Source organism: Phyllostomus discolor, chromosome 3, assembly GCF_004126475.2.
Source record: "Phyllostomus discolor isolate MPI-MPIP mPhyDis1 chromosome 3, mPhyDis1.pri.v3, whole genome shotgun sequence".
NCBI classification, from domain to species: Eukaryota; Metazoa; Chordata; class Mammalia; order Chiroptera; family Phyllostomidae; genus Phyllostomus; species Phyllostomus discolor.
In genome coordinates this window covers 169,899,111-169,971,199 of record NC_040905.2, presented here as the reverse complement: position 1 = coordinate 169,971,199, position 72,089 = coordinate 169,899,111, and the positions used below count along the sequence as shown (strand labels likewise).

The following is a 72,089-nucleotide window of genomic DNA, read 5'->3' as shown; positions in this document are numbered from 1 at the left end:
CAGGTCTTGTACTCACCGCTCTGGACTGCTTTTTTTTTTAATCATCTTGAGCCCCTGCTTTCCTCTCACGTTTTAAAAAGGTGATTGTTAAATTGTACTGACATTTTTCAGTCTGCTGCACCAAAAAGATTTTTCTGAATATCAAATCAGCTATCTTGACCCTGTTTTTTATTAAACGCATTTCAGTCAGTCTTTTGCCCACATCCCTACACCAAAACTGATATTAAAAGATAATTTCAGAAAAAAAGTAAAATCATGACTCTCACACAGATATGAAAATGAACACGTGTTAAAGAACTTATTTTATTCATATAATATGAGATGTTAAAAAACAAAATTCAGCCAAGTAAGTTTGATCTAATTTACGTTATTAAGCTATTCATGAACCAGGCAGCATCCACTCCAGTCACTCAAAGGGTACTCTGAGGGGTGGTCCAAAATGGGAGGTGTTTATAAGAAGGATGGGACAAGAGAAAAGATTATTTTTAGACCAGGTCATCTTTTGGGGGAAGCGGAATGGCCAGGGTTTTGATCAGGCAGATTGCCTTTTTTACGATGGAGAGGAGGGGGAGGAGGAAGAGAAGGAAGAAGAAGTCCCATAGGGACAGATCACCTTGCTGGTGATTGACAAGAAAATACCAGACTGGTGATTACAATTGTGTTTTTAGGAAAGGTAGAAAGAGCAATTAGATCAGGTATTAAATCTAGGTTCGGTAACATGGCATTAGTGCACATTTCTATGTTGTAAAGGAAGGTCAAAGTCGAGGATCCTAATATCCCAATTTTGTAACCAAATATATGGAACTTTCTTCAGTCTGGTCTCTGACACTGCTCAACTGATTGGACCATTTTGTAGTTTAAACTCTGATTCTGTCTACCTGAAGAACTGCATTCTTTGCATTGTCCACTTCACTACGAAACTTGTTTTGCTAGTTTATTTTGCAAATTCCAAGGGAAACTGAGGTGTTGGCCCCTACCTTGTGACCTCCGTGGTCTCTGCTTACCATGTCTTATGACTCTAATGGATGTTGGCCATATCTGGGGACTCTACCTGCTGACTCTGAGTCAGCCAAAACTGCCCATTGTTCTTATCATGCAACCTCACTTCCTGACCACTGAGTCAGCAGACCCCTGAAAATCCAGTCACCCCCACCAATCAGAAAATGAATGATGGAAGTTTCTAGTCTTGTTTTCCTAGCAACCCATCCCCTTGAGCAGCAACTCCACCTTGGAACTCTTGTGTTTAAACCCTTGCCTTATTCTTCCCACCCTAGAGTGTGTCTTCTGTTCATGCTAAAGGCTTCATTATCTGATTTGCAAATCATATTAGAATAAAGCTCTAAACCTCAGAAGAGTTCTGTAGAACTTTTGTTTACAAAATGAATTGCAAATGGAGACAACACTGTGGTTTTTCCCATTACCAATTAAGTGACTACCAAACTGGACAGAAAATGTCAATTAAGTACTTCTAGACAAATCAGAATTGACCTATCAGATACCTACATTTACAAAGAGTTAAAAGATAGAACTAGACTAAAATCTGATAACCCAGAAGGTTAGAAAATGCAGGATTCTATGGAAACTTATTTTTTCTATACTAATCTTTTCAAGGTTATTAATGACCTTTACACTGAACAATGTAATATGATTTCTTAGTAATCATCTTACTACAACTATTCAAAGCTTTTGACATACTAATGACTCACAGCTTTTAGAAGAAAATTTTCTTTGCTGTCTTCTTTGCTGGTTTCTCTTCATTATTTTCATATACTCTTCTCCATACTCATTGCCTAGGTGATTTCATTTAGTTCAAAGGGTTTAAATACCAAATATCTACTTAAATTCCTAATATTATATCTTCATGTAACTGGAAAATTGTAATTGTAGGGAATCATAACCCATCCCACCATTCTTTTGACCTTGTTTCTGTAAGTGCGGACTCTGACAAATATGTAGATTGTACATGAACAGTGTGTTTGTATAAGAATCCTAGGAAGTAACTTTGAAAAGTACAGACTCCAACCCTCAGGCATCCCTGCTGCAGGAGATTTGCTGACCTTTAATTGTGGAGCCAGGATGACATGAAGCCGATGACTAAACAGGATGACATTCACAGGACAATCACCTGCCTTATCAGAATGGACTGTGCTGGTCTGCAAGTAGAGAACTTTGCAACTCCTTCTTTGATCTTTGTTCTGTTCCCCTCTCCTTTCTTATCACAATCTCTGCCTCCAATGAGATGTGGAGAAGGGCTTTGAGACGTGAGTCCCCCATCTTCCCAGGAGACGGGCTTTGGGACATGAGTTTCCCATCTTCCAAGTGGCAGGCACATGAAAATAAACCACGTTCCTTCATATCAGCAGCTGCCCCTTGAGTACTGGCTTTTGCAGCGGCAGGTAGCTGGACCTGCTTTTGGTTATGTTTGGTTCTAACTTCTCCTTGGCACTACTGACATACATTTTTCAAATTCACATCTGCTGTCAATTTGCCATCTTAACATTGTTTTATCCCAAACTGAACTTTGATTTCTTTGAATCTATCCCTTTTTACACACACACACACTATCTTCATGCAGTTATATTCACACAAGCAAAGAACAGTGATTTTCAACTTTTTTCATCTCATGGCACACATAATTACTAAAATTCTGTGACTCACCAAAAATATGTTATATTTTTTGCCAATATGACAAAAATAGGTATAATTTTGATTCATTCACAGCAGATGACTATTGTTGTGTTGGCTGTTGTTGTTTTTTCACTTGACAATGTAAGGGAAAAGAGGTCAGTGCCCCTGACTAAAGAGTCAGGTGTTGCATGTTCTAAAATTGTTTTGTAGCACAGTGGTTGAAAATCACACAGTGATTTTCCCAAATATCTTCCACGTGTCCCTCAGGCCATTCTTTCAGCTTCTACACCCTGGTTCATGATGATGCAAACTGACCTGTAGGAATAAATCAAGGTTCTCCCTTGGCCTTTGTCTCACAGCTGGTTCCAGTTAATGGGGATTCTTTGCTGAACATTGGAGGGAGTGAGGAGAGTGAGGTCAAGGTATTGATCCCCTTGTCTATGTTCCTATGGGGTCGATTCGAGCTAGTTACTCTCTTTAAGGCTGCTCTGAAGGTTTTAATTTTTGTATACTAAACTTTCAACTTCCAAGTTTGCAGATCTACATTATCTCTTCGTCTTTAGGGCATTGTATTATTCCTTGGGCTTCCTTATACCCTGCTCACATCTTTCTAAATAGTTCTCTTATTAAACACACTTCTAATTATCTTTGTTTTATCCTTACCCTAAGACATGTTTATTGATTTTAGAGAGAGGGGAAGGAGGGAGGGAGAGAGAAAGAGAAACATCTATATGAGAGAGAAACACTGATCAGTTGCCTTTGGCATGTGCCTCGACTGCAGACCAAACCCACATCTTAGGCATGTTCTCTGACTGGAATTGAACCAGCAATCTTTCGGTTTTATGGGACGATACTCCAACCAACAGAGCCACCCTGGTCAGGGCTAATTACCTTAAGTTAATGTGCCATACGATTTCTGTTGGAACACTGATAGACACAAGCGCTCGGTTTCACATCCAACAAATTCTCATCTATTTTCAAAATATATCCAGAGTTCAACCACTTCTCACTTAGAGTTCCCTGGTTCACCACCATTGTCTCTCGTCTGTTTTCCAATAACCATTTCACTGGTTTTTCAATAACCGTTTCACTGGTTTTGCCCTAGAATTCAAAAACACCAGAAAAGTGTGCTACAGAAAAAGAGAGAAAATGAATAATTTTTTTATTATTCATTTAAAAAAACAAAAAGAACATGAATAATTTTCTCTTTAAACATAAAATTTATTTTTTCTAATCTGATTTTGTCAAGAACATTAACGACCTCTGCACTGAAAAACTCCATGTTATTTCTCAAGGATCACTGTGCAAATGTGTAATAGCCCTTTGTGCTTGCCCTTCTATGTACAGTCTATTCTCATACACAGAGTGTTTTTTAAAACAAATGTCATATCCCTCATGATCAAGCCCTCACTACCTGTCTTCTTTCTTTCCAGGATCTTCATTCTACTCCAGTCCTCCTGACCTCCTTGCTCCTCCTTTACTATATTTAGCACATTCTTGTCTTAGGGTCTTTTTACTTGTCTGGAATCTGCTTTCCTTAGATTCCCATTTAGTTCCTACTTCACTACAACTCTCTGCATAAAAGTCACCTTTTCAAAGGGGACTTTCCTCAGTATTACACTTGGCCCTCTCCACTGTTACTCACTACCCTCCTTACTCCACTTCTCTTTGCTTCATACTGCTTACCATTACTTGACATACATCTAAGTTCCATGAGAGCAAGATTTTGGCTATTTTTTTCTGATGATGTTTCTGCTGTGTCTATAAAGGTGCCTGGACTGTAGTCACACCCAATTAAACATGCGTAGAGTGAAATGAAAGAACAAATAAGTGATTATTGAATGGAACAGAAATTATCTTTTGAAACCCTGAGTGATAAATGGTCAGTCTTATCCTACTGGTGTCTCAACCATTTTTCAACAGAAAGCAAAGGCATCTCTTAAATATTATCCCAACTATAATCAAGCATTTGAAAGCTGTTGATTGGTCTCAAAGTCACTCTAAAGCTGAACACAGACAAAATCTGAGTTGTGCCATGATTTGTCAGGAAGCCAGTAATGAGGAAATAAGTCAGCTGGACAAACAAGATGGATACAGAAGACATCTCAGAGCACCATAGCAGGTTCAAGCAATAGTTACTTTAAATAAAAGGGCATAGTTATGACATTAATGTTATAACTAATGTTGATTTTTCAATTAATAAAATTGTGGTTGTCAAGTAGAAGGAAATATTAATATATCAACTTTATACTGTACAGACAATGAAAGTGTGCTTCATCATACTTTCACAAAACTGAATTATTTTATATTTACAGTCTTGCATTGAGGCCCCCTATTTTGCCTTATATTAGTATCTCTTTTTTGTTGATTGATTGTAGAGAGAGAAAGAGAAAAGGAGAGAAAAAGAAAAAAACTGACTTGCTGTTCTACTTATTTGTGCATTCATTGGTTGTTTCTCGTATGTGCCCTGACTGGGAATCAAACCCACAACCCTGGAGTATCCGATGATGCTGTAACCAACTGAGCCAACTGGCCATGGCTATGTTAGTATCTCTTAAAACTCAACTCTTTAGTGAAGCAATCTCAGTTTCATCTTATACATCTTTGATAACATTTCAACATTCTTTTATGTTCAGTTCTACATTAAATTATTCTCCCCATGATAGCAGAGTGTCACCTGGCATTTTTCTGAAGATTCCCAGCATCAGCATCAGCTGAGATAGTCAAATTCAAATTTCCATGCCTGCTTTATTTGATAAGAAAAGAAAAATAAGATTGACTTAAACCCACTTAAATCAAATAGAAATAGGGGGAATAGTATCTCTTCCCAGTAGTTCTTGAAAAATCCTAAAATTAATTGTGACTAGACATCTTCTGAAAATCAATAGCTTTTTCTCTACCCTAATAATAACAAATTTGAAACTAAAGTGGAAAGAACATATCCATTTATAGTAGAGACAAAACAATAAAATTCTGAGAGCTAAATATAGCAAGAGTAATATAAGACATAAAAGTTAAATTATGAAATCCAAATGAAGTGCAGATATAAAATGATTCTGGAATTTATATGTATCTATAAAAATAGAGATTCAAAAATTTATGAATATTGAAGGAACAATTAAGAAGACTAAGTAGAAGACTTCTGAATAGTAAGGTAACAATAAAGTAAAAAACGTATGAAATTGGCACAAAACTATGTAAATATATTAAAATACCATAAACAAAATAAAGTTACAACTTTAAATATGTCTGTAAATTAAGTGTGGAAAAAGTTTTATTTTTCTTAGAGACTAGTTATTGAAGGATAATTGCATATAGAATTCACTTTCAGAATTCATAGGATCCCCTAACAACTGAAAGAGTAATTTCAAACTTTCTCAGTGAAATGTTGGAAGAATGTCACTGTTAAACCTTAAGCTTTTATTACCAAAAATACCTTTATAATAAAATGATGCCTTCTATAAAATTAAGAATTATTGCTATAATTATTTATTTTAAAGTAAGTAAAAATGAATAGGATTGTATTAGTTGAAAAATACAGAGAGAGTGAAATAGAGCAAATGAAATACAAAAGCAATGGAAAATAATAAATGATTTCAAAATTTTCTCCCTAGGCTTTTCTTTTCTTCTCAGGTTTGGAAGGGTCAAGGGACTTACACTGTTGACCAAGAAGGAATTCTAGTAATGTGACAATAGAGAAAACATTCTGGTTTTTTTTTTTTTTCAGTTTTCAACTATTGCTATGAAAAGTAGAATTCTGAAAAATAAAATAAAAGACATACACCACAAGATAAACAGATATAAACAACCACTTTTAGACCACCTCCAAAATTATGAACAAACCATAGACATTATAATAACTGAGAGATTTTTGAAGGCAAAAACTGTTTGGATTGATAAGGAAAATCTTGTAGCATCTCTTCCCAAGGAAATAAGAGAAAGATAGCCTTGGCAAAACCTGCTTTATTAGAGGCCATGGGAACTGTGAGCTCAGATCCTTTGTAGCATTTGGTGGGAGGTGGCTGAGGGTTGGGAGGCTATTCACTTCTGAAGGAGTTCAGTGGATGAATACACTCAGTCTGCCGTAGATTCATTTCATTAAGGGAGAATGGGCTAAGCAACATTCCCCAAACCAAGTTCACTTAAGGTAATAAAGCCAGGGATGTATCTGACCACCTGTCTCTTGCCATCACAGCAGCTAAAACACAAAAGCAGAAATAACAACTTTTAAAAAGGGTGTGAGAAAAACAAAAGAACTCTTTTACTTTATTGGTGAAACTATAAATTGGTACAACCATGCTGAAAACTAACTGAAAGTTCTAAAGTTAAACATATGAATGTTTTAGGACTCAGCAATTCCAAGCTGACATTCATATGGCTAATAGAAATATGTACACACATTCATCAAAAAATGTGCACTGGAATGATCACAGAAGCACTATTTATAACAGACCCATCTAAGAACTATATAAATGGTTTCTATCATCACAATAAACTAATAAATTGTGATATATTCCCCTCCTGGAACACTATAGCAATAAGAATGAATGAAATAAATACACACAACATGGTCGGTCTTGCAAATAGAATGTGGATAAATCTTACAAGCACAATGTGTTACAAAAGAAGTCAACCACAAAAGAGTACGTGCTGTTTCATTCCTTTATTTATTTATTTTTTCATTTTGGTTATTTTTTGTTTGTTTATTTCATAAATTACTTTATTGTTGTTCAATTACACTTGTCTGCATTTTCTCCCCACCACTCCACTCTAACCCAGCCAAACCCACCTACCTCCCTTGCTTCCACCCTTCCCCTTGGTTTTGCCCATGTGTCCTTTATAGTTGTTCCTGAAAACCCTTCTCCCCACAGCCCCCTCCCCTGGCTATTAGTAGATTGTTCTTAATTTCAATGTCTCTGGTTATATTTTGTTTGCTTTTTTCTTTTGTTGATTATGTTCCCATTAAAGGTGAGATCCTATGGTATTTGTCCCTCACCGCCTGGCTTATTTCACTTAGCATAATGCTTTCCAGTTCCATCCAGCTGTCACAAAGGGTATAAGCTCTCTCCTTCTCTCTGCTGCATAGAATTCCATTGTGTAAATGGACCATAGTTTTTATTTTTTGATCCACTCATTTGCTGATGGGCACTTAGGTTGCTCCAGCACTTGGCTATTTGTAAATTGTGCTGCTATGGACACTGGGGTGCATAGGTTCTTTTGAATTGGTGTTTCAGGGCTCCTGTACTCTAAGAGCCCTCATCCCCTTATTTAAAATTTAAAACAAACCAAATTATGGCATTGGAGGTCAGGATGATGGTTATCCTTCAGGCAAAGACACTGGAGACTGGAAGGGGGATGAATGATGGGGGGGCATGGAATGCTGCTGATGTTCAGCTTGTAAAACTTCATGAAGCTTTAAACTTCTATTTGGTGTACTTTTCTGTATGTATACTTTAATAAAAAGTTCCCTGACAAATTCTTGTTTGTAGTATAAGATGGAAAGCAGTGTGAAGGAAAAGTGAACAAGTTAACTTTCTTTAAATGGAAGGAATAGTTTATAAAATTTTGTAAAGAAAACAGCAGTTTTCCATATAGACAGTAACTGGGTTCATGTCTATCATGCTCAGTAGTCTGGGAAAAACACCACCTTTGATTTTTATTTCAAAATCAAAGACCACTATTGCTCCTGTTCCAAAGAACAGTTTTCGTATACTTGGTCCCTTTCCCCAATTTTCTGAAATATGTAGAGTGAGAATACTTTTAACTAAAAAGATATCATCTTGTAAAATCATTTCACCACTTATGGCAATTTAAACTTTGGAAAACCTTTTCACACATTGCCCATAGAAGTCCAGTGAAGGGGACTGCCAGTAAGGACTTTGAATGGGAATGAGTCACCTGAGTACACTCCAGACACTAAATCAGCAAAGCAAGCACTACTAAGACAGTAGAAGTTGTGCCCTCCAAAGGTGTTAAACTCTCTTCCCAAGATACTGAATTTATAAACTGCTCTATTCTCACTTACTCTGAGATGACAAAATCCCTAGGCAATTCTAAACACAGATGGAAATCAAAATGTCAGGCAGAAGAGTAAGAGGCACAGTGAAACCTAGTGAAGACCACTGAGTATAGGAAATAGTACAAAATAGACCAAGATGGCTTCAAAGAATCAAATAATGAAAATTCCTTAGAAGAGTAGCCAGCTGTGCAAAGAGGTTCATTAGCAGAACTATCCAAATACATATTTGATCTGAAAAAAAAAAAACCACATTCACCCTGTTAAAGACTTTACAAAAAGAGAGAATTGCATATTGTGTATATACACAATTATCATTATTTGCCTCATTTAAGGAGCATCTGAAGTTAGGGATCATATTTTAGTCATTTTTTTTATGTCTGGCATCTAAAGTGCCTGGCTTAGAATAGGCACCTGAACACATTTGCTAAAAATTAAATAAAGTGTTACATAAGTGTGTAGAGCTTCTTAATTAGTGACTAATCCCAGGATTTTAACATTTTATATAAACGGTTTCTTCTCTTTCCATGTTCCCAATTGTCAGCTTTTGTTTTACTTTAAACAACGCAGAACTTCTGTAACCCCATGTTTTAACCCCTGGTTTGTCTAGTTGAAGAGTTTGAAGATTCATCCTCTTTCTAGACCAAAACCATGAATTTTATGATAAATATTTGCCATCCTTAAGCATTTCTTCATCCTTTCACAGAAAGATGAGTTCACAGAAATGGAGGAAATTTATAAGCTCAAATGAATGAAATACCATATTTAGAGCATAAACCTAAGCTGAAATATTTTTAAAAATCATGTTTTCATCAGCATTCTATTTACATGTTACATCTTACACTTCCCATGTAAGCATTTATATATTTTTAACAAAATCAATAAAAGCATGCACACATGATCCACAGAATACTAAATTTTGTGTTTGTTATTTCCATGTATGTGTTATACTGTTACTATAAATGCATGCATCCTCAGTATACAGCAGTTCTTTTCATTTATTAAAAATACTTATATAAATAATGTGTTGTACCCTGTGCACTCATACAATGCTCTTCTGTTTCACTGAACATGATTTGGAGTTTTAGCCATGTTGATCCATGTAAAGCTAGTATACTCGTTTGCACCACTGTATTCTATTATATGATTACAACATAACTACATTAATCTAGTATTTTGTTTATGAGCATTCAGTTTTCTCCAGTTTCTCAGTATTAAAAGAAAAGAAAAACTGTAGTGGACAATACATGCCTTCTCATGAGTGTGTGACTTTCTTTAATGGAATTGCTGAATACCAAGTAAGTACATCTTCAAGTTTAATACAAATCTCTAAATGGTTTATTAAACATTCCAAATTTGTATTGGTGGTACCATTTACACTGCAAACAAGAGTGAATGCATATTCTCATTTCTCCAAATACTCACCAGTATTACTATTGTCAGACAGTTCAAATGTTGCCAGTTTCCTGTGTGTGAAATGGTATTTTAGTTTAATACTTACTTCACTGATTATTACTAAGGTAAGCAACTTTTCATGTTTATTGGCCCTTTATGTTTTTGCCTATTCATAAACTTGGCCTATTTTGAAGAGACGGGAGGCCAATTGTATTTTTCGTATTTATTTGAATAATTTTTTTTGATTCTGGATACTACTTCACTTCTGTGACAAGTGTTGCCAATATTCTTCCCCACTCCATGGCTTGTTTTTACTTTTTGTTTATTGAGCCTTTCGTTGAGTAGAAATTTTAAATTTCCATGTAGTAAATGAATTAAGATTTTTTTATGGATTGTATTTTCTGTATTTTATTTAAAAATCTTTTCTTACTCTTCTAAACATTTTAATATTTGGCTTTAATTATCTAGGTCTTTAATCTATCTGAGATAATTTTCTGAGTGATGTAACTTTGGAACACATTTCAATTATTTCTTAAGTAAGTAGCTGATTTTCCTACATCCATCCTGCTTATATATATTGCTTCTAGATTTCTGGTGCTGAGGGTGGAGGCATGGGGGACAAAGAAGCAAAGTTCCAAGCTCTAGTCAAAGTAGAATAATCTTGCACATTCAGGTGACATCAGACTTTTCTTCAAATTAAAGGACATACTCTGAAGCCACTGCCATGGATGGCAAAGGTCAGCCCTAGGGTAGAAAGTGACAATTCAGGAGTTATGCCTGGGGCAAGAGTCAGATAAACCACATCAGTCTAGGACTGAGAGGTTAGTTTGTTTGTTTGACCAGCCTCAGTGTGCAAATGCTGGTGTGAAGAGTGCTCGTGGGGACCGGAACAGTGGGGTGGGTGCAGAGGGGAGGAATCGCCCCTGTCCGTCCGCAGGGAGCACGTGAGGTCCTGGAGGAGTCTGCACTAGTCATGCCTAGTCAGTGACAGGACATGATTTTAGGGGGCAGTGTAGTCCCTTCCAATGTTCCCCAAACCTTCAAGTCAGCTTTCTTTAGAATTACCCTTCTCAGTTATGCCACTGAAAAAATAGGTAAATCCTCCAAACCCATCCTTGGGTGTAAACATTACAGGGTGAAAGCAGAGATACCGTCTTTCCACCAGAGTGGGCAGAAATGACAGATGCCGTCAGACAACCAATGTTCCTGGTGAAGTCAATGACAAGGTCAGCTGCTGATATGCATGTATGTTGGCAAGATGGAGAGGTCAAAGTGGGAGAAACACAATGCCTTTTCTGGAACACATTTGAGATGTCGCCTTTGGAGATGCCCAGGACACACTTTGACAGTGGTCCTGGGGAGAGTTAGTGGTTAATTTTCAGTTGGAATCTGGTGCTATAAATGTGTCAGTTAAAAAAATGAATTAAGGTCTTACTTGATGGGGCCTGGATCTTAGAGATTAAAGTGCGAGAAGACTGAACAGATTTTCAGTCTGAGATGTACACAGCAAGATAAAAATAAAAATATAAGCAGAGATGCCAGAGATACTACCCATACTAGGAAATCTCAGACACTTCTTTTTGCTAAAGCTTTCCCTGCCCTCTCACCAGATCCATTCATTTAATCATTAATTAACTTCCACAATGACTGAACAACCATTTATTGATTTTCTGCTGTGTTCCTAAAACAGTGCTGGACAGACTGGGTCCAGAATTTGTGGAGCTTGGAGGGAATAGAGAAGTTCTCATTAAAATAATGAATGAAACCAGGCACTGGGGCAGGAATGGAGGATGTGATCAAGAGTCCATTAAATGAGAACCACCCCATGCAGTAAATTTAGAAATGTGTCAGTACAAAGCCTGAGAAAGATAAAATTATGTTTTGTAGAGGCATTTTAAAACATCAGCAACTCAGAAATACTTTTATTAAGCTCCACTAATATGAGCATTTTGGAATTCAATCATCTTACTTTTCTGGAAAATCCATTCATACAACATGCTTCTGTCCACAGGGGTAGCAGATAAAGGCAATGGTGTTGTGTGTCTGTGGGCAGTTTACTGTTGGTGGAGCCTGATCATCATATTGAATTCAGGTAAACTATTCTCTGTAAACAATGTGATGAAGGAGGGAAGGAGACCTATATGCGCTTATGGTTTTTTATTTATTTAGGTTTTCTCCGTGTCAGAAATGTGTGTCACAGGGAGTCAGTTGTCAGCATCCTACATTTTATTGTTTTCCAAAGAGAAAACCAGTGGTGTGTTCCACACAATTTGTTTTTATAGCCTGTTAAGCCATTAAACAACTGCTTTGCAGCTATTTCTGATTCAAAGTATACACAGCACAATATTTTTTGTTTGTTTAAAGTACGAATCTGAGAGTTTGTGGAGAAGTGCTGTGTGACTCTGAAAAATCATACTGTGTACCCACCCCTCTGGAGGCCTGGGATCTCTGTAGATTTTATAGCCTAATTAATAATTCTGCAGACAGTAAAACCCCTAAAGACCTCTTTTGCTTCTCTAAAATGGTTCTGATTTCTTATTCTGTCATGTGGATTGATGTTGCATCTGAATTACAGGCTTACCTGGGAAGAAGGTAGAGAATGGCAATGTGGGAATATGTAAATGTCTTTACAAATTTTGGTGCAAGTTTTCTTCTTTGAAGAGCACTTGGGACCAGACACATTGTATTCTAGTTGCATCATTCAGTGGATCACGTTCCTAGGTCTTCATGATGTTACCAAGAACCCCAAGGGAGGATGTGGAATTCTAAGTAGCCGTATGTACTTGTGTGTAGCAAGATATCTAATTTGTGTAACCCTGGGTTTATTTTTTTACTTTGTATACAATGACTTTAAGGATTTAATTCATCTTGGTTATCACTGATGCATATATCTATATATTACCAACTGCTCTATAGTCATAATGAGTTTTGTGTGTTGTTTCCAGCTAATAATTTAAGGCATTTGTTAATATAAGTTATTTTGATGTAATATTTTATACAGTGTTGCTTCTGATTACACTTCATAAAATAAATTACTAAGGTTAAGCAAATACATACAATTAAGAATAATTTATCTTTACACATTAAATGACAAAGAAAATTATTCCTATTTTGCCTTTATACTTTTCTTGTTTTATTCTTACCCATGTTTCTAAAAATACATAAAAGGCAAACATGAACTGTACAACAAGCCCAGTGGTTCACCAGTTCTCATGCCTCAGAGCACAGTAACAGTGAAGAGTAGCATTTTACAATATGGTGTGTTAAAATAAAAGTACCAAATCACATGTGCTTACTGTTAAAAAAGAAAAGGCTAGAAAAGCACAATTCTTTAAAGAAAATATCAGATGATCAGAAATCAAGATTCTTGCAGTGTTCTAGTCATTCCCATTATTGTTGAGTATGCAGAAGATTTGGCAGTTTCTTATAGAAAAAAAGGTAAACATAGTTTCTACTTAACATATTGTCAGGGACATAATATTATTTATTTCAAAAGCTTACACACACACACACACACACACACACACACACACACACAAAGTCAAGCAATCCCATTTGCTTATTCTCAAGGATAATGCTGAATTTATATTTGAAAGGAAAGACTAAGTCCCAACTTTAATCCTCAGTGTGTCTGAACTGTTTAACTTCTCTGCTTCCATTGCCGCAACCTGGTCAGCATGGTCATTATGTAGAGCCACCCCTCCCTAACTGCTCTCCCATTTAAATTGGACCCCAGGTATGCTTTTATGCACCAGCTTGATTTCCAAGTCTTTTTAATGCAAGTCCTCTTAAAGCCTCAATCTGAAATACGTGGTTTTTCACAGTCTATTTTATGTTCCTTGTATGACTTAGCTCATTTACAAATTCAAGTAAGGAAGCACACTCATAATGCTGGGTACCACACTGGAAAATATTTTTAAATAATTGATAACTTTTTTTTTCATGTCATCCTGGGCTATATTGTGCCCCTCTCCCATGCCCAAAATTCATGTGGAAGTACTAACCCGCAGTACCTCAGAGTGAAATCGTATTTCATTGAAGGTTAGGTCTTTAAAGAGTTAACTTACAATGAGGCCAGTAGGATGAGGTTCAATATAATATGACTGGTGTCCTTATGAGATAAAGGAGAGACACAAGGGGTGTGTGCACACAAAGAAAAGACCATGTTGGGACCTGATGAGAAGACGACAATCTTACAAAGGAGGAGAGGCCTTTGGAGAAACCAGCCCTGCGGACACCCTGATCTCGGGAAAATAAATTTCTGTTATTCAAGCCACCCGGACTGTGGTATTTTGTTATGGCAGCCCTGGCAGGCTAATACACATGTACACATTTAATAGGTATCAAAAGCAATTGGTAGCATTGTGAAAACACCACCTTGCCCTGACGTTAAATTCTTAATACAGAAAATGTAAGAGCCAATATAAGAATGGATTTTGAAGACATTCCCCCTCATGTCTTTTTCTCTGCTTCTCTAAAACCAGCTCAGCTAATCAATTACCACTGAAATGTTCTCTGCTCTTCTAGGCCACTCTTGCTCCCTTCTCTGGAAATCTTGAGCACCAATTTCCCAGACTACTGGAAAAAATATATATTTAACATCAGAACCTTGTTCTCATTCTGAACTCTATCTTTAAAACCAATGTTAGTATACCTGTCCATTTGAAATTGGCGTAAAGGAAGGTAGACAGAACCTCCTTACCTATTTGTTCAATCCACCACATATCTTTCTGTTCCTTTCACATTCACTGTGACACCTGGGACCCCACCACATGAGACATAGGGTCACAATCCCTGAATTACATCACACTTTATTATTATCTTAAAATATCCTTATGAGACGATCTCTCATATTAGAACTGAGGCTATACCACATACTTTAAAAAGACACTTCCTATATTAGGATGATAGACAAAGAATTGAACTAATAGCATGGCTTTGGGTACAATCTTTAAGTTGTTTATTAAATGAATTTGAATCACACAATTTTTCTGACTTAAACCAGAAACCCGCCTCCAGCTGAGAACCTAAGACGTGCCAGCCTCGGAGCGGGGCTCTGCTCGGAGCTGGTAGGGCGTGGGCTTCATGGCCAAGCCATATGTGGGCTTCAGGTCCATCTTGGCACCAGGGCATTTTTCCAGCTTGAGCTGTTGCAGAACTGTGACGATGAAAATGAATACCTCATTTCTTGCAATATCTTCTCCAAGACATTTCCGGATTCCCATTCCAAATATCAGGACCTTGTCAACAAGACTTTTATTCAGTTCCTTGTTTTCATTTAGGAATCTCTCAGGACTAAATAAACTAGGATTATCCCAGATAGTTCTGTGTAAAATAGACAAAAGTTACATTTTGAAAAGAAATCATTTGATCATTTTGTCATTCTTGCCCACTTCTGCACAATAATTTTGTTTTTCATGAAATGTTTTGTTCAAGTTTGGAATATACTTTAGAAATTTTATATAATATGAATGTGTAAATACTCATACATATATACATATATGTATATATGAAATTATGTAGATATATCATCATTATGAGTGTATGTATATAAAATTCTTTAATTTATTGGCATTTTTAGAAGCCATAAAGATTTAGTACAATTATTTTTAGTTTTTACTAAAATGACTTCTGATTCATTAAATAGTGAATAAAATACTTGAAATTGATCTCAATTTTTTATTATGTTAAATGAAGAGTTCTACAAAATCCTCCTAGGGATATTCTAAACTTTTGGTATAAATAAAAGGAATAAATATTCAATCTCCTTTGCTTTCCACAAAATAAGCATACTTCTCACTCTGGTATAATTATATTAAGCAGAAAGTCTTCATACATCATCACAGACAGCAGCCAGGTGACCAGAAAGCAGCTCTGGCTAAGGGGTTGTCCACAGTTCCAAACCTGTCCTGCATCTGGTTCTCTCTTCTGCTCCCACCTTTTGTTTCAGGCACCGAATCTGGCTTTTCCCTGACAACTCATGCTAGCATGCTTCCAATACACCCTGAGGTGTATACTGGAGACCCACTTAACTTTACCAGGAACTGGGCTTCTTTGTGTATCAATGTTGCTCTCTTTCTAGGAGAATATTTGTTTTCTTTCTTCACCAAAGTCACAGGTTTGAAGATCTACAAATTGTACTCAGTCTTTCAATAAATTTTGTTTTGCTCTCACAACATTTTAGAAGTAATTCATTCTCTCTAACACTTAAACATCAGAAGAGCCCATATAAAAATTTCCATTTCCAAGTTCTGTCTTACAACTGAAAGAGCTGACAACGTTGGAACAATGTCCTGCTTGCCTCCCGTTTCCTGCACTGAATTACACACAACAGATGACCCCTCCACACTGCTTCAACAAGGGCAATTCTCTTGTTTTTTATATTTCCCACTGCTCAGGAGGTGCTTAAGTTAGTGACCTCTGTTTTACTAAATAGGAATAATTTCCCCATTATATCAGGTCTTGAATCACATACTCATTTACCTTAAATAAGTGCCTCTATACAAGCAGTATTTCTTTATAAGCACCTGTGTAAACAGGTGCTTATTTAGCATTACTCAATATTCATTTGAGTAATATTTGAGTAATACTCAATGTTTACTTGAGCATTACTCAATATTCAATATAATCATACATTCTTAGGATACTAGAACACTTAAGACACTTGAGGCAGTGCTGAGAACAAATGCCATTAAGTTTACACTGACTATATTTTTCTTATAGTGAGTTTTTAAATGCTTAGTTTTATTCAGCATAATTGCAGATTGTGAAGAATGGAAGTAACCTGGTTGGTGTGGCTCAGTGGATGGAGTGCCAGCCTGGGAAGCAAAGGTCACTGGTTTGATTCCCAGTCAGGGCACATGCCTGGGTTGCGGGCCCCTGTAGGGCACACAAAAGAGGCAACCACACATTGATGTTTCCCTCTCTTTCTCCTTCTCTTCTCCTATGTTTAAAAATAAATAAATAAAATATTTAAAAAAAGAATGGAGGTATCAATCTTTCCAACAATAAATCTTGTGATGGGTCAGACTGTGCAGTGCATTCCACCATTTTGCTGGTTGTGAAGGTGCTGTTAGGTACACAGGACAATTACCTCTCTTCCAAACAGCCTGGAGCATGACACATTGGTCAGAGGAACAGCCCACTAAGTGCACAAGAATGCAATTTCTACCAGTTTCTTGGACACATTAAGCTCTGGCAAGACCACATAGAGATTCAGTTTCTGTCAAACAGGATATACACGCTGAATGTGAGTCCTGCTTTTGCTACTGACTGAACATGTGACCTTAGGTGATTTGTTTCACCTGGCTGAAAATTTCTTCAGTTGTAAAATTGGTATCATGGTAGCACAGCTGCAGAGGATTATTGTTGAGGCTCAGAGGAGACACTTCAAGATTTTGTACCCAACAAAGTAGGGTCTATAAATATTAGCTGACATCATCATTATTCCTACCACCACTATCACCACTGCCATCATCCTCATGTTTACTGTGTGAGGTATTTTCATTCAGTCCTTCCCTTTATAGCCGATATGGATGAGACTCTAGTTATATTTTATTTGCAAATATTTGAGTGGCTACTATGTACCAGGCACTGCCCTAGGTGCTGAGATAGAGGAAAACCAAACAAAAAGAAAGAAATATACTCGGCTTGGTCTTTCATATTCTTTGGGGGGATTTCATGCTGCATTTCAAACATCAGCAGCCCTAACCCATGCAGAGGGTGAGCCCCAAATGTCTTCGGTCCATATCTCCCCCAGTAAGCCCACTTTTGAAATTGGATTTGCCTCGAATGAATCTCTATTAAGATATTATACTTTCCATTGTCAGTGAGGAGAGAAACCTGAATTTTCTTCCAATTTCTTTTAAGAGAAATAAAAGGAATGATGTTTAGTTAAGAGGGTGTATCTTCCCCTATTTTATAAGTAACAAACAACCAAAGAAACTTAACCCCAAGAAATGATTTTGGTGACTTACTCATCATGATTTACTTGATACATGTTAATAAAGGTGCATGTTTTCCTGGGAATAAAATAACCATTCAGGGTAGTGTCTGCTGTGGTGCTGGGAAAGCAAAGTACATCATTATCATTTCAGTACATTCTGTGAATTTGAATAACCCATCTCTATTAACGTCTTTTAGAAACTATAGTGATATGAAATCTTTGTAAATCTTCATTGTTTCATTAACTAATACATCTTCCACCTATTGCCAAATTAGGAATTTATTCCTTTTCTTGCATTTGTAAAACATATGGAGCACTTAACATATTTAAGACATTGCTATGAGTGAAAATCTCAATGGAAAATTATCTCAATATTTCAATGACAAACTTGCCCATAAGTAGACACATCAAATTATAACAGGAAACTCTAATGAAATTATTACTTTCTGTGTGCCTTGTGTGTTTTGGCTTTTATCAATAGGTTAAGAAAACAAAACATGACATCTTTTAGTACCTTGTAGAAGGAACAATGGAACTGGAAATAGAAAATCTGAACTCCAGACACTGTTCACAATGAACTATTGGGAAAATCTCATATCTGCTCTATAATTTCATTTTCTAGCTATGAAATAGTATTGTTTGTGTTGGATGATCTCTAAGTTGTATTTAGAACAAATAATCTATTTTTCTAATCCCATACTCAAACTTCTTTATGCAAACTGTATACCTTTGTTTTTTATACCTCTTTAATTATGCATGGATTAGATTAAATCATGTTATATTCCCATGTGGCACTCCCTAACTTCCTAGCTGACCCCCCACACTCACTTCTGCCCCAAAGGAGCAGCAGGGACATTTCAATTTGATGAGTTTGAGAGAAGAATCTGAAAATACTTGGCTTAGACATTTCTGCATTCTCTCATCTGATAAGCCAACCTGTAGAGAAGGTACATCTCATCTACCATCATTAATCAGATGAGCTTGGAGAAGCAGATTTCATACTTCCATAGGAGACTACTATTGTTTCAACTTGCTAGAGACTGAGTGGCAAAGTGTGTCTAATTAAGGTGAGAAGTATAAGGAAGCCTACTTGACCCATCTCTAAGCCAAATTGTATGAACTGCCTCTGATCATTAGGAAAGCTCATGTTTGAATTTCTGTCTGATCTATGCTCATCTTGTAGCTAGTATTGAACTTTAGAAAATTATATGGACATTAGTCATTGGGTACCCTGAAAATCCAGTGAAGGTGATGCCAGGAAAGGAATGTATCAATTTTGGAGGAAAGATTACCTCCTCCTAAGCATGGTCACTTGCTTGTTTCAATATATCCTTGTCCACATGCTCTCTGTGTGTTCAGCTGCTCCAATTCTATTGTATGTCAAAAACTTCATGCTCCTATTTTATAGAAACTTAGCATATAAAACTTGATTTCATTTATTAAATATGAGTATTTTAAAGGAGAATTCAATATATACACACATTAATTGTAGGATTTTTCTCTCTCTTCATATATATTCCTGTAACTTTTGTATGAAAGTGCATTTCCACATAGCTATTAGGAAACATACATGTAATAAATATTTATTATGGTACTATTTGGTCTTATGTAGTGTATGTTCATGTGTGGGTTGCAGGTAATAGCAAAATTTTTGTTCCTTTTATCAATGATTATTCCTTTTAGCTTCTTTTAATTCATTTTAACATATTTTCTCCTTTTTGATCCCACATCTTTTTTAATAGAATACAGTAAAATTCCAGGTATAGGAAGATAATTTAGTCCCAAAGAACATGTATGTCTTTTATGTGAGTGCAAAAATTCTTGTTTCAATATAACACTACTCTCATTGGTCAATGAATTGTTCTTTTATATACTATTTCTTCATTTTGAGTAATATAATGAACAGCTATGTTTTAAGATGAATTTTCCTCTCAGATATGTCCTCAGGTGTGTTTTCCCGGCTCCAAAGTAAATGCTCAGTCATTTAATTCAAATGGTGCCTGTCAATTTTGCAGAGCCTCTCTGTTCCTGATTATTTAGTAAAGCTTATAGGTCATACTCTTTTATAACTAACCCATGTCACCTTAGGAAATCATTGGGACAGAGAATGGCTTCTTTAAAAATATGACCTGTTTTTAAAACCTAACCTGAAGGTGAAATTTACTTCAAATAGAAAGTGGGTCTGCAGGACAGGGATCACTGTGAGTTAACAGCATTGCATATGAATATGGAAAACAAAATAAGGAGACACAATGCAGGGAAATGTGTCACTCAGTGTCTGACCTTGACTCTGCTCAGCCTTTGGTCTGGCTTTTTTAGGACACCTCAGCTGAAGGCACCACCTCCTACTGCACCAATAACCACGATTACCTCAGCTTCCTGGAGTGAGAGACATTCCCACTCCCTCTCTGTTGAAAGGCTGGAAGCAAAAAAAGCACTGAGATTTTTATTTTTTATTTTAATTGTATGGAATGGAAATAGCTCAAAGTAACAGAACTTTGATTGCTCACATTTATATTTAATAAAGATTAATCTATACTGACATGCATTTGTGAGCTGGAGAGTCTGTAAGGTTCAGTAAACTTTCAAATATTTATAAATAGCAACTCTGTTTAATCTATTTGTGGTAACACTGGCCTCCTTAGTCGATTGACCAGCAGAATTCTAAGCTACTGAAAAGGATGCCTCATCAGCAGGCAGCTAAGACTCTTCATAGGAGGAAGTTAAGTGAGTTTGTAAGACATTTCATAGCCAAAAATATATTATGGTTGTATTATCTATTCCCTGGAACTTCCGTATCCTTTTCTCCCTTAATTAGTATATGTAAGATAAAAATTAATGGTATCAAAATTTAGTTATGAAAACAGTCACAAAATATGCTGTTGTGCTCTGTAAAAATTTCACTAAACAATTTCAAAATAAAATAAAATAAGATATAAAATAATGAAATAACACTAACATAACATATATTTTAAAAGATCTAAAGTATTCAAATGCCTTAGACTCCTCATTCCCCTCCACCCACCATTGACTGCTTTTCAAAAGAGAATCACAAGCTTACCAATGTGGAATAGTAAAAGGGATAAAGGAGGCATGTCTGAATATTTCATTTATGAAAGCTTCTGTGTAGGGCAAAACTTTCCTGTCTTCAAATCTGGGTGATTTAAGCCCAATGTTTCCATCTGAAAGAAAATGTTTTTTATTTAATAAGAAAAAATGACAATTATAAGGATTACATTTTTCATCTGAAAGCACGTTACCAATTTCTTCTTGAATTCTGGTTTGAATTTCTGGATAGAATACCAAATAAAGAAAACTCCAATACAAACAAGTTGATACAGTTTCAAAACCTGAAAAAAAAATGAGACAAAATATCATGGAGAAAATCATTAGCAAAACTGGTATTCTCATTTACTTCATATTCCAATACTATGAATCCTGGAAAAAAATCTAAATATAACTAATAATTAGTAAACTCACAGTAAAGTAATTACTATGTATTAAAGTTTGCTTCAGAATATAGGCTTAACTACTCACCCATTAGCATAGTCACTATCAATAGGACAGAAATCAGTAAGTGTTGGTGAAGATGTACAAAACTGGAATCTTTATGCATTGCTAGTTGATAGTTAAACTGGTGTATTCACTATAGGAAACAGTATGAAAGTTTCTCAAAAAAATTAATGGGAATTATCATATAATCCAGAAACCTCACTTGTGTGTATAGCAGATCCAAAATAATTGAAAACTGGGTCTCAAAGAGATATTTACACACCCAAGTATGTTGCAGCAATATTCATAATAGCTAAGAGGTGAAAACAACCCCCGTGTCCATTGATGGATGCATGGATAAACAAAACATGGTATATACATGCAATAGAGTATTATGCAGTCTTAAAAAAGGAGATCCTGTCACTTGCTACAACATGTCTGAACTAAAGACGTTATGTTAAATGAAACAAGTCAGTCACAAAAAGAAAAATACTATATGATTTCACTCATATGAGGTATCTAAAGCAGTCAAATAATAGAAACAGAAATTTAAAAAATAGTTGCTAGGGCTAGGGGAAAGAGACGAGATAATTGGTGTTTAACGGACATAGAGTTCAGTTTTGCAAGATGAAAAAAGACTAGAGACTTCGGGTAAAGATGGAGGTGTAGGTAAGCACTCTTTTCCTCCTTGCACAACTACAGAAAAATTACAACTAAACCTTAAAACAACACCCAGAACCATCAGAAAATCAACCTGTGTGGAAATCCAACAACCAAGGATTTAAAGAAGCTACATTCATCCAGATGTGTAGGAGGTATGGAGACATGATGTGGCCTGGAGAGGCAGCAGAACAGGCAGTCCCAGAGTCACATATGGTGGATAAAATCAGGAGGGATACATTGGGAGTGAGGGATCCCAGCCCTAGGCAGGACCACATAGCCTAGGTTTCCAGAGCCAGGAAGATGAATCCCCATAACTTCTGGCTATAAAAACCAGTGGAGGTGGGGGCAGTGAAAGAAACTGCCAGATTTTCAGGAGACTCCATTTAAAGGGCCCTCATGGACTTATAAACTACATGAAACCACCCCCTCTGGGATTCAGCACCAGGGAAACAGCTGGAAGGGCACCAGTCACAAATGGGCAGTAAGTGAAGTCATTAGAAACAGAGTAAGTTCCAATCAAACCTCCAAAAGCCAGGCAGCAGTACTGTCCCCTCTTTAAGCTCTCCACCCACACAGAGCTACAAAGCAGTGAAGTAGGATACCAGATCCTGGAAATTACCTAAGGCTTCACCCCACACAATTTACAGGTGCCTTTTCTACAGTAGGCCACATTACAACAGGGAGTCACAGTAGCTCTACCTGATACACAGGAACAAACACAGAGACACTGCCAAACTGAGGAGACAAAGAAATATGCCCCAAATAAAAGAAAAGAACAAAACACCAGAAAAAGAACTAAATGAAATGGAGATAACCAACCTATCAGTTACAGAGTTCAAAATACTGGTTATCAGGATGCTCAAAGAACTCACTGAGTATGGAAACAGCATAAAAAACACCCAGGAAGAAAACACCCAGGAAGTAACACCCAGGTTACATTAAGTGAAATAAAGAAAAATCTATGGGGAACCAACAGTGGAGTGGATGAAGCCAAAATTCAAATCAATGATTTTGTACATAAGAAAGAAATAAGCATTCAACCAGAACAACAAGAAGAAAAATATTTTTTTTTAAAATGAGGCCCCTGGGACATCTCCAAATGTACCAACATCCGAATCATAGGGGTGCCAGAAGGAGAAGGGGAAGAAATTAAAACCTTATTTGAAAAAATAATGAAAGAAAACTTTCCTAAATTGGTGAGGGAAATAGACATACAAGTCCAGGAAGCACAGAGAGTCCCAATCAAGTTGGACCCAAAGATGACCACACCAATACACATCATAATTAAAATGTCAAAGGTTAAAGATAAACAAAGAATCTTAAAAGCAGCAAGAGAAAAGCAGAGAGTTACCTACAAAGGAGTTTCCATAAGAATTCCAGCTGATTTCTCAAAAGAAGCTTTGCAGGCTAGAACGGACTGGCAAGAAGTATTCAAAGTGATGAAAAGCAAGGACCTACAACCTAGATTATTATAACCAGCAAAGCTATCATTTAGAATGAAGGGACAGATAAAGTGCCTCTCAGACAAGGTAAACCTAAAGGAGTTCATCATCACCAAGCCCATTATTACATGAAATGTTAAAGGGGCTTATTTTAAAAAAAGAGGAAGGTCAAAACTATGAACATTAAAATGGCAACAAATTCACAATTATCAAAAACTGAATTTAAAAGACAAGCTATGCAAACAACCAGAATAGGAACAGAATCATAGATATGGAGATCATTTGGAGGGTTATTAGCTGGGAGGGGGAAGGGGAAGAAGAGGGGAAATGGTGCAGGGATTAAATAGCATAAATGCAGCCCTGGCTGGCGTAGCTCAGTGGATTGAGCATGGGCTGCGAACCAAAGTGTCACAGGTTCAATTCCCAGTCAGGGTACATGCCTGCATTGCAGGCCCATGACCCCCAGTAACCACACATTGATGTTTCTCTCTCTCTCTCTCTCTCTCTCTCTCTCTCTCTCTCTCTCTCTCCCTCTCCCTTCCTTCTCTAAAAATAAATAAATAAAATCTTAAAAAAAGGCATAATCGTTAGGCACAAAATAGACTGGGGGACGTTAAGAATAGTATAGGAAATGGAGAAGCCATAGAACTTAAAAGCATGACCTATGGACATTAACTAAGGGAGGGATTGCTAGAAAGGATGCTGGAACTGGTGGAGGGGGAAAAGGGAGAAAAATTGGGACAACTGTAATAGCATAATCAACAAAATATATTTTTAAAAAAGAAAAAGAAAACAGAATAGAGATCTGTTACACAGCAATGTGAATATACATAGTATCACTAAACTGTATACTTAAAAATGTCTAAGGTAGTAAATTTAATGTTTATGAGTTTAAAACCACAATAAAATAAATTAAAATTAAAATATATAGTTATTATTTATGACAAGTGAAAACAATGGAAATATTTCATTATATATCATGTTAATAATTGCTATGATATATGTAGTAATAATAATGATAATTTATAAGTGACCATTGATTACTCTGTTCCATGCTATATATCTATAGATCTATATAAGGTGTATATAATTATGCTTATTTTACTGAAGATAAAAATGTGCTTTAAAGACATTATGTGCCTTGTTGAAGGTGACTCAGAGAAGAGGCAGAGTCAGCACTTAAACTTGGACTTATCAGGATCAAAAAGCCCTATGTTTGAATTAGCATAGCACATAATAGAGGACTGAGTACATTCAATTTTTTAATACTAATTTTTAGTGTACCTGTTGTTATAGTTTAAAATTCATCCTTTGAACAGGGTATAATCACTTTTCAGATTACTTATACATTGACTAAATCCTTTTCATTATTGAAAACAAAAGCAAGAAAAAAGTCATTTTTTTTTCTCAAGAGCAATTTTAACACTACGTTAAAAAAAGATCACTTCTCAAAAACTTAACACTCAAAAATGCCACATTAAAAAGACTTTCTAGACTGTTTCAATTATGAATTCACCTCTATGATAATCAAATGCCAAAATTAATTATGGTATTTGTGTTTTCTACAAAATAAAATCTAGTAGCAAAATTAGTGTTTACATCAACATATCTTTTTTCATTTTTTAATTTTCTCTTACATTTTTTATTGTTATTATATTACAGTTGTTCCAATTTTTACCCCTGTGCCCTCCTCTGCCCAGCATATCTTTTCCCCAGGTTTCTATGGTGATGATAACAATAATGACAGCAAACTTTAATCACTTAATTACATTGTTATTGAGATGGGGCTATAATTACTCACACTTTAAAGATGAGAAACTTGCAGCAAAGATATGGTTAAATATTTCACCAGGGCCACAAAGAGATAAAGCTAATGCTCAAAATCAAGCTTCTGTGCTCTGAAGCATTGAGACTTAAACCATTTGTTTCTTCTCTAAACAACTTGTAACACAATATGAACAAGAAATACACCCAGATATAGCTGCAGGGCAGAGGAAACTCCATTCCAAGTTTCTCTTCTCAAGACCTGGTTTTCAGATCTCACCAAAAAACTACTCGACCTAATAAGTGGATTTGGCAAAGCAGTGGGATATGAAGTCAATATTCGGATATCAAAGGCATTTTCATACACCAACAATGAAATATCAGAAACAGAAGTCAGGGAAAAATTCCATTTGATATAGCAACAAGAAAAATAAAGTACCTAGGAATAAAATTAACCAAAGAGGTAAAAGATTTGTACTCAGAAAACTCCACAACACTGAAGAAAGAAATTAAGGAAGACATAAATAAATGGAAGCATATACCATGTTCATGGATTGGAAGAATTAACATCATCAAAATGTCCATACCACACAAAGCAATTTATAGATTCAAGGCAATCCCTATTAAAATACCAGTGACATATTTCACAGATATAGAACAAACATTTCAAAAATTTATATGGAACCATAAACAACCCTGAGTTGCAATGGCAATTTTGAGAAAGAAGAACAAAGTAGGAGGGATCACCATACCTGACATCAAACTATACTACAAGGCCACTGTAACCAAAACAGTCTGGTACTGGCATAAGAACAGACACATAGATCAATGAGACAGAATAGAGAGCCCAGAAATAAACCCATGTTTCTACTGTCAATTAATATTCAACAAAGGAGGAAGCAAAAAATAGAGTAAAAATAGCCTCCTCAACAAATGGTGTTGGGAGAGCTTGACAGCTACATGCAATAAAATGATATCTAACCACCAATTTATACCATGCACAAAAATAACTCAAGATAGATAAAAGACTTAAATATAAGTCACAACACTATAAAAGTCCTAGAGGAGAACATAGACAGGAAAATCTCACATATTCCACAGAGCAATATTTTCACTAATATGTCCCCTAGAGCAAGGGACATAAAGAAAAGAGTAAACAAATGGGACTTCATCAAAATAAAAAGCTTCTGCATGGCTAAATAAAACATCTGCAATATGAATAGGGAACCAACTGAATGGGAAAATACATTTTCAAATGATACCTTGGACAAGGGTTTGATCTCCTAAATATATCAAGAACTCACATGACTCTACTCAAGGAAGACAAACAATCTGATTAAAAAATAGGCAAAGGACCTGAGCAGACACGTCTCCAAGGAGGACATACAGAGGGCCCAGAGACATATGAAAAGATACTCAGCAGCACTAGCCATCAGAGAGATGCAAATTAAAACCACCATGAGATACCACTTCATACCGGTCCAGTGGTCATCATACACAAATCAACAAATAAGTGCTAGAGAGGTTGTGGAGCAAAGGGAACCCTATTATATTGTTGGTGGGAATGCAGATTGGTGCAGCCACTGTGAAAAACAGTATGGAATTTCCTCAAAAACCTGAAAATGGAACTGCCTTTTGGCCCAGCCATTCCACAGCTGGGAAGGATCTTGACAGTCTTATGTATATCTGAAATACATTACCTCAACAAATCAAAATGAAAATAAAGCCCACTTGATGTGTTAATCACACCCACACATGCCCAGTCTTTAGTATTCATGGAGTGCAGATTTTAAAAAATGATCCTCACAAAATGTAACAATAGCATTTAGCTTCAGATAGTTGTCAGAAGAAATGGTATGTACAGAGTGATCACATCTGCATGATAAATAATGAGTGCATCCATCAAATTTAAATGGTCACAATAATATACATATATATGTAGGCAGTGGGGGGAAGCAGTGGAATTCACATAGGAAAAATAATACAAATCAAAACAAACGCCTCTTGATTGTGAAAAAATTCAGGAACACAGATGCATAAATCCTAGAAAAAAATGAATCAATTTGCCTATAAATATAGTATAAAGAAAAAAGGAAAAAATGAGTTTGAAGAATACTCCCCCTAAAATAAAACTGTGAAAACACCTTTAGTATTTTGATGTTTCCCTCCACCTTTCTCTCCATCCCTTCCTCTCTCACTAAAAATAAATAAAATCTTTAAAAAAAGATCATGATAATATAAAAATAAATGGTAATACCTGACAATATAAAGCCTGCTTTACAAAAATACCTAAAACAAAAAAAAACCCCTTTTAAACAGATAAAGAATAAATGTCAACAGGTTGAGAGTGGGATGCAGGGATGCAGAGTAATAAACAAACAAATGAGGACAGGCATTTCATGAACAATGATGTTAATGCAGATGGAGACCATGATTAACTCAATTCTCTACTCCTGAGATGAAAATAAAGTTTTCTGAATGACATGGGAAGAAGGCAGATTGTTAAATTGTTAAATCAGAGTGAGATAACTACACAAAATGGCTGAGATCATAAAAGTGAAATACTCTAAACTGTAAACTGTAGAACATAAAAATAGCAATTAATCCTTATTTCCCTTACATTTCGACAAATACTTTCACATACCAGCTCCGAAGACGTCATTCACAGTGCTTATGATTTCATCATCATTTAAAGTGGCCGTTTTGGTAGTGGCATATTTGTTGTGGCATGTACTAATCAGAGCATCAGTAATGTCTCGCATATGGTCCTGAGGAGACAAATCTGAGTATGATTACTGATCCCTATTTACATTTTATGTCATATGTGAATCTCATGTACCATGTCATATAAAATGAACTCAATTTGCCCAGGAATGTGAAGACTATAGTAGATCATTTTAAAACTTACAGCCAATTTTGCTTGTCAAATTTTATGCTCAATGTTAAAAGAATGTAGAATAGAAAACCAAGAGAGCAAACTCAATTTTCTTTCTAAAGTTTCTTTCAATCAATAAGAAAGTTCCTATGGCTGGAAGCATAGTTGAAAAAAATGAGAGATTAGCTTACCATGTAGACATTGCTGGGTAATGAACATAAGCAGAGGTTTCCAAAGCCATTGTAAGAATTTTACTGTAATCAGCATGCAGAAAGAGATGAGGATGAAGTAGGTTAGGGAGTAGGAAGAAAAAAATAGGACTTTATGAATTCTTTTACTTATTGTATTTGTTCTAACATTCCTGAATAGTACCTTGAAACAGATTATTGTCTCTTCTTTTTCATCAGAAGGGACTTAACTCCTTACAGCTCTTCATTTGCTCAGTTATCCATCTTTTCTTTTTTATTTTTTCACGATGTTATGATCCCAGCAAACTGGCCTTCAATAGCTACTATTCTTTATAGTACATACATATTTCAAGCGAGAAATTTACTCTTCTGTGGACCATAAAAAACGGACCAAAAACATCACAGTGGACTCACAGAAAAGTCTATTTTTGTCACCTGAAGTAACTTCTCAAAGTTTACTTCTATATAGTAAAGGGACTCAAGTAGAAAAAAAAGGGTAAATTGGAAGCACCCTATACAATATTTTTTTTGTAATTATTCAAAACACTTTCTGAAAAAAATGCTGACACTTTTAAAACCTCATAGTCTCAGATGTGAAATGGAAGAGAAAAAGTCAGTGGCCGATTTTTTCAAAGAGCTTACCTACATGGTAATTATTCAGCAGCCAACTGCAGATTCACAATTCAAATATGTACTTTAGCACACACCAGAGAAATTTCTGAGGTTCCAAAGAATTCAGAACTCTTCTTAGAGTCCCTATATTAGAACTAAGTAATACTGCCCTATAAGCTCACTGACTGAAACTCACATTTCCTAATAGTTTGTGTCAGAGTCATTATGGCAAAATTATAGTGAAAAGAACCAAGGACTAATATATACAACTTCCTGGGCACTCAACACATCTCATCATTACCTTTTGCTTCTTACCAAATCCCTTGCCCTGGTATGAATTTAAATCCTACCTTATCATATGTAGTAAGATGATCTTGTACATGTCGTGCCACAAACTGATTGAAGGCCCGATAAAACTCTCGAGGAGCATTTATAATCTTCAGTGGAAGGCAGCGAAAACATGGTATGAAGTCGGCAGGATTAGCTGCACTTGAGGCCTTGAGTAAGTCGTCATTAGTTTTAACTATCCTAAGAAACTCCTTGTCGCCATGGTCATATCTCTTGCCAAAGCAAAGGGCACAGACAATGTTGGCTACTGCACACGTGATGGCATTTCTGGGATCAAAGCTGCCATTCTTAGAAGTCAGCTCTGCAAAGACTTTAACCAGCTCAGCAGCTTCCTCGGTGACATGTTCCTCAAGTAAGCAAGAGCAGGTGGAGGATTTTGCTTCTGCTTTAGAGAAAGTTCGTAAAGCATTAGAGGCGATTTTCTTATGAAGCTTCCAACTCTCACCATAATTGACAGAAAATGAAAGACTCTTTCCTTCTGCCAGGAAAGAAAATGTGTGCATGTTAGGTCTGCCTGCAAAATGCTCTCCATTCTTGAGTAGTACTTGCTTCACCATTTCCATTCCATTCACCACCAGGACAGGCACCATGCCAAGTTTGATGAGAAAAACATCTCCATATTTCTTCCTCATCTCTATGAATGTAAGGTAAGGATGGTCTCCAAGCTGAAGAAGATTTCCTATGATGGGGAAGGACCATGGGCCAGGAGGAGACACCTGCTTTCTCCCCTTACTCCCAAGTACTCTCACAAAAATAAAAACCATCACCAAAATTATGAGAGAAGTGGTCACCTCTCCAGGAGCTATTGCCATATCAAGTATCATTTTCAGGAATAAAGCACCTAAAATTAAAAAAATATATATAAACCTTATTTTTACCACTCTAAGCAGAGACTAAGAGCCTTTCTCCATTTACATTTAAATGAAAAGTACAGACCCTGTACTTTTCCCTGTAGTTCTCCCTGTAGTTGAGAACTATTCTTAACCAATGTACCAAGAGGACAAAATCACATTCTTATAAAATGCATTGTACCTTTATTCCAATTCTATTATTTTCACAATTCTAAACACCAGACCAAATTGTTTCATGTCATTCATTGATACAATAGACAGACGAAGACAATTTTTATGTAGAAAGCACCTTTGTGGTTGGGAAAGAGCTTAAGGCCATAGATGCTAATTTCATACTCATTATTAGCCAAGGATCTTCATCTTGTCACTTAATCTAAGTTCATCCCAGTTTCCTTATCAAAGTATCCTATCTGACAGGATTAGTCATTCATTCTTTCAACAAATATTTATTGACTTTCCCACCCCATGTCAGGCACTAAAAAATATAAAATTTCACAGAGTCAAGAGGAAAATAGATAAACAATAAGATTACAAAGTGGAAAATGCTATAGAGAGTTGAGTATAGAGCCATCTGTCATTGGTTAAGGATCAAAATAAATCATTAAGAAGTACTTAGTGAATAATAGCTATGTAGTGAATATCTAATTTTTTGTCTGCCTAACCTGTCCTTACACTTCCCAAGCCTCTTAAAAGGGTGACCTACTGAAGCTACATATCCTTCTGCTCCATAACTTGCTCTTGTAGCCATGGGTGATTGATCCAAGAATGGGCCACTGACCCAAAATGAACTTTCCTTAGGAAGATGGAATTGGAACTGTGAAAGATCATCTCCTCTTTGGGCAGCTGTTATCTACAAAATCTAAGTTTGAAGATATGATTTGGGGACCTTTAACCCACTGGAAGGACATGAGAAACTGTGAAAGCAGGTCTGAAAAATAAATGAAGAAGAAAGGAAAAGAAAAAGTAGACTGAGGGAGGCCTCATGACCTTGCATTCACTACTTCTAGTACCTTCATGTGATCTAGTCCCTGTACTGAATTCTTTCCTGCTTAAACTAACTACAATTTGTTTCTATTACTTGCATCAAAGAGGGACCTAACCAAAAAATAAAGTTTCATATACATGCAGAATACATTTGTTACTCATTTTATTTTATAGTAACTACAGAGGGAATTAAAAAACATTCCTTTAAAAGCATACTTAACTAAACTGTTCACATTTCTCAAATTATTTACAGGACAAATAACATTGGGAGGCATTAAAATCGTTCACCAGTGTAAATGTCCAGTTCTCACTGGATTAATTCTAAACATTTTAAGTAAATAAACAAGCAAACCCTTGTCACCTGTCTTTTCTGATTGCTTCACTTTCCTAAATTCACAGATAAAATGTGGCTAACTGCACCAAGTTGTTTGGCACTGGTTACTAAAAACTGAACTTTGGAATTAAAAGTTAGAGATCAACATTCGTATGGAAAAAAAGAGCCTGAATACACATTAAAATTAAAAAGAAAAACAGTCCCTAATCAATGCAACAGCTACAACTTGCAAAACTCATTTTCTCTCTGTTCATAAAGGCAACAGTGGGGGCCTCATTGTGTTTCTGCTCTGCAGCATGCTGATTTTGCAAAACATATTCCATTAAAAATAACTATGATCTTGTATTGCCCTCTTACCATGTGTCCGATCTAGAACCAAGCATTAAATCTGCACTGTCTTTTAAAACTTGCCCTTCTGAGAGAATTACAGAGAAGCTTAGAGAGTCATTTTCCCTGTTTACTTCCCATGTTTTCTGAGCTGAATAACGAAGCATCAATAACCTTTTGCACTTTTATTTTTTTACAAAATTTAATTTCTCTTGGGCATTAACCAAATTGCTAGTTTGCACATTGAGAATCATCAGTGGCATTTCCAAAGCAAGATACTAAATAGGTGAGAAGCGGGTGTGTCGGAAAGAACTTCAGGCATTCATAAGGATGACTGGGTTTCCTAACTCCCTCCTGCCCTGTTCAGCTGTGAGACTTCTGCTTTCGCCTCATTTTCCCCGTCTGTAAAATGACCACTTCGGACTGGAAGACTTTGAAGACCAGCTGCAGTCTTCAGTGATCAAAGCTAGCAGGGAAAACGGGGCAGAAGAACGAGTGTGACACACGGGGTTAATTGCCCAGAAATACTATGTTGCAGAGTTTCCAGGGCAGTTTACAGTTCATCAACAATGTAAGTAACTGCGATCACCGTCAATTCTTGTTCAGCCTGGGCTTTTCTAGCTTCATTTATTAAAATCTCTTTTTGGCTGCTTTCCAGGGCCAGATGTATTGCCAGCTTTCCCAGCAGCTTTCTTGGAAAGCTCTAAAGGTACACTCTGTTCCTGTTTTGGGGGGGAATTAGGGCTGAGGACAGGGAGTAAAAGGTCCCCTAAGGGTGGGCTGCTGCATCGTCAAAGATTCCAAGGGAACTCTAGATACCAGCCAGGTAAGAAGAGCATGCATAGGTTGGGGGATTTTGTACTGATCTTCAAACGTAGACACACATTATACGCCTCCCCCGCCCCCGCTCCAAGCCCATTAAACCGTTGCAATGATCACATCCCGCACAGACCAATTACATCTGAATCTCTAGGGATGGATACATTTTTTAAAAGCTCCTCAATATGACTAAGAGGAATTCCAAATTGAGGACATTTTTGGAGGAATAGCAACCTGTATGAGATCAACAAATCCATTCATCCCAATTTCAGTGAAGCTCGGGAAGCTCACCTGTGCCCAGAAGTCTTGCAGGTCAGTGCGAGGAATCTGTAGAAGGATCTAACGACTAATAAAGTTTTGGAGAAAGACGAAGGTATCCTAGGAAACAGAGCAATCTGTTCACAGCGGCAGCAGGCCTCGGGAAAGGCTGGGAGAAAACTTTCCAGTAAGAGACCCGGGAGGGGAGGACCTTGGACCCATGTGGGGAGGAGTCTGGAACTGGATTAGGATGTTTGAGAGCTAAAGTGGGGGAGGAAGAAGCCTCAGCAGCCAAAATTGGGCCCAGGAAGCTGGGAAACTCCAGCGTGAATGGAAGGAGAGGGACAGATGGAGCAAGGGGTCCTGACAAAAAGAGTAGGACGGAAATTGATATTGGAAAAAAGCAGGGCAGGAAAGGGTGGATGGGAAGACTAATCATTTTTAAATTGCTTGTGACAAGCAGAGGTAGTTTCAGAAGGCAGCAAAGAAATGGGGAGGAAAAATAGGATTGTACAGAGGCATTGCTTTGCTGCGAGTTTCAGGAAACCAGAAGATTGCGCCACACCCTAGACAACGAGTTGGGGATTGGGGGACGGGGGAGGGGTGGAGAGGAGATGCGTGGAATTAAACATCTAGGAAACAGGTTTCTCGGGTGGACTTGGCAGATTCCTCGGGGGTTTTCACCATCCTGACAGATTTGTATTTCCACAACTAGAATAGTCAACTTCTAAGGATATTTATAGCTTTGATTTGAGAATGTATTCTCACCTACGTCAGGGCACTTTTTCTACCTGAAGTCTCCTTTGTCTACCTGTTACTAAGTAAACGATGCATGGGTTGGGGATATCTTCCTGTCAAAATGTCTGCAACTTATTATATAACAAACTTTAAAAAAATTTAGAGTCTTTGGCTCAGAAAATGTTTGAGGTTTCAAGGTCAGTTTTGAATGAGAATATCCAAGAATGATCCCTGGTAGTCAGTATGTTCTCACATAGGGAAGAAAGCAAGCCCCCAAAGTGAATGCTAAAGATAATGTATTTGCTAAAGCAAAAATTTTCAGGCCCCAACCTTTAGTGTCAAACTCACACACACACAAAATAGATTTCTCAATATCTAGATTCTAAAAATTCAAAAAAATCTGACAAAGGCCTCAAACCATGGAAAGTTTTTGACCTATTAACAGTACTTATGCTAATAATCATCTCATACCTAGCTACTGAAAAAAATATCCCTAATGTTTTTCCATAAAGTATCCCCTTCTCTAATATAACTAACCCCACAATGGACTAAAGTATAGATACTATGCAGCCATAGCAGAAACTTTGTGCAAGTGCCCATAATTTAGACTGCTGGTAATAATTGCTTGATAATGTGTTATTTGAAAGCTTTGATGGAAGATAATGAGAATCGCCTTGGACTGAATGGCCAGGGATGGTGTATTAGTTTCCTAGGGATGCTGTAATAAATTCCCACAAACTTGGTGGGTTACAATGACAGAAATATATTAACTCTCGGTCTGAAGGCCAAAAGGCTGAAATCAAGATGTTAGCAGGGCCCTGTTCCTTCTAAAAGCTGACTTTTCCACCTCTTGGTGGCAACAGGTGTTCCTTGGCTTGTGGCTGCCTATACTAGACAGGGACTGGTATCATCCCTGGCTGTCTTCACATGGTCTTCTCCTTTTCTCCTGGTCTTTCCTGTCTTTTATAGGGATGCCTGTCATTAGATATAGGGCTCAACTGGATAATCCAGAATGATCGCCAATGAAAATCCTTACCTTAATTACATTTGCAATGATCCTTTTGTCAAATAAGGTCACAGTTACAGGGTCTGTAGTGTAGACATGTCTTTTTGGAGGCCACCATGCAACCAATTACAGGTGTGATATCACATTCACTACCATTACCCTATAGTGAAGAATTGAACTCAGGTCATTCAGATTCTATTATCCTTTTTGTTTTTTCTCCTGTGGGAAGTAGTTTAGCAGGGTCTCCATTTCTCCTGGGTTCCAATACAAGCTCTGTTATTTTATAGGTTCATGTATCTGAACATGTTAATAAATCCTTCTCTACCTCAGTAATCTTTCTCAGTAAAATGAGGACTTCTTGCAGTACCTATCTCAGCAGTTAGTTAAAAGAATGATTTAATATTTGTAAAACACTTAATATTTGGCATACAATAATTATTTGAAAAAAGCAATAGCTTCAGTTTATAGAAAAGGAACGTTATACTCATAGGGGTGTATAGGGGACAGAGTGCTTAGTGGGGAAGGTGATATTTAAAATAAATTACAAAGCATACATGGGAAGAGATGCTAAGCAGAGAAAGACATTTGAAAAGGTAGAGAGGTTTAAAAAATAGCTTTGCATGGTTAGGAAATAAAGTGAGCAGAAGGTGAGCCTGCAAAAATGTTCCTAGTGGCTTGGCCCAGTGGATTCAGCCACTTATATAATTTTCACTGTCCTGGCATCTTTATTCAGAATTTCCATTACCTGGAGCTGGTCCCCATTAAATTGTTCCTGGGCTATTTTTCATATTAGTTAAGATTACATTCACAGCCATGATGAACAACAACATTTAAATGGCTTAACTAAAGAGGGTTTATATTTCTTACACAATAAAATATCTCAAGGTAAGTGGCTGCTTCCATTGGTTCAGCAGCTCTGTGACAGTTAAAATGATATTTCTACCACCCTTTGCTCCTTTCCCTTTGGCTGCTACATGACTACTGCAGCTGTATCCATCACATCCATATCAGAACAATAAGAAGGGGGAAAGAGCATGTCAGCCACATCTGTGCTATTCTATTATTCAAGAGACCATAAGTTTCCCAGAAACCACCAGCAGAAATGTGCTTAAGTCTCATTACTATCACAGAAGATGAGAAAGCATTTAGGTTGCCATGCATTCGCTGCAAAGGAAAGAAGGCCTAGCTCTGGCTGGTGTGGCTCAGTGGATTGAGTGCTGGCCTGTGAACCAAAGGATTATCTGTTTGATTCCCAGTCAGGGCACATGCCTGGGTTGCAGGTCAGGTCCCCAGTAGGGGGTGCACGAGAGGCAATCACACATTGATGTTTCTCTCCCTCTCTTTCTCCCTTCCTTAACCTCTCTCTAAAAATAAGTAAATAAAATCTTTAAAATAAAAAGAAGACTTAATTAGTAAGACAAAGAGGTAGACTGGATATTGGGAGTACAGTTAACATTGTCTGCCACACATTGTACCTAGTGGTCTTGTCTCTAGTCTCTCCCCCAAGGCATGCTCAATTCTGACAGTCTAATCAGCTTTCAAATAGATGAATCTGATTATATTATTTTACTAACTTTCAGTCAGCATGCAGAGTACATTGCACATCATTCAGTAGCATCTGTGACTGACTTATTTGCCTTTTCAGTGTTATCTGTTGCTATTCTACTCCCTTATATTTTCTAACATATCTGCTTCAATTCTCTCTCCCTTCTCTTAGTCACTGTGCACCTAGGATTGTGTCTGGAAATAGGAGATGCTCAATACAGATGTGTGGTATGAATGAAAGACTTCCTCATACACTCAGAGTTTTACCCTGCTTCTATACTTTAGTTTCTACTGTTCTCTTTGCCTGGTGTGCCATTACACTTTACATTGTAGAACTGAAAATGCCAATTTAATCCACAGGATATATGATTCCATGAAACCTCATCTTGCTTGCTTTCTTTTCCCTTTTCTGTCTGTTGCAGTGGGTACTGTGGTGCCTTGCCAAGATCTGCAGTTCAGGATTAATGCACACATCTTGACAATTGTTGAGAATTTCTGCTACTGATAGCTCTCAACCCCTGAAAATTATGCCTTTAGTTTCAAAAAATCACCTAGCTCGAGACATCCTTTTTTTCCTGGGGTGGCCTGCAGTATGATTGACTGGTGCACAGAAAGAGGAGCCCTGCTGTGTTGGCTCACTTTGGAATGAAGGCTCATTCTAGTTCCATTGTTCCCCAGAGGATCAACTGAGACTGTGGGTGCAAGAGCATCTGTATTGTGGATCAAGTTCCTATTTTGTCCCAATCTGCTTTCCCTACTTCCTAACCCAGGTCTGTTCTAATTGACCAGCTCAATGAAACTCTGATAGAGAAATTTCCATTCAGAACAAATTTCCAGGGAATCCAGTCAAAAACAGCTCTATTGGTATTGTGACAATCTGTCTATAGTCTTTTGGCCAATGCTGGCCATGTAGGGATGTTTAGCATCTTCATAAACAGACTGTCTCCTGCAGTCAGCTCTGCCATGCAAGTCTGAATGGCCACCATGCCAGAAGGATTATTTGTCTTGCATTCAACGAGAAGAAGAAAGATTTTCTAGAGAAAGTACTATTAGGAAGACTTGTCACCTCCAAAAAACTAGACGCTTAATTTTATGTTTCCCCTTTTATGTTTTTTATATTTTTATTAAGCATATTTTATTGATTATGATATTACAGTTTTCCCATTTTCCCCTTTGCCCCCCTCACCCACTACCCCCATTCCCTCCAGCAGTCCCACCCTTCTTTCATGTCCATGGATCATACATATGAGTTCTGTGGCTTCTCCATTTCCTATATTATTTTTAACACACCCTTGTCTATTTTGTACCTACCAAATAGGCTTCTTACTCCCTGTATCTTTTCCCCCATTCTCCCCCTCCCCTCTCCCCATGGATAACCCTCCATGTGATCTCCATTTTTGTGATTCTTTTCCTGTTCTGGTTATTTGCTTTATTAGTTTTGGGTTTTTTTAGGTTCTGTCTGTTGATAGTTGTGAGTTTGTTGTCATTTTACTATTCATAGTTTTGATTCTCTTCTTTTTCTTAGATAAATCCCTTTAACATTTCATATAATAAGGACTTAATGATGATGAACAGCTTTAGCTTTACCTTGTCTGGGAAGCACTTTATTGGCCTTTCAATTCTAAATTGTCAAAATGATCATTAAACACAAATGTCTTTATCCATACAGATGACTTACATTAATTTTAATGTTGACCTTCCTTCTGATCATACCCAAATACACCCAAGCTCACCACACACATAAATACCTACCTATATATACACACAACAATGTTCTTGACAGTGAGTAGGAAGTCTCCAAGAAGTCTCAAATATAGGCCACCTACATTGGCCCATTCTCAAAATATCAGCTTAAATCTTTTTGCTTTGTATGCATATAGAATAAAATCAATTTACTATCCATTTCTGTAGATGAAATAGAGTTTGGTACAAGAGCTAAAGATAACCATGTGTGGATAAAATATAGCAGATGTTGGCTACCTATGTTTCTTTGCTCCACCAAGATTACTGTGACTCCTAACAGGGAACTTCAAGGCCAGGTAATGATTGTGACACATAAAGTGAGTTATAGTTGGTGATTGTGTTAGACAACAGAATATCAATAGCAAAACCTGTATAAAAATTTTGGCTCCCCCAAAACTGAACTACCACTAGCCTACCATTGACAGCCTTCCTATAACACAAACAGCTGATTAATATGTATTTTATATATATTTTTATACCATGTCCTTACAATAAAGTGAGCTAGAGAAAAGAAAAGGTTATTAAGAAAGCTATAAGGAGGAGAAAATATATTTATAGTATTTATTTAAAAAGTTGACCCACGCACCCTGACTCATGTGGCTCAGTTGGTTGGGTGTTGTCCTACAAAGAGAAACATCACTGGTTTGATTCCTGGTCAGGGCACGTGCCTGGGTTGAAGGTTCAGTCCCAGGTTGGTCACGTATGAAAGGCAAGTGATAGATGTTCTCTCACATCGATGTTTCCCTCTCATTCTTTCTCCCTCTCTTCTCCTCTCTCTAAAAAATAAATTAAGTAAATTAAATTTTAAAAAATTAAAAAATATGGATCCACACAATTCAAATACATGTTGTTTAAGGGACAACTGTGTATGCCAAATGCCTAACTCATAGTAGGCATTCAATTACTGATAGCTGCCATTGTTGTTATTATGAATATCTGCTGTTGCTGCTGTTACATCAGGAAGTGTAATACTGAAAATCACATGATCAGTTTGGTCAGTGTAGCCATTCAAAATAGATAATTCATGGATGGGGAAGGGGGAATTTTATTCCACAAGACGTTTCGTTTCTTAAAAATGTAAAGTATTACCATATTTCTATATTTTTCTTTACTCATAATGATTCAATCTGAAAGAAAGAAATTTTTCTTCTATATCTCACTTAGGTATCTCACTTAGGTAATATTCTTCTATATCTCACTGATGAAATGTAAATTTTAATTTAGCAGCACCTACTTCATTTCTAAAAAACTCAATTTTCTGTTGCATAAATCATACCATTAATTTGGACTTCAGATAGGCAACACTTGATCTGTGGCATATTCTACACTGTGCTAAATTTTTTTTTACTGAGGTGCAAGAATTTTTCCTCAAATACTCTACAATATTTTTCATTCTGATAAATTCCACATTACTAGTATAAAAAATTACTGCTGAACATTGCACACATTAAAAGTGAAGGGAGCATTGGTGAATTTTTCCTTAATTTCTCATGCATGTGTGCCCAGGCTTGAAAAATCATAATCACATGTACTGGTTTGTGATGTGGTTTTATTAGCTTAATACATTTTATATCTAATATATGGGACCATGGCAAAGAAATAAAATCAATCAGCTAGTTTCCATTATCAAAGCAATATTTAATACGAAGCTGTCACACATGATGCACTTAGAATTGAATATTCAGAATTCCATAATACTGATTTTTAAAATACAATAAGCATTCATGCAGTTTATAAATATGACTTCCTGGTTAATTTAGGATTTTGATTAACTATTTATGTACATATCGACGAATTATTTTAAAACAAAATACGTTTCATTCTAAAATTGCATTGGACATAAATAGTGTTTTCCAGTATGAGATTGGTGCTGTTCTAAAGTTTTGAGTCAATCAAATGTATACTACATTAACAGAATGAAGAGATAAAAATACAAGAATATTTCAGCAGATGCACAAGAACCATTTCACAAAATTCAACACTTTTCATGATAAACACACTCAACAAACTAGGAATAGAAAAAAACCTACCTCAACATAATAAAATCCATGTGTAGAAAGCCCGTAGCTAACATCATGCTCAGTGGTGGAAGACTGGAAGCTTTTCCTCAAAGATTAGGAATAACACAGTGATGCCTACTTTTGCCATTTGTATTCAACATAATACTTTAAGTTCTGACCAGAGCAATTAGACAAGAGAAAGAAATAGAAAGCACCCAAATTAGAAGGAAAAATGTCACAAATGACATAATCTTATATTTAGGAAACCTGCACAATTCTATTTTAAAAAATAGATCTAATCAGTGTATTCAGTAAAGGTGCAGAATACAAATCAACACACAAAAATCAGTTGTGTTTCTATACATTAAAAGTGAAAAATCTGAAAAATAATTTAAGAAAACAATTTCATCAAAACAATATTATCAAAAAGACTAAGATTCTTAGGAGTAAACTTAACTAAGGAAGTAAAAGCCTTGTACACTGAAAACTATAAAACATTGCTGAAAGAAATTAAATAAGACACAAGTAAATGAAAAGAAATCCCATGTTTATGAATCAAAATTCCATTGGTTGCTTTTGCAGAAAAAGAAAAAAATGCATCCAAAAATTTATATAGAGTCATAAGGAGACCTGAATGACCACAACAATCTTGAAAAAGAACAAAAGTATAGTTCTCACATTTTCTAAGTTCAAGACTTACTATAAAACTATAGTAATCAAAAGTCAGACACATAGACCATTAGAATAGAATGGGTAGTCAAATGATCAAATGGTATTGGCACCATGTAGAAAAATTATTTGACCATACATGTGACCATCAAAATTAAAATTTTTGTGCATCAAAGCACACTATCAACAGTGATAAGGCAACCCACAAAATGGGAGAAAATATTTGCACATCATGCGTCTGACAAGGGATTGATGCCTAGTAAGATATAAAAGATTCCTTCAACTCAACAACAATAATAAGAGAAAAATATGGGCAAAGGACTTAAAGATATAAAGTTATAATTTTCAAAGATATAAAAGTGACCAAAAAACACACGAAGGACACACGATATCACTAATCAGCAGGGAATGGCAAATCACACCACAATAAGCTATCACTTCACACACATGACAATGGCTATTTTAAAACCAAAACAAAATGAAACAAGGATCCTGGGAAATGACAGGTGTTTAAACTTTTTGTGTTGCTGATGGGAAAGGAATTTCAAATGGTGCCACCAGCTGTGGAAAACAGCATGGCAGTTTTTCAAAAAATTAAACATTTAATTACCATATGGTTCTAAAGGACACTCTCTTTAACCAAACTTTAATTAGGCTTATCTGAACCCTCTTTTGACTAGGCCTGGTCCTGGGCCCTGTCTTCAGTTGGCCTGGTCCAGTCATGGAAAGAATCCTGCCAACTCAGCTTAGAGAGAATGTCTTATCCTTGGTCACATCTGATCAAATTCCTAATCCCTCACACTTGATAACTGATCCACCCACGTCTGCCTTCAGAATTCTGTTAAGTCACGTTAGCATGAATTCCTCTACCCTTTATGTCTCCTATTAGTAATTTTCTATCCACTAGACCCTTTCATCTGCTGATGGGCTATAAATTCCCAGTTTTTCTTGCCCAGTCTCTCTTCCCTGTTGTGATAGTCTTGACACCTATCACAATAGTCCTGAATAAAGTCTTTCTTACTGGTGAAAGTGTCAGAATAATGTTTTCTTTAACATGATCCAGAAATTCACTTTTAAGTATATAACCCAAAATAATCAATGGTGGGGACTCAAACAGATATTTGCACACCCGTGTGCATAGCAGCATTATTCACTACAACCAAAAGGTGAAAGCAACCCAAGAGGCCATTGATAGATGAATGGATAAACAAGATACAGTCTGTGCATACAATAATAAAATATTATTTAACTTGAAAAAGGAAGGAAATGATGGCACATGCTGCAACATGAACAAACCTTCAGGGCATTATCCTAAGGGAAATAAGCCAGTATCAGAAGGAAAAATATTGTCTAATTCCACTTCTATGAGGTACCAAGAGTAGTCAAATTCATAGAGACAAAAAGGAGAATGGTAGTTCTTAGGGCCTGGGTGTGGGAAAGAGTGGGAAGTTGCTGTTTAGTACTTAATATCACTGAATTGTACACTTAAATATGGTTTAAAAAACACTAACTTTTATAATATATATACTTGCCACAATAAAAAATGTGGGACTGAAATTCTTAAGTGAAAAACCATCATACCATCATTCTCAATACATTTGGTCTTTATTTTGTCAGTAATACCATGACATGGTTCCAACTTATTTAGTATATACTCCTCATTCGGTTTATGCCATGGTACAAATTTTAAAAATGAGCATGTGGTCAAAATTGTCTTTCAAGCATCACCTTGTGTTGATTAAACTTTTTTTAGTTTAATTCTTTATTTGTGTATCACTTGTCAACATTTCAGAGATTAGTGAGCTGGGGTTTATTTTTACCCTTTATCATAATATTACAGTGTTTGAATATTTGACCTTTTCTTAACTAGATATAAAAGCCCCTCTTTCTTTATAAAAATAAATTCAAAGAATACTTGACCCCCAAGAGTAATTGCTGTGACTATATTAATAGATCTGGATTTGACTTGAGACTACAGTGAATCCATTAAAAGGGCTGAAAACAAACTCAGGAAGGTATCTAGTTTACGTGTTCTATGAAGGACCCACCCATTCCAAGAAGATGGCCCTTTATTATTTCATTCACTTGTCTAAGACTCTCAATAGAGTCTATTCTATTTCTTAATAATATTATCCCTAGTTCAAAATGCCCTTGTTTAACAATACGCTCTTTATAAAATTCATTCCCTCTTATTCTTCCTACTTAGGAAATAATATAGTCTGTTTCTACAATGCATGTTTCAATAAAAGAAATGTGCTCATCTCTGTTAGGGGATTTGCACTATTTTAAAGAGGAAGTCGGGTTTATTTAATCTGTGAGTTCCCTTGGTATGTGAATGTGTTGAACTCAGCAGGGGCAAACTTTCTGTCGAAGAGCATCATTACCAACAGATGAAGAACCAAGGAGGGGAACCTTAAATTCTGAGATAGACTTTAATGGCTAATTTGGTGGCTATGCTTCCCATACATTTAGCTATTTGGTGAAACTAAAAATAAAGATAGAAAATTTCCAAAAATATTTATTCCTGTGGTATAAAAACTAAAAAGTGGTTGATTAAGAATTCTATATCCCAGGTCATTTATTTATTTTGATGAAACTGGTCTTTGAAAAAAATAAATAAAGATCCTCCTTAATTAATGCCCCAGTGAAAAAATCCTGAGCTGAGGGTAAAAGGATGCAAAGGGTGCAAAAGGGGGACTGCCAAGGGCAAGGTAAGGTGTTGAGATTTTATTAGGGTTCCAGTGATTTTTATTAGTGCTCTGGTTGCAAATAAGAAGGCCTTTGAGTGGTCTGCTTCTAACCCTGTTTTTCCAATTAGCCCTGTTGGTTTCCCTTTCTGCAGAAATCCAGGTATTGCTGGGGTAGATATAGTGTGTTATTGCAGTATCGTCTAGAATGCAAAATTTTTGAAAGATTATTTACAGCTTTATACAAATGATCTTATTTAATCCTTAATATAAGATTTTTGAGTTCATTATAATTACACCCATTTTTGAGACTATTTCTCTGTGGTTCAATGGTATTTTTGCAAGGATATACAAAGAAGTCCCCTAAATCCTGCAAGCAGTTACTAAATGGTAACATTTATCTCCTTGGCCTCATCATTCTCTTTCTCTCAGCTTTTACAAGCAAGTTGCAGATGTGCTTGATGCCCCTTTACCTCTAAATATTCCAGAGTGTATTTCTTAAAAACAAAGACAGTCTCTTATATAACTATAGTACAATTAAAGTCAGGAAGTCAACATTGATACAACAATATTAGTTTATTCAAATTGCCAGATAATGTTCTTTATAGCAAGAGAAATACATTACATTTAGTCATCTAGAATTGTTACACAGTTTTCCATTGTCTTTTGTGATTTTTAACATTAAAAAGATTACAGGCTCATTATTAGACTGTCATTAAATATAAATTCACCTGATGTTTCTTTATGATTATGTTCAGATTATGTGTTTTTGCCAGAGCGTCTCAACGGTGGTTTGTATCTCTATCGCAGTCACACAGCTTATTAACATGGGGGCCGGCACTTAAGCCTATGCGAGGACCCAAAGGCCACGTCCTCAACATCCATGCATAACATCATGAATAACTACAGAACTAACAAAGGCCCATGGTTTCTATAATTATCACTGAAGACTTACTCCAACCTCTGCCGCATAATAGATTAAGGGCAGGGAAACCGAACGGTATAGTAGTATAGGCCTATTATAGGAAAGGCATGCTTGTTTTCTATTGTGTGGGAAAGACGATCCAGAATGTTAATAGAAAACTTTAAAAGTTTGAAAGTTAGAAAACTATAAAAAATTTAACTATAGAAAATTTAAAGTTTAATAGAAAACCATTTCAGAGGTCTGTTTTGTGTGTCTTAGACTATCGGTTTTATGATTCCTTACTTTACTTGCTTTTTTGGTGCCTGTCTTGTTTTCTTGCCCTAAAAATTGATTACACATTATGAAAGGGTAGTTTGATTCTATATTACCTCAATTTACATTGGTGTGTTTCTAAAGAACATAATTTAAACATTATAATCAAAGTCCTCTGCATTGGAGAAATTCAATCCCTAAAAGCTTGCATAAAGGTGGTGATTTCTATGTAATATCTGACTCTTCTAATTATTTCAAAATCCAACCAATTATCAAAATAGATTTAAAAATAGTTTTATGGATCAATATCAATAAATAAGCCTCCATATTTTCAAAACTCTACACATCTTGGGCTAATTTTTCTAATGCTATTATTATGATGTAAATTGAAACTTAAGGCAATAATTAATACTTTGAATTATTATTGATATTTTGTTCATGAGTATCCTTAAATTAAGTTCTACAAATTAAAACTTACATTTATTCTGGTTATTTTTATTTAAAAATGTCAGTTTCTATACTCTTTCAAAATCACAACTGACTTGATTTTGATGGTAAAAGTAAAAAAAACCCTGAAATAAGTATAGCTTCTTAGTGTGCATTGAAATTGCATATAAAAGAATAAATACATTAAAAATTATTTAAACCTGTAAGAATTATACCATATCTCAAAGATCACTATTCACTCGCAACACTGAAGTCCTGGAAAATTGAGAAAAATTAAGGACTATTTGATTGAATGTTTTTCAAAGATGTGGGTTTAGCTCACTAGTAGGTCATGACCAGTGAACCTGTTGTTTTAGTGTGCATGTTCAGACATCTGAATTCATGGCTCTTTTGTGTACTGTGTAGAAAGGGAAAATAGTTTACTTAACTGTGACATAATCAAAGAAAGCTGGAAATTCACTGCTTTAATCAGCATTCAACTCCAACTTACTCTTCACTGTCATATTCTGCAGATAATGAAGGTGATGTATTTTGTTCACTGTTTTTCCCCCTGCACACCCTACATGTTTCTAGGGCCTTTTTCACAGTCTCTATACACCTTCCCCCGCCGACCATGATACAGACAAATACACTTTCCACCGAGGAATAGTACCTCCCCCTTCACCCTCACAAAATTAAAGCAGTTTCAGCCTGCATGCCAGGGTGTTCTTTATTTCCGGTGGTAGAATTTTCTTCCTTTCATTGGTAGTGATCCTAAGTCCCTTCCCACCTGATGAAATTTGCCTAAACAAAATTTCTATTTGTCTAATTTGTTCTATATTATATACTGAGTGCCTAGCAGATAGTATGAACTCTGTAAATATTTGTTAAATAAATAAATGAATATTACAAACCTCCTAACAAGCGTGATCCTATCTTTCATTATAAATTGGCTATCCTAAAATATCCCTCTCAAGCAAATTGTTTAATCTGATTCTCAAATGACTAAAAGCCTCCTCCCCAGAGATTGTACAATTAAGGGGTGGGGGAGTTAGAAGAATCTCTTCTTGAACAAGACTACAGTAGGGCTGGCTACAAATTAAATCCAGCCAGCAAAAATATTTTGGTCGGTTCACACATTTTAATCAATGTCCTACATTTAGGCATTAGAAATTCTCACATAAAATCTCAGCTTGTCTTGAAAGATCAAAAGATCTAGCAACATCAAGACTATGGTTGGGTGGAGCTGGGATTGCTGGTTTACTTGGATGGGTCCTGTGTGTAAATTTTTCTCTTTGTCTCCCCTACCAGATGTGAGTTCCTCAGATACATCGTATCGTGTGTGTGTGTGTGTGTGTGTGTGTGTGTTTGGTGGGGGGTGGGCCCTGGTCTCAATTGATATATGTGAGATGAGTGCATAAATTATAAATGGGCCCCACAGCTTAAGGTTATCTGTGAAGATGGATTAAATAACTATAAGGTTCAGTCGTCTGTTCTTCTCCTGACTGCATTTAGACTTTTTCCCACAGGAATCATATCTAAGCTCACATTTCAGTTACCATCTCCACCATAAAGCATAAAGCCGAATTTGCAAGCCTGGCCTGTTGCCTGGATTCTAATCAGAAATCTCTAACCGTCCCTCAACAACTCAGTCTGTGTCAAGAACTTACTCTGTTATCTAGCCAAAACATACTTTCCAACTGACTGCCCAATATTTTTAATGCCTCCATTACCCTTCCATGCATATAACCTTGAAGCCTCAGCAATTTTAGATTCCTTTTTATCCCTCACCAGCACACGCAGTGAGTTATTAAATGTAGTTTATTCATTTTTTAATATATTAAATGTCTCCATTTTACTGTTCTGCCTCTATTCAAGGTCAAGTTTCATCATTATGATAAACACTTAATTGTTCTCCTTGCCTCAAGCTTTTCAATATAAATTTATTTATAATATTAGCAAATGTCTATCAAGTGCTCACCACTGTCTTAGAAGTTAGGAAGTACAGCAGTGAACAAAGGTGATAGAGTCCCTACCCTTAAGAAAATGTCAGATAGTCACAAATTATATGAAGCAGAGTAGGAGAATAGGAAATGATGAATTAAAGAACTACATTTAAAAAATAAGTGTAATTCTTGTCATGTTTTTATTTATATTCAATTAAAGAAAATTTATTGCATATAGTTTCCCAGAATGAACTTCCTGAAACATTTCACATTATGGCATTTCTGTATTCAAACACATTCAACAAATTACTCATCTATAAAACAAGTGGAATATGGACCAAACTAGTTAGTTCAGGTTGGGTAATCCGGACCAAGTATTCCTTTTTGCCTTTAGTCTATAAATACAAAACTCCAGAAATATGGTTAACTTTCTGGCCTTATGCTTTTCTACTTTAGGGGCCCATTGCCATCCTATACACATCTCTCTGAAGCACCCAGCACTTCAGATCTCAGTACAAAAGCCCTTCTCCTTTCTCCCTGCTCTAGGTCATCCAGTATGACATAGAATCTACCACCTTGTAATTAACTATTTCCTTGTGGTCATATTTTATCTTCCCAGGTGGATGGCACACTTTTGAAAGGTGACTGTCTTATATTACATTGCATTCTTCCTAGTACCTTATGAAGTGATTGACACAGAAACATGTGTTTGTGAAGTAAGGGCTGACCAATCAGTTACCGGAGTTGACCACAGCCAGTCTCTGTGGCTCTCCCTGGGCACATGCCCACGTCATCTGCTCTTTTCTCTTGGTGACATTAAGCCTATACCTGACACAGAGTCATGACTTCAATTTTCCACTGGAATATGTATTTTACTTTCCCCCTGAAAATGGCACACCACTGTAATAGGTCTTAGTATCTTTTCTTAGATCTTAATATCAGTTAGATCAAAATGGATCTTAATATCATTTTCTGCCTAGGATGAAATGCTTTGCTTTACCAGGAAGTTAGCTTTGCACACTTGCCACAAGGGGGAGCAGCCGCTCTTTTTGAGGAACCAGAACGACCACATTTTCATTTCCTTACAGCTTCCACCCCAATGTTTTTCTGTCCCCATGTTTGTTCCCATGAAGTTTTTTATTTTTGTTTTTTTCTTTATATGTATTTCTCACAACTGAAGGGAAAATTCTTCACTTTAAAAAGAAAATTTTGCCATGGTTTCCTTAATTCTATTCCTCTAGACACTAAGAGTTTAATTTGTATGAAGATTCTTAATTCTCTATTTTTAAAGAAGTAGATATCTACTGTGGGACGAGTACTTTTGAAAAGTACTTATTATTGGATAGAACAATTCAAGGGGAAACCAGAAAATAGCTTTCGGTCAATATCTGACATGGACATCAGGTAACAGATATTTTTGTCCCTCAGTTTAACTAAAGTATAGAGTGAAAATAGATATTTAATGCTTGCCAAATATGAAAAGTTTTTAACTAAAACTGGGTGTTACGATACTAGACAAATATAAAATTATATGTATGTATGTATGAATATAAAATAGAGCTAGCAGGAATACTAAAAATAATCTGGACCAAAGTCTTCCAGTTTACAGATAAGGTCATCAAATCACAGAGAGGTCAAATGATAAGCTGATCTGGTTCAAGACCTCATTCAGATCCAAGAGTCTTTCCTTGAAGTTCTATCATCTTTCTTGTAATCATAATGTGAAACCTGGAGCTAAAATAATTTTTCACAAATCTGACAGTATTATGCTAAAGATTATTAAAATGATGTTGCTTTGAGTTCTGATTACTCTACAACACCTTATATCCACACAGCACTGAGGGTTACGCTGCAGTTCTTAACGCTGTTCAAGTAGATTTATCCATGCTAAGTTGGAGCCTCAGATAAAATGAAGTACATGTTACATAATAGTAATAATAATAATAATATATAATAAAATTTCTATTTATATCAAGAAAACCATATGTGTAAATTCACAGATAAAGTTCTGTAAGTTATGCAGTTGAAATTGTTAACCATGATAGTATAGGAAGAGAGGGAGAAAAGAGCAGGTAAAATGTTTTGCAAGAAGGCTTTCCCTTTAGTCTGCATTTTTCCATAATATCTGAGTTTTTGCAACAAACATGCATAACTTTTGAATTGATGATCATATAAAAGGCAAAAATTTAAACTATAAAAGGAAACACTACATTAACTATGGGAAAGATATTTTTATGTAAGGACATTGAACTTAATTAAAAAAAAAACAAAGACTTCCATTATTTTCCCACTGAAAATATGTCTGTCAGTGATTAACCAGCACTATAATAAGACCTCAAAATTCAGTACTAATGCTGACTTTGTATTAAATTATGGCTAACAAAGAATGGACTTGTTTTACAAGAATGGTTAAAAATTTTTCATGAGCTACTTCCTAATACATCAACTACATTAAATCTACCATTAACCACAGTGAATGTCTTGAAGAGCTAAAGACATTTAGGTTTTAATACTGCTCAAAACTCAAGCTCAGAAGTTTTTTGCCCTCTACAAATACTTGGTCCATGAGAATGGCCAAGTTCTGGGATGCTACTCCTAGGTAGTCCTCTATCAACTTCTTACTAGTGTCTCCTTATGTACACTAATCACTTGTTAACTAAAGAACATTTATGCATGACCCATGGACATGGGGAGAAGGTGGGGTTGGGTGAAAGTGAGGAAAAAAAAGAAAAATCGGGAACTGTAATGGCATAAACAATAAAGAAGTAATTATATTAATGAATTTTTAAATTTAAATTTAGCTTCATAGTTCCTCCTTTCCTAAAATTAGAACATAACAAAGTAATTTTGAACCCTTTATAGGTTTTTTTGTCCTTTATATAATTTTGATATTTCCCTTAAAGGAGAACACTGATTCCCTCCCTTCTCCAACTCCCCACATTACATAAAGGATTTCTCTGACTTAGAACAACATTAGACAGACACTTCTAGTCCCTCTCTCTACCGGGCCATTTCTACCTTGGATGAAGGAGTAACTTATCTCATTGGTGAACTAGGTGGCAATCTGGTGTCCATCAGTGTCAGGTTTTTCTATTGGATGTGATGATTGATATTGAAGTTCTTGTCCATAAATGACCCTTTTTCTGTTGCTCTTTTCCCCTCATAATGGTTGGTCCCTAAGTGGAACATGCTTTCCTTCTCCAACTCTTCTGTGTCCATTTGGTAGGGGCCTGTCAGGGGTGTCTGCCATTCTCTCGTTTTTCCACCTTAGATTGTGAGATCAAATCGCAGTAAGAGGAGGCCATTCACATGTAAACGCAAGCAATGGCTGTGTTTGAATCACAGCCTATTGGGAACCACCCTGCCTGGTTTCAGAAGCTGTAACCCCCATAGCTAAGGTTTAGTAAAAGACCTTGGGACCATAAGCCACAAAGGAGACAAAGCTTATCCTCTTGGCAGGGGCACCCCTTCTTCCCCCTTTCACTTCACTCTGCTTGGCTTCAGGTGGATGACTGGTTAGCCAATGACAGATAAGATTCCTCAAGGGAGGGACGACCTAAGACAGGCATGATTGTGAAGGGGTCATCAGGGAAGGTTAAGGAACTATAGAACAGGGGCAATTGACCCTCACCCCTCAGCTTTGACATAGCCTGAGTCCTCATTCTGTCTGCAAGAAGTCTCCTAATCTCTTGGCTGCCTTACTTCCCCTGCCTGACTTAAGCCTGAAACAATGCCGGAGGCAGGTGAGGCCCTGTGCTGGAATGGGAGGTTCCCTGGGGCGATCAGGCCTAAGAAAGAATGCATAAAAACCTGTAAAACCTACTTTTCTAAGAATATCCTCAATTTAAATGTTAAGGATCCAAGCATAAAATGAGTTTGTTTTTCAAAGTTTTATGACCCTTTGGCTATCTGACCCTGACTCAGAAGAAACCCTCATAGTTCTTTGAATATTATCTATTGTTTGATCATTACTACCTGACAATGATTGATGAACTTTACGTATATGCCCTGTGTTCCGATGCAAATTAAACCCAATAAAAGCCTATTGAGGGACAGGTTCAAAGCCCTTCTCTTCTGAGAGATTGTGATGCGGACTCTGGCCAGCAGTGTCCACAGTGTTGTGGATGAGATGAAACAAATTCACACAGACTACCGAAGTCCTGTGAAGAACAAGGGATGGCACAGCCACTCTCTTGAGGGGAGAGTACCTCGACCCTTGCCTTAATAGGGCTTTATTGCTTTCTGATAGCATACATCAAAGAAAGTTCTCATTCATTATGCTCAGGTTTGCTTTAGGTGATTACTTTTACAGATAACAAAGGAAAGGATGTTACTGATTACGTCTTACAGATTAACAAGGAAAAAATGTTGGAAATGCAAGGGAACGGTAAGAGTAATTGGTCTGGTTACACTCGGTCCTTGGGAGAATTAGTACAGACTTCAGGAAGTTACTTTAAAGATAGTAAACATTTGCAGCTTCAATTCAGGGTGAGGGAGTTTTAGCAAAAGCAAGCCTCAAAGCAGCCTAGGTACAATGCAGGCCTGGTTTCCCACAGGAAAGCCGATCTGTTGGTTTGGCTTCTTGTGTGCCGACATTTGTCTATCAGCTTTCCAGTAGGGCTAGACTACATTTTCCATTCCACATGGATAGGTTCCCTATAGATTGGCTACCTTTCCTCCCCAAGCAGAACGTGTCTTGGTAGACTTCTTCTCATTCCCAGTGGCCACCGGGGGAGGCTATGCAGGCAGAGCCCCCCTATAGTAGGCCGTAGTTTGCCAATCCCTGTCCTGTACCATTCTGCATATTATGACCCTATTTACTTCTCTACTCTCTTAGAATATCCCCACTGCCACGACCATTCCAACGACACTTACTTCGTGCTTTTATACTTATAATATTCTTTCCCACCATGGGACATTCACAATATCCTTCCTTATGCCTAGCTATTCACCTAGTTAGCTCTTAATCATTCTTCAGATTATTAGCCACTCACTCAAGGAAGCCAGCCATCTGTGGCCTCTCTACCTTAGTAGAGTCTATTGCAATTATCTGAGTAATGTTAGTTTTTTCCACTTTATTGTGACCTGTGCCTATTTTCTCAAGCCCTCTCTTCCTAAAATGTGTCTAGAAGCATTTCTCTCTGCCAATTCCCCCATCAATCTCCCTTTTTCTGTGCACTTGGAAAAATTTCTGTTGTTTCTAACTTACCTCTCTGTTCTTTGCACATGTCTGTCTTTTATGGTAAGTGTTCTTCTAGCTTCCCTTTGGCCCCCAATTGCTCATGTCACAGATTTGTCAAATGTCTCCAGCTAAAACCTCCTGGAACACACTAGTGGTAGAAAGTAGTTGCTTTTATTGATGTTGCATGGAGGGAGACCATACACTCTTGGAAACCAAAAAGGCCTCTCAGAAGAAGGTGTGTAAAAGGACTTAGGAGAATTCAGAGAAGCAGGGATTTTGCTCTAGATTGGCTGCTGCTGTTAGGAAGTGGGAATAATTCATTGATTGGGCATCTTGATAATTACATTCTAGGAAGTAGGGAAGAAAGGAATAAAGCTACACCTGTAATTGATAAAAAGGCACTGTTTATTCAAATTAGCCAGATTGGGGAGACACTTGGGATTTTTTTTTAATTGTTTGGACATGTTCTTGTGTTTTATCTGTTAAGACGTGATTACAGAATGTTCTTGTTTTTGCCTTGATTCAAAAGTGTCATGGGACCTTGTCTGGTTTTGTCATTGTTTGAAATTGTTTATGTTCCAAAGGAGAACACAGTGACCTAGCTGAGAGCGGCAAGCCAATTCCTAGCAGCACCAAGGCCATGTAGTGGTGCCAGGTAGCTGTGGGCTTTCAGATGCTGCTGTGCTTTTCCTCAGAGAGAGCTCCCGGGGAAGAGTGGGTGACCAGGAAGGGTGTCCACACACACAAAGGCTCTCTGTGCCCAGTCTTGGGTCTGGTTGTTTGTGTCCAGGCAGGCCGAACTTGGCCAGCATGTAATGGAATTTCAAGAGTGAATACTTTTATTTATCATTTTTCATTTTGTCCTAGTTGAAAAGACACATTAACTTATGAAGTCAGATAAATAAAATTCCTTACTTATTGAAAAATGCATGGCATTCTTTGGCCTGTGCTCATCACAGATAAGAATTTGAAAGCTCAATAGCTTTTAAGAATGTCCCTCAAATATATCCTTAAAAAAAAAAACCTCTTGAGTAATTTTGCCAAAATTATCTATGTTATCAACTGAGAAGACAATTGAATTCTGGACAAAAGCCAATCCACCAGCATTAATTATTGGCTGTTGCCATTGCCCTGGGTATGACATGTGACGAGAATCTGTGAGAAGAAGCCAAGTATAAATTGCAGCCTGAGGACTGTGAGAAGGAAGGGTCTGTATCTTGTGGGCAGAGTTTGGAGTTTCATGTTAATATGAGATGGTTTGGTGATACAGCACTGCCTAAGCTTGCCTTGGTAAATAGGAGCATAAAGCACCTGACTCACCCAAATCCCTTTGGGATCAGCACAAGTTACAGAAGTTTCTGGAAGTCTCTGTTTTATACATACTTCTGGGAAAAGGAGTTTTGATCCTATCTGAGTCTATGCAAAGGCAGTGATTAGTCACCAGGACAAAGCTGACTGGAGCAAAATGCTAAGTCATTGATTGGACATACAACTTCTTGCTTGGGACAAATGGTGTTATATTTGAAATAACTTTGTATGTTTCAAGTATCACACACATATAATGAATTTGTATTAATAGCATTACTATGTATAATTTAATCACACCAGAACCTATGGGTATGTAAATATTAGCATGTGCACAATGATCTGGAAGAGAGAACATTGTAAGTAATTCTTGAGCAAAAAATACTGAGAAATACAGAAATTAAAGTATTTAAGTTGAGACCTAAGGAATGTGTGGAATCCTGAGCCTTCATACACCTTTTTCTCTAAGGATTATAAAATACCAATTTTAAAAATCTAGTAGTCAGCATTTCAATGAATAGTGGTTTATTACTTAAGAATGGGATAATTAAAGAGGAGATAAAATTCCATGAAAAAATCATGTTAAAAAACCCCTCTGAAATAGGAAAACTATTCAGTAAATTTGAAATTTTGAGATAGTAAATCTAATGGCCAAGTTGCAAAATGTATTGGTGCTTTGATGTTTGAGATGGAAGACATTTCCAATATGGAAAAATCATGTTGCCACATTCAAGCACAATATGTGGACCAGGGTTTTAAGTAGTTTTGACAAGAATGAAAGTCTGAAAAGAGGCAGCATAAAAGGAAGAGATGTAAATTGTGGTAAAAGGATTAGTACAATTTAAGCAATTACAGTGATGCAATAGTGAAAATTTATTCATGTTAGATGACCCATTGTCCAATATTATCTGTTTTTCTCTCATTCTCTCCCTACTCTGGACTCCAAATCCAGTAGGACTGAGAGGAGAAAACATCACCACATATTAGGCCAGAAGCCTAGATTAGCCTAGATTAAGATTAGCCTAGAGCAACATTTTAAACCTCCATAAACATAAACATTCATGGAATGGATGAATGAATACCGGGGAGCGGAAAGGTTCTTGTAGATGTGATGAAAGCAAATAAAAGTTATTTTGTGTTTCTAAGTGGCTTGAGTTTGTTCCACCAGGGCCTAACTCATTTTCTGAAATAGCTAGATACTGGGCACCTACTATTATCTATTCCTGTAAAGTAAGGGGCATTAGTCAATATTTGACGTTTTATGTTATTTTATTTTTTTTTTTATTTTATTTTAGTTCAGAAATCAAAAGAGTCTCTGAGTTCAGGGGAGGAAAGGTAGCTTTAACTTAGTTCCTATGCAGGTCAGTAAAGAAAACAACACACTGCACTGGAAATAGCTCACGGATAAAAAGTAGGAATCCTCCGTTCTCCTCTGTGCCTTCCACAAAATATTCAGTGTAAACATCATTAAGTGTTTGAGCTCAAGAATGCTTTGATTGCTTACGAGATATAAAGGTTTCCAAAGTGAAAACACAAAACAAAACATAAGTGTATTTGAATAAAGATAAATGATTCTTTCAAATCTAAGAAGCTATTTGATTAGCAAAATACCTGACTGTTAATTAAAAGTAGTTAAAAAGATTAGAGCATGTTTTCTAGATATATCATTTCTTCTAAATATAGAATATACTGCAGTGTTTAATTACGGATAATTTCTATGTTAAATATGATTTTATTATGCATAAAAGGATGTCCCAACAACATACTCATAAACTCCACGTTCACTCAAAAATAGTCTAAAGACAGAAGGACACTCTGTGGTGGCTTTATAGACCACACGAATGAAGCTACTGTTAGAATTCTAATTTTTCTTGATAAAACACAGGTTGTCTACCTTAAAGAAATAGTGTTGCCAAACACTTATTCTTTAAACAGTAATGATCACAAGATTCCCTTAAACATCATTTTGGATAGTACAATATCAATTTATTAAACACCTAAATATTGGATATTCCTTTTGAAAATATATCCAAGATTAGATAAATGCAGACCTGAGCTTAATCGTCTTTTTGTTTAAAAAAAAAAAGGAGCATTGCAGATTTGTACCCATGTTTCACTGTGTATAATGTGCACCCATGTTTTTGGCCCAAACTTTCAGTAAAAAAAAATCTTTTGTTTTAATCTTTTAATTCAGCTTTTTATTGATTTATATTTAAGACACTTGTTTTTTGTATTATAAAGAAATTTTATTATTTATTTTTGAACATATTGTGGTACAAGAAATTTCATGTAACAAATAATTACAAAACACAAAAACAGATATAAGTTATTTTAGGTGCTACCCATGTATAATGCGCATCCTTACTTTTCCCTCAAAAATTTGGGCAAAAAAGTGTGCATTATACATGGTAAAATACAGTATTTTCTATTCTATTCCATTCCATTCCAGCCTATCGCCCTGAAGAACATTGCTGCTTATGGTCTATTAGGAAATTAGCTTGATTAGATGCAAACCAACAACTCTGTCTTGCTTGTGTTCGGCAGCATGTAAGATCCCACTTCAGCCATTTTTTCATTCAACCCACACATGCACGCACAATTCACAAATCAGCCAGAGCCTGGTGCAGAGTTTGCACATAGAATCTGTGTGTCTCCTCCTCCAGCTGTTTTTCTGGCATTTCCTTCTCATTCTTTGGCTGGCCACTCCAGTTCCTCTGGACTTTCTCCCGTTGTCCTTTCTCCTCATGTCCCGTTGTCATGCTGTTCTGTCCTAGGAAACAGAACAGCATGCCTTCTACTGGAGTTTTAGCTGGCCCATGCCCTCCCTTCCCTTCCATGCTACGAGTGAGACTTCATAACAACTGGGAATTCACCCATATCAATTACATCCTTCACACGTCAGCTCCACTGCAGAACCTGCCAGGTGCTGTTCATTTTCTAAAGCCCTCTGAAAGTCAGTGTTTGTATTTTGTCTAGAATCTATTGCTGTTGTGTATAGGAAGCTTGGTTTGTTAAAGGTTGTTCCTCCTTACCAGAAATAGAACTTCATTTTCATTAGCCAGTTTGTGTGTGGAGGGGAAAGGGGGGAACAGCGGGTGAGAGAGGGTTTATGGATTTCTGTTGGTCTAACTGAGGGACTTCGTTAACACTCCTGGAGTCCACAGTAATATGGCCCATAATTTTCTTTTTCAGCTCCAGAGTCGATTTAGATACTATTATAATTGATATATTTTGTTTGAGTTCTACCATGTTATATTATGTTAACTGTATACATGTATATGATCTGTTTCCTTTGACTATTTTTTGACAATTCTTCAGATATTTTAGAAAGTTTATATTTTCTAGTCTTCAGGTGTCAATTCAAATGTTACCTTCCCAGAAAGGACATGTATAACCTAGCTAAGACCCTCTGTGACAACATTCTCAATAGTTTCATTCCTTTTCAAATTTCTTCAGGGAAATATGTGTAAAATAATGTCATATTACCAGTAGATTAGGACTAACTTAATAGTTTGCCATGCTTTTACTATTGTGTCTTAATTGTAATTCTAAACTCCTTTATTGCATTTGAACTCTTTTGAATGCAGGGATTTTTTAAGTCCACATGGTGCATGGAAGGGTGTTAATTAATAGTCACAAAAATAGTATCTCATGTTTACATAGCATTTACTATGTGCTCTGCACTTTTCTTAGTGATTTAAATACATTAACACATTTAGTTCTTACAACAGTAGTTGCTACTATTGTTCTTATTCTATACATGAGAAGTTAAAGCTCAAATAAATACAGTATCTTTCTTGAGGTCACAGAGTTTGTAAACAGCAAAGCCAGAATTAGAACCAATCTGGTCCAGAGCCAGTGCTTTCAACCACCATGCTCTACTGCTCACGGAGTGCTTATGAGAAATCAAACAATTTAATGATATGTATATACATATATATATAATTTCATTACAGTATGGTATGATTTGAGGTACCTTTCACCACGTGCTTCTGCACCTAAGTTCTAGATTTACACCCTTGAATGAACCAAATAAGAACGTGTACTGGGTATTGGTGAGTAATACCAGATGAATTAAGAAGTACATTTGCAAAAATATATAATCTCAGAACCTATAATTTCTCCTGAGATAACACTAATCATTAACGTAGGTCGTATTTTAAATGAGTTTTGAGAATCACAGCCAAGTTTTGTGCTCCTTCAATATTTTTATTTAAATGTTCTCCTCTATATGCAATGTATAGTGAATGTTAGTAAAAATACTTGTGAATTTAGGAGCATTCATGTTTAAATGCATAGTTGCCAAAATAAACTTCTCAGACCAGAAATGACTATTTTATCAAAGGAGATAATTATTCCTCTTCAGACATATTATTTTTAAACAAATATAAATTTCTTTTATTTCCTACAGGGTATTAATTTCATAATTTCAAAAGGAGAGAAAACAAGAGCTAAGTACAAATTTTAAGACAGAACCTGGAATTTTTTCCATATTCTTGACTACAACTATATCATGAAACAAAAGTCATATTTTCTAAAGAAGAAACAAGTGTTTAACAACAATAACTACAATTAGCAACTACTGTTGAACCAAGCATGTGCATGCGTCACCAAGAGCTATCTTTAGGTCCCTTTGTTAGATAAGTCCATTCATGAGAGAAAAATACATAATAGTCACCACAATAGATACTGTATTAAGACTTACTGAATAATTGCAGATCTATTAGTAAGGCATTGGAATTCCATGAGGACATGAAGTACTACTTTTTTAAATTAAAAAGGACTAGTTTCTTACCCAAAGCATATATACTGTGTATAAAATACTATATCTATTTCCTGCATGGAAATATATAATAATCACAAAGTATAAAGGAGAGATGTCAAAAACTGTCACAAGTGACTCAGAAGGACATTTTATTGTGATAAAAATGTTTAGAAAGAGTTAAAAACCATTGAATGCTAAGAATGCCAAAGGGTATATTTCCTTTGTGATTTTATTTTCTCATGTTTTCTAGAATAAGTGGATATTCCATTTAAATCATTTAAAAATGTTACAAAATTCTATCAAAAATTAGGAAAATTATTATTATTTTTTGGAGAGGATTAGCAATTTAAATAGTAAACATTTAACCTGAAAATCATAATCCGTGTAATTTCAAGGTTAGTAGGTTTTAGCATTAAATAGCAGTATTCAGTTCAGCAACTCAATGAAATAAATAATAAGTTCATAGTGCCTCTATTAAAATGTTTCTATAAAATTCAAAAATATTTCAAATCATGTCTCCAATGACACCGGAATACAGCACTGTTTCTGTAATCTGCCACAACAATAACAACAGTGGCAAGTCATCAGAATTCTCCTGACCTGCATAGACATTCACGTTTATTCAGAACTAACCCAAATAACATAATTTACCCACAGAAACAATTACAGATATTCTATAAGAAAGAATAATTCAAATAAGAAAAACCTGACTTCTCAAAGACTAAAACCCAAGGTATTTTCCATGTTAACTAAACTTACCTAAAAATTTTTGGTAGGTAACAAAGCTTCCCTCCTGGGTCTAAATCCAATTACATATTTCCAGGCCCACAATTATCACATTCTTTCATGTTTACTCAAAAACAGAATAAGTACATGCATTTGGGAAAATATATATAAATCAATGCATAGATATGAGTACCATTACCCATGCTTGCCTTCTCATTCTTGCCAGTCTTATGTCGGAGAAGAGGATGTTGTTCTGGGTCATTTTTTTTCTCCATCAGGAAATCAAGGATTAAGTTTCTTTAGCTCATGGTAGAGGAGGAACCCCAGCTAACAATTTTGAATCATTTCCTTAAAATTCCAGAACTTCCACTTGACCAGAATCAATACATAAAAAATAACAAATCTTTGTCTTCGACAAACTCCATTTCAAATCAGTTGTTTCGGGGGGGAAAACACATATACAAACAAGCAACAATTACAGGCAGAACTGATGTTTGGGCAGAGAGGAAAAGAGATAATCTGAATTTAAATGGTACATTTCCAGGAGCAAGAACACAGGCACGCCTTCTGATCCTCTTCCTCTCCCCAGGCTGATACTGAGATGCAGATGAGACTCCTTCTTCCCAGTTAGTAGTCTCTAGCCATTGAATTCTGTCCTCTGAATAAGGGTATAGGCTCCTAACCTCTGCATTGAGGTTAGTTCTCTCATTTCATTGTGATTACCTTCATAGAATGGAACAGGATACATTTTAGCTCCGTGACTACATCTGATTTGGGGACTGGTGAGTTGAGGTATAAGGGTTTGCATTTCAAAAGAAAGACAAAACAACTTACAGACAATTTTATCCTTATTGGGGACCATTTGGGACTCCCTACAAACTCCTCCTGAAATAGCTGATACTGACCTTCTTCCTTTTGGGACACATTTATTGTGGCCATTTGTTTTTTATGGCACTTAATTGAGAGACCTTAAATTAACAATGTTGCTTGGCAACAATGGCAACCCCCCACCTCCACTCCAGCTTTTTCACTTTGACTTACCTACCTTGAAATTTTAAACTTTCAGAAAGAGTACAGATGGTTTTAAGATTTAGCATTTAATATTTGCAAAGAAAAAGAAACACTCAATTCTAATTTATTCTTCTAGCACAAAAAATCCTAAGTTTTTTGTGCTAAGCAATTCCATTTATATCTATGTGAAATGTCCCTGCCATTTCCTTCCGTCTCCATCCCAGCTGTTCTCATCACCACCCACACTCAAAAAACCTCTCCCTGCATGCATTTTTGAATATGCAGTAATCCAAGTAATGCTCAGCCTAACACCATAACATGATTGCCAAAAAAAGAAAGAGAGAAAAAGAAAGAAAGAGACAGGGAGGAAGGGAGGTAGGGAGGAAAAAAAGAAGGAATGGAGTTTGCACCTGGTCTGTCATTGAAGACATTGTTTTACTACATGTGACAACCCTATTTTCAAAGGGACTTACATATACAAGTAATGTGAGTATTTCTCCAAAATATAGCATATCAAAAAAAATTGTGTATCATTGAAAAGATATTTATCATAGTATTAACTTATTAATACAAGTTATTTAAAACATCCAAAATGAGGGAATGCTTTATAATGTATTAGTATATGAGACAAAGATATACTAACACCCCATGTGGACAATGACACTGATTTTTGGATTATTTAATGACAAATAAATGTGCTAACAGTACATTAGAGTGTTAGGTATAAAAGTAAGTTTCAAAAATTACATGGAAAACATGATCCCATTTTTTGCAAATACAAGAATGTATGAGTGTATGTGTGTAATAAGTGCAGAAGAGGTACCAAAATTTTCCTATAAAGGGTAAGATGATGAGTGATTTTCACTTCATTCTTTTTATAAATTTTCTTCAATAAATACATACTACTTTTATTGTAAACAAAATAAGCCAGTTCAAGTTGCTTGTACACATATCGTTCAGTAGACCAAACTATGATCAGTTTCACACAGTGAAGGTTGGTTACTAGCCCACTGCAGATCCTCTCCAAACCCATCCGCCTATACTCTGCTTGGTGGTGCTGAAGTTCCTAGTATGCAAATATTCTTTCCCTTTTCCAGCTGGATTCCTGTTAGGTCCTACCTATTGGGGAACTAGAAGAGACTGAAACGCAAACACAGGGAAGGAACACGCCCTTTCTATTTGCTTGTTTCTGTGGGTGTCATCATCCCAGCCCTGGCCTGTCACACTGCGCCAACAGCACTATGTTTCTCTCACTAGCTGCCTTCAGCACTCCCTTGGTAGTACCAGCATAAAGTAGGCAGTGTCCTCTCCCAGATACTACAGAGTCACCCTTACAACCATGAAGTTTGGGTGGGGACCACAGCAAGAAAAGGCTCTGCAGCAAGTCCAGCCTGCAGGGCAAAGTGTCCTTCCACTTACAGAACCACAGCTGCAGAGCCTAAGGTCCTAAGTGTCTGAGATGGAAGGGGCACCACAAGGGATCTCCCTGCGCTGCAATAGGAAGGTCACAGTGCGGACCTGTAGGGTTTGGGCCAAATCTCTGTTCTCTGACATATTCTTTTCTTCTGTGGAGTCTTGTAGAGACTGAACTCCTGAGCTGCAATATGAAAATAATCACTCCACCTGAACTGGCCCTCGTGAAGTGGGGGTCAAATGGCTCAACAAGCCATGGATTTGGACAAGTAGTTCATTACCAAGTGCATAGGCTTTCAAGCGATACATGTGAGAAGATGGCTTGATCCCTTCATTTGTCCTTCAATGGCCTTCTTTGACACCTACTCCTGCTTCATTGTTTCCTTTCCCTCAATCCAAGGGAGTTCCTATGACTCAGAAAGAAAAACTGGGGCTTGATTTACAGATGGTTAGAACTCAAGGAAGAAATACAACTTTCACTTGGCCACTTTGAACTCCTTATGGCACTGAACCAACACAAAGAAAGAGATGGCTTCTTGGGCTGGGGAAATTAATGTCCATGCAGGTTTCTGAGGATTCAGATCCTTCATAAATAAAAATTCAGATAAGCCCAATAGTAAAGAAACCCAGTCAACTGGGGACAAATGGCACACCTTCAGACTGGCATATCCACTATGTAAGATGAATTAGATGGTGGTTCTATTACAACTTAGTCTTCAGTTTTATCTCCAGGTAAAACTGTAACAAAATTTGAGGAGTAATTCACATCTACTAGAGGTGGATGCTATGACTCTTTCTGGAGAAGGATATGATTGTTGGGACTCTGTATCTCCCCTTATCCAGGGAGAGCAGAGACCAAAGGATACTTGCACAATTGTATCATCTTTCTAAGCAGGAGCACAGCTCTTGCTTTATGAAAGTTTGAAATATATATATATATTCTATATATATATAGATAGATAGATAGATAGATATAGATGTGTATAGATGCAGAGTAATGGAAGGGGGGACTATACCAGCTTATTAATTTATTTCTTCTCAGTTCCTAACTCTTCATTCTATACTCAGCTGAGATTCTGAGATTTACATTTTTCCTCTGCTAGACTGTGTTTTTCTAGGTTCTGCTAGTGGGAGGCACTAGAGGGGAAATGGAAGGTAGGAGGGAGGAAGAACAGACTCCATCCTACCTGCTTGCTGGTCCTTCAGCATCTCTCCAGCAACAGCTTTTTTCCCTGGCAGCAACAGAAACAGCCCCCTACCAGATGACAGTGCGTGACAAGCTGAGCTCTCTCCCAGCTCAGTGGGCCCTCCTCCACAGCTCTGATAACCCTTTCCTTCACCTTCCTGTGTTCTCCCAGACCTACAGGTATAGCTGCTTCCCACAGGTAATTTCTCTATTTCCTCGATCTTCCTTTTCTACTACTTTTTCAGTTATTCCCCATGTTTGGTTCTTTCTGTTAAAATAGTATGTGGTTTCTGATTGCCTGACTAGACTCTGGTAATGATAGTTCTTATCAGGTACTGTGTTTTAGGCACATTGTTTTCCTTACTCCTCACAACAACTTTGTCAAGAATGTGCTAGAATCCAGTTTATTATGGCTAAAAACATGAAATTTAAGCTTTATTTCTCTCAACTTAGCAATGCTCACAAAGGTAATGTCTATCAAAACCTGTATTTAAACCAAGATCAGACTGACCCAAACATCCATCAGCTGATGAATGGAGAAATAAAGTATAGTATATTCACACAATGGAATATTATTCAGCAATAAAACTGAATGAAGTACTTATACTACTACAACAGAGATGAACTGGTGAAATCATTATGTGAGAGAAACCAGACAAAATAGGCAACATGTTGTTTGATTCCATTTATACGAAATGTCCATATTAGGCAAGTCTATATATGCATAAATATGTATATGAATGTACTTGTATATAAATTGCATAAAGATGCATAATGAATTTAACCAAAATGTTACAAATGGATATATAAAGGTAGCAGGATTTGATAATTTTTTCATCCTTTCTTATAATTTGATATGTTGGGGGAAAGCCCCATAAGTCTAAATTCAGGATCAATTAAAAAGAACTGACTTTAGCCTTATTCAAATTCATAATAATTATAATAGGAGAAACTTACATGCACAAGCAAAGCAGCTGCTTGCTCCCAGTGGTGGCCCGCCAGGAAGAATCCACACCCCTTCCAGGACAAGGTCCCTTTTCAAAAGGGGTTAATAGTCAAACCATACGGTTGGTAGTCACGTAGCTCACCAGAAAAAGCAATGCATTTCTAAGTTTACAGATAATATCAGGCAGTAGTCACTTGCTATGCATTCATTAACCTCTTTCCTGGGGGCAAGACGCTAATCTTTGGGTGGCACCCAGTTTTCTGGGTAGTCAGCAAAGCCCGAGGCAACAGAGAGTTCAAAGTCCAACATTTCCCACTCCTTTTTTAAAATTTTATTTTAATAATTGTTCAGTACAGTTTTCTGTCCTTTATTCCCAGACACTCTTGCTACTGGAGCCATATTGCAGTTCAGTGAGTTTCCTTACGAATGAATTCTATAAAATTTTTACAAAAATTATGCCTTACTTATATATTCAGAGCAATTGATTAGACTCTTTTCAATGGAGAAAATAGATAATAACATAAACAATATTTTTTACTGTTATATTTTAAAAGCATTGAACTTAGAATACATTTGTTAATTTGTAGGTTCGGAAATAACAATAGTTTGAGAGTGGCTGGGTTTGAAGGTGACCTCTGCTAAGCTGGAAATAAAAGTTTCTACCTAATGAAGAGTATAAATCCCACATTGAGTAAGGGCCATGTGTCACTCACAGTGGGCAACAGTTTTCAAAACCCCTAAACTCCCCCAATCTGAGGGTGTGGCCTCTTGAAAATGGAACTTCTAAGATCCAATATGTGGTCCTTACTCTAATATTAATATTTAATGTTTAAGACCCTTTTCTGGGTTTCTGATCAGAAAAGTAGCCTGGACAAGATTAAATATTCTCCATACTGTTGGTGAATAGACTTATCTAGGGTGAGGGCAGCTATAACAAACACAATGAATCAAATCAGAATGTTTAAAGCTGGGACTTAGAATTCTGTATTTTTAAAAATTCCTAGTGTCTGGAAGGTTGAAAAACACATGGAACTCCATGTCACATTGGCCACAATTGTTTCAAATTTCTGCGTCTTTTTTTTTTTTTTGCTGTTGACTAATACTCATGATGTGCACTAGTCTTGCTATAGTTTCTCAAGGTCTGGGGAAGGGAGGAGTGATGGTTTTTCTTTCAGTGTTATGTGGAGCTAAGATTAGTGAGGGTTAACAGGTAACACCTGGTACAAAAGAAATCTTGCTGTCATTTCCTTATCTTAGTGGCAAAAACCGTCTTTCCTTGAGAAGAAATGAATTGGATTTTTTATATTAGTTGATTTGCCCCTAACAATTAATGAGATTTTTCAAAGTACAAACAAAAGGTAGAAAACAAAAGAGGTGAAATTTTATTTTTTGTTGCAAAAATAACATTCTGAAATAAGTCAAACTAAACCACTTTAATAAGGGTCCTTATTAAGGATCTGAAGGATTTAGTACATTGTGTGTCTCAAAAAGGAAAACAATAGGTGTCCTAACTACTTCCTATATTCTAAATAGCTTACAGAGATAAAACTCCATTATATATTTCATAGAGGGTGCTTTCCAATGTTATTACATAATATCTTTTTTGTTACTTTCTCTCATATAGCTAAAAATTTAATGTGATCAATTGACTATTCATTACCAGTGATGAACCCTTAGAGATATACCTTTTCATGTACTTTATACTTCTATGATTAGTTTCTTTTTTGTATCTTTATTATTTTTATTATTTTCCTCAAGGGACTTTATTTCATTTTTTATAAAATATATTTTATTGATTATACTATTACAGTTGTCCCCCCTTTGCCCTCCTCCACATAACAGCCCCCACTCCCTCAGGCCATCAACACACCATTGTTCATCATTCATATAAGTTCTTTGGCTACTCCATTTCCTATACTGTACTCTACATCCCCATGGCTATTCTTTATCTATTTGTACTTCTTAATCCCTTCAACCATTCCCCCACACCCCTCTCCCATCTGGCAGCCATCAATACATTCATTCTCCACATCCGTGATTCTGTTTATATTTTTATTATTTGCTTAGGGGTTTTTTTAGAGTCAATAGTTGATAAATATGTATTTATTGCCATTTTATTGCTCATAGATTTGACCTTCTTTTTCTTAAATAAGTCCCTTTAACATTTCATATAATAATGGTTTGGTGATAATGAACTCCTTTAGTTTTTTTCTTGTCTGGGAAGCTCTTTATCTGCCCTTTGATTCTAAATTACAGCTTTGCTGGGTATAGCAATCTTAGCTATAGGTCCCTGCTTTTCATGACTTTGAATATTTCTTGCCAATCCCTTCTAGCCTGCAAAGTTTCTTTCAAGAAATCAACTGACAGTCTTATGGGGATGCCTCTGTAGGTAACTAACTGCTTTTCTCTTGCTGCATTTAAGATTCTCTCTCTATTTTTAACCTTTGGTATTTTAATTATGATGTGTGTTGGCATGGACCTATTTGCATCCATCTTGTTTGGCACTCTGTGCTTCCTAGACTTGCATGTCTATTTCCTTCAACAAATTAGGGAAGCTTTCTTTCATTATATTTTCAAATAGATTTCCAATTTCTTGCTCTTTCTCTTCTCCTTCTGGTGCTCCTATAATGTGAATGTTAGACCTCTTGAAGTTGTCCCAGAGGCTGCACACACTATCCTTGTTTTTTTTGGATTCTTTTTTCTTCTTACTGTTCTGATTGGTTGTTTTGTTGTTGCTGTTGTTGTTGTTCTTGTTGTTTTGTTTTGCTTCCTTATGTTCCAAATCGTTGATTTGATTTTCAGCTTCATCCACTCTACTGTTTCCCTGTAACTTGTTCTTTTTTTTTTAAACTTTTTACTTTACTTTTTGTTTTAATTTTACTTATTTATTTTTAGAGAGGGAAGGGAGGGAGATAGAGAGAGAGAGAGAAACATCAATGTGCGGTTGCTGGGGGTCACAGCCTGCAACCCAGGTATGTATCCTGACTGGGAATCGAACCTGCGACACTTTGGTTCGCAGCCCGCGCTCAATCCACTGAGCTACGCCAGCCAGGGCTTGTAACTTGTTCTTGACTTCAGTTAGTTTATCCTGTTTCTGACTGAATCTTTTTTATGCTATTAAGGTCCTTACTAAGTTCCTTGAACAACCTTATAACCAGTGTTTTGAACTCTGCATCTGATAGATTATTTATCTCCATTTTGTCTAATTCTTTTTCTGACGTTTTTATCTTTTCCTTCATTTGGGCCATGTTTCTTTGTCTCTTCATTGGGTCAGCCTTCCTGTGTTTGCTTCTGTGTGTTAGGTAGACCTGCTTTGACCCCATGTCTTGGTAGGATGGCCTAATGTAGTAGATGTGCTATAGGGTCCAGTGGCATGGCATGCCCTGTCACCCAAGCTGGCGTGCCCTTGCGGAGTACTCTTTGTGTGGGCTAAGTACACCCTCATCTTGTAGTTGAGCTTCATTGCTGTTGGCAGGTCAATAGGAGGGATTTACTCAAGCCAGTCAGCTACAACGACTGGCTGTTACTACTTACCACCAACCTCCACCCACCATGGAGGATCAGCTCTGTGAGGGCAGGGTGGTGCTGCTCCAACATGGTCTGCAGCTGTCCACTGGGTGTGCAGGCTCTAGGGTTTCCTGGGTGGCTAAGGCGAAGGTCTTCCCCAACCTGTGTTCTTCCCGGAGCCACTCTGCATAAGTTATAAAGCAACCTGAGATGGCTTCTACTTGTTCTGGGCTTGGAGACTCTCAGGAGAAGCCAAGCTGTGAATCCAGGCTGGCTGCTGCTAGTACCAGGCCTAGATTATTTAGCAAGAGGTACAGGGGCTAGGGCTTGTTGAAGCCAGCTATTGTTTTTTGATAGGAGTTAGGAAGTTATGAAGCATGAGCCAAGACCAGCCTTTCATATGGAAAAGCCACAGTTAACAGTTTAGGAGGACCTGTAAGTATCCTGAGACAAAGTCTCAGAGAATCTCCAGGGTGGGGCAAACCATGTTAGCTAGATTAATGGAGTATCAGATATGATACCCACTTGCCAGCTCTGTGGCTCTGGGTGGGAGAGGATTCAGCAAAAGGATAATGATCTCTGCCAGCCTTCCTGTCTGAGAAAAAGCTATTCCCCACCTCTCATCTTGATGCCAGACACCTCAGTTCCTCCCTGTATGCCACTGGTGCTTTTTAGGCTGTGACCCCAGTGCTACAGCTCAGAGGGAGTGAGTCTCAGTAGGTGAGTCCATGTGTGGGTTCTTTAAAGGGTATTGCTTGGGACTCCAGAAGTTTCTTCCACTGACTCAATCCCTGATGGTTTTTGCAGCCAGAAGTTGTGGGGACTTATCTTCCTGGCACTGGAACCTTGGGCTGGGAGGCCTAGGGTGGCATTGGAACTCCTCACTCCCAAGATATCTCTCCTGATTTTCTATCCACTACACATGGATGTGGGACCAGCCTGTTCCATGTCTCCAATGTTTCTACCTGTCTGGATCTGCCCCTCCTACCAGTCAGGCCAATAATTGTCAGACTTCCATTCAGCTCATTTTCTGATGGTTCTGAGTGATGATTTTTCTATATTTTAGTTGTAATTTTGACATAGTTGTATGAGGAGGTGAGCAATGTTTACCCATCCACCATCTTGACCAGAACTCTGGTTTGTATGACTAGTTTCATTCTGTGAAAAATAAGACTTTTGCTGTCTGTTAAAAATATATATTGCTATCATTCTAAAACATATTACCAAAATAAATGGTTTGATATGTGTGAAGCCTTAATTCTATTCATCTTTTAATTCATTAAATATTTTTAATTAAGAACCTATTATGCCTCAAGAATTTTGTGAGGTGTTGAAAACATTTTCCTAGACCTTTGGTTCAGTTGGATCACTGGTCACTTAAACAAAGAACCCTGATAAAATGTGATAAAATGGCCACAATAAAAGCATATAAAAAGGCATAAAAAACCTTTTACTTCATTTACAACTTTCAATATTTTCACTTCCAATTAATATAATAAAGTACAATGATATATTTAAATGCTTTGATATATTTGTATACCTTTAGTCACCAAATACAATGTATTTTAACATAACTTTTAAACTTGTTCTTTATTTTAAGAAAAGGTCACTTATAAAAATGACAAGATTTAGATGAATTGCTTTCTAATTTATAAATATTAATATTTTTAAAGGAGAAAAATATATAGAATTAAATATATATTTAATAATATGATCAAAGAATAAGATATATTATATTTATAATTATATTATACATGTAAAGTTACATATTTTTCTACTGGAAAACTTTTTTTAAATGCTCTGTGGAATATTATTTTCTTTTTCTCTTTCTTCATTCTTTTTTTTATTTTTTCCTTTCTTTGGGGTCAGAATTATATTAGAGCAGGTGAGGTATTAAAAATGTTTTTAAGGAAATAATAACAACAATAACAAAAAGGGGAAGAAAGTCAGAAAAACAACATTAACAAAATGTATATTTAACCAAGTCTGGGAGCTCAAGCCAGACAGCACTTGGTAAATACTCTTTGAAGACAGTAATGCTCAAAGGTTGTGTTTGCTGTTGTGCTTGAAGTTTGCTTTGCGTGGGATCTAAGACAGCAGATGACCAGTAATCTCACTTGCCCTTTCTTTTTCTACTCTCTGAGGGCTCTGTATACACCTCCTTTCCCCTGCAACCTTGCCTGCCCCTGGCCATCTCCCAGCTCGCTTGTTCTTCTAAAGATGTCTGGCATGGTTAGGATTCAGCAGGTCACACCTTAGCCTGTCAGGACCTGGCGCCTCCTAGGCCCAGCATCAGTTCATCGCTTCATTTCCCCTCCAAAGGGCCTAGTGACAAGTCTGCCCTGTTAAGACACAAATCCCAGTGAGCCCAAGGCAGCCTGCAGTTTCCCATTTGGTTACCTGTCATATCTCCTTAGGTTTTGGCAGTCTGAAACACCCATAGTTCTCAAGCTCAGCAAGGGCCATGCCAAGGAGGGTGAACGGTAAGAGACAACTTCATTCGAGGCTTTTAGATTTAATCTGCACAAGGTCAGCATTTACAAATTGCACAGATGGTTAGGCACAGACTCATGACAAATACTGTAACGTTTTAGTTTAGTTTAATTTAACTCACCAATCATTTCTTAAAGCTATGCAAGCTGAGGGAAACAGTATGTGGCAGTTAAGTTTAAAAAGTTTAATGTATTGCACATTACCAGTTTTAATCTTCACAACAATCTGCAAGATAGATAAGTAAATATTTCTTTCATTCCATTGCATTCCATTCTTTTATGTATTCATCCATTTATTTAACTTTTTTTTCCCAAGTATCTACCCTGTAACTAGCACTGCTCTTGTGGTGGCTGCAAAGAATAATAAATTACTGTCTGTATTTTCTGTGAACTACCTGTGTTATGAGAGAGGCATAACATTAGGCAAGATACTACATATAGTAAATGCAATGACAGAGCTAAGCAAAGGAGAGTACATACAATAAGGTGAGTTAAGAGGGTATGTGCAAGGGCTATGTGCTTAAAAGAGGGAATGCCTGAGTTGAACCATGAAGAAGACTTTGTCAGAAGTACAAAATCACTGGCATATTTACCCTTATTTGATACTTCTATAAAACCCTATAACGTTCTCAGTCTCATTGCCTCTCCTCAGATGTTTCACTCCAGATTTAATAGAATCTAGGCAAATAATGGGCAGAAATAAGATAAAGCAAACTCATTCTGTCTGACTCATATGTAGAGCTTTTTTCCATGGAGCAATATTATTTCTTGTGGGAGAGCTAATTTTGTTTTGAAGAAAATATTGATAGTGGAGAAGTGAATTACAATTGAGATTTCTTTTCTCTAATTGTTAGCCAGAGAACAAAAATAAGTTTAAGAATTTTGTCTAAATTACTCCAATTTTCTAACTTGCCCAAAATAAGCAGACAAAATTTCCCATTTATACTATCAATCAGGCCTATTATATGGTAAATGTTTTGTGATTTTGGAGAAGCACAGGCTACCATTCAACCTCTGCTAAATAAAAGTAGAATTCAATTCACAGTTAAATTCCATTTTGAAGAAGTTGGGTTTTTTTTTGCTTGTTTGTTTTCAGGAATCATCAGAGAACTTAAAAGCATACTCTTACCCAGTTAAAGAGAATGTTTTGAAATCATTTTTATTGAATAATTAGAGGAAGTAAAACAGGTAAAACAGTATAAGTTCATTCCTCTTATAACTTTCCTGGAAAAACAGCAGGAGAAACATTAAAAAAGATCCCTTAGAAAAATTTCACAATGGAAAACCACAAGACTAGAAAGGCCAGCTCTGCCAAGATTTGCTATGTGACTCTGAATACTTCTCTTTACCAAGGTGAGCCCTTCTGCTTTCTTTTATATAATGGAGATAATGGCCACTATTGTATTCTAATTTACAAAGTTTCAGTGGATTAATTAAATGATATATGGGAAATAATTAGAAACAAAACACTATTCATGAGGTACTAAAGAGAAGAATGCTTGTGTTTATTACAACAAAATAAATACAGGGTGGAGAAAAGTAGGTTTACAGTTGTTCATATGGAAAATAATATAATAATTAATAAGTAAGAATACAAGAATAAGCTGTGTTTCGTGTACTCTCAACTGTAAACTTGCTTTTGGTCTGCCCTGTATTTTTTGCATGTTAATACAGAAGAATTTTGCATTAGTATATATTCAATGGAAAGACATTTTAGGAAAGCCTGAGTTTTCTTATGAGTAGATTATGACAATTCCTGTAAGGTTCCTACAATTTATTTTAAATACTTCAACATAGACAGTATGATATGTGGGTGAATATATTAACTATAATCTATGTGCTAGAATATATTATTATCATTAGAAATACTTTAATTGGGTGATTAGATGGCATTTGAAAGACCCAAATCGGTACTGTATGACTTCCAATAACAATGACTTCTAATATTGCCACCTCCGTCCTCAATAGAACAGAAAAGATGTTTGAAATACATTTTCCCATTGTAAAGAAAATATGAGAACCTGGGAACCAGCTCCTTAATATCCTTCAAAGCAGTGCCCTAGTCCTAGGACCCCTGTTCTTTCCCGTGGCACATGGGCAAAATAGAAGACTCATCTAATTTCAACTAGATCCTCAATACAGTTGTCACAGGGGCCTGTACAAGACTAGAAAGCCATGATTTCACCTGGGTTAAGGAACTGGTTGTTTGAATGTTTTTGTACTTTCTTGGTAATAAATGTACTTATGCTGGCTTGTACCTGTGGCTTGCTTTTGGTATAACGTACACTTGGTATGTTGGCCAGGGAACCTAGAGCTTGGTTCTACATCATGGATGAAGGAGAGAGAAGGGCAGAGATTAGAAGCCAATTAAAAAGAGCCTCATAATTGTGAATGAACAAATTGGTATAAGTCCCTACACCAAAATTATGGTTTTAAAAGTATTACTTGGAATATCAACCCAAGATTTTCTTATAAATGTACAAAACATCTACTACAAACTGAAGATTGGTTGAGGAGATCATTACTTGGTGAGCCACAATATAAGTTCTTGTTCTGAAAACTTCAAAAGTTTATTTCTTGAAAACAGTGCTTTCTCTGAAGAGTTAATGTGATTCCATCTTTGTTAATCATGAGAATCATGCAGCCTAGTTTATCTCCCTTTTTGGTTTGCAGAAAAT

General features: G+C 36.5%; 1 protein-coding gene and 1 long non-coding RNA gene across 5 annotated transcripts; both read right to left on the bottom strand.

Annotated features, from left to right (window-relative positions):
- Positions 1–13,989: 13,989 nt before the first annotated feature.
- On the bottom strand, positions 13,990–33,141 carry LOC114490591 (cytochrome P450 1A1-like). 3 transcript variants are annotated; one of them, XM_036021741.1, is made up of 8 exons: positions 32,975–33,141; positions 30,998–31,147; positions 29,371–30,209; positions 27,990–28,113; positions 21,245–21,334; positions 21,046–21,166; positions 18,016–18,102; positions 13,990–15,364 (listed from the first exon to the last, which is right to left on the bottom strand). In XM_036021741.1, exons 3-8 carry the CDS (start codon positions 30,190–30,192, stop codon positions 15,067–15,069), a joined length of 1,542 nt encoding a protein of 513 aa, XP_035877634.1. In that variant the 5' UTR covers positions 30,193–30,209; positions 30,998–31,147; positions 32,975–33,141; the 3' UTR covers positions 13,990–15,066. The 3 variants fall into 3 exon arrangements, with proteins under 3 accessions (XP_035877634.1, XP_028360452.1, XP_035877635.1); XM_028504651.2 differs by lacking the exon at positions 30,998–31,147 and having other exon boundaries at positions 32,975–33,140; XM_036021742.1 differs by lacking the exons at positions 30,998–31,147; positions 32,975–33,141 and adding an exon at positions 30,882–30,901.
- Positions 33,142–38,603: 5,462 nt separating this feature from the next.
- LOC118499705 lies at positions 38,604–63,721 on the bottom strand. 2 transcript variants are annotated; one of them, XR_004902215.1, is made up of 5 exons: positions 63,424–63,721; positions 58,890–59,579; positions 52,088–52,198; positions 47,618–47,706; positions 38,604–38,749 (listed from the first exon to the last, which is right to left on the bottom strand). It is a non-coding gene; the product is annotated as an uncharacterized LOC118499705 (long non-coding RNA). The 2 variants fall into 2 exon arrangements; XR_004902214.1 differs by lacking the exon at positions 63,424–63,721 and having other exon boundaries at positions 58,890–62,166.
- Between the last annotated feature and the right edge of the window lie 8,368 nt (positions 63,722–72,089).

Excerpts from the sequence above, each read along its gene's own strand:
- LOC114490591 (XM_036021741.1), bottom strand. The coding sequence starts at position 30,192 with ATGATACTTGATATGGCAATAGCTCCTGGAGAGGTGACCACTTCTCTC. Across the intron at positions 21,167-21,244 it reads CAGAATTCAAGAAGAAATTG|ATGGAAACATTGGGCTTAAA; the intron begins GTAACGTGCTTT and ends ATTTTCTTTCAG. Across the intron at positions 18,103-21,045 it reads CCTTTTACTATTCCACATTG|CACCACAGCAGACACTACCC; the intron begins GTAAGCTTGTGA and ends TTGCTTTCCCAG.